Consider the following 53,420-nt stretch of genomic DNA (forward strand, 5'->3'; position numbering starts at 1 on the left):
GAAAGAACATGTGTTTGGCTCTCCAATGATGTTTGAGTTTTAAACTCATAAAAGGGCATAATTAAAATATAATTTTTTAAAATTAAAAATAAAACATTTGTTCTTAGATGCCATACATTGGCATATGTATTATATTAATGAGATAAAATGAGATTAGCAATCACTCAAAACTATGATTTATAATAAGCACCAACAATGTTATGTTAAAATAATGATTATAGCTCTAGTAAACTATTAGATATTAACTTTAAATTTACCTTTACTCATGGAGGAATGATATTCACCAGGGTGCCAGTGATAGCCATGTAATTGTAATGTTTAACAATGAATTACTATTTAATGAATCCAAATGATTTCATATGCAATATATTGAACTTATTAATAAAATAATAAAAAGGAATATTTCTTTAAGTCAGTATTACTAATCATGTATTTTATGAGGTTATTTCTCTTTAATGAGCATTGACCTGAAAAATCACCCCAATATATTTTTACTAGTCAATTCATTTTTTAAATTATTATTTTATGATGTAATATTTGATATTAGATAACATAAGTAACATATTTGCAAGTAATAAAGCATAGCAATAAAATGAACCCCTGAGCCTATCATCTCACTTCAGAAATTGAATATTACTAAGAGCTGTGCTGCTACCCTTTGCCATCCCTCATCCTGAATTTTGTGTTTGTCATTGACTTGGGGATTTTATAGTTTTGTCATCAATGTACATATTACTAGATAACCTTGTTATGTTTGCTTAGTTCTTGACCTTTAAAAAAGTGGTATACCTATGCAGTCTTCTGTAACTTGATACTTGATTCATTATGTGTTTGAGTCATTATTGTTTAGGGAGTACTTGTTTATCATATCTATCATCTGTCTGTCTATTTATCATCTATCTATCTCTCTATCAGTCACTTAGTTGCTGTAATGTTCCATTATATATCTTAATATTCCATTGTATGACTATAAACATTCTCCCATTGGTAGAGATTTGAATTTCCTCCTGGTTTTTCTGTGTTATGTATATCATTGTAATGAGCATTCTTGTGTGTTTCTCTTAGTGCCCCCCAGATCAGAACTGCTATGTTATAATGTATTTAAACGTTCAGCTGTATGAGTTTAGTGCCAAGTTGCTTTCCAAAGAGGTTGTACCAGCTTATACTGTCACCTGAAATGGATATGCATTGCTTTTGAGCAATATTCTTATAATAACTGCTACTGTCACATCGTTTAACATGTTTTTGCCTAACTGATAATGAGATCGCACATCATTCCATATATTCACCAAATATGTGAATAAACATTAAATATTTGTGTTTCCTTTGTGTGAAAAGCATAATCATGTCTTTATCCATTCTGTTTTGTTATTATTGGTGTGATATACTCTGATATTTTGGAAAATATCCTATATTTTCTTGTAAATATTTTTACAAGTGGCATTTCATATTTAAGTTTTTCTAAATGTAAAAGAACTTATTTTGTGGTCTGCAGTAAAGTAGGAATGCAATTAATTATTTTTCACTATTTAGAGCACCTACTCTCACAGTGATATTTCTACAGAGACTTCTAATGCTATCTCTGAAACATATAGAATTTCCATAGATGCTGTGTCTGCCTCTGGCTATTTCCTTATTGTAGTTGTAGTTCTTTTCATTGTTAAATTTATGTCTGTATTTTCATATTCTCTTAATATCGATAGAAAAGGCATACAATAAATTTACAAAATAATTACTGGTGTAAATTGTTAACTTCCTGACTCATATATGATTCAGTGCCATTGTTCTCTTTGTTACTTTATCTATTTAGAATATAGACTACAGAATTCTAATATTGAAAAGCACCTTAGAGATTACTTAATATGCTACTTCATTCACGAAAAACTATTTTGCCCCATTTGACTGTTTCATTTACGGACTCTGATTTCTATAATTCTGGGAACACTGTAGAATTTTGAGAAAACAGTTTTATTCACCTATCCTTTTTGCACAAACTCAGTATCCAGTTGCTACACATAACTTCCCTCCTTACTAGGTATTGGCTGTTTGTTGAGAAAAAATAGTTAATGTGAATGTGGCTGAGGCACAAAAAAGATCTTCAGAAGAACTGAAGACACAGCACGCGATCACATTCTTTCCACTCCTCCCCTTGGATGGCCCCAGACATACTCTAGGCTACAACCACCCTGAGGATTGTGAAGGGCAAGACTCTTGCCACTTCCCTTTGTATTTAATGTTATTAAAGATCCTGAAAGCATCATGCCTGCCATGCACATTCTTCCCAGGAGAGTAAAGTGAAAGAGCAAAAATATGAGATGCTTTGACCTCTTCCAGCAGAATGGATCTCAAGTTCTGTTTTTGTGTAATTTTGAAGCTTGCAATTCGAAGCTTGCTGCCTACAGATTATTTCCACTAATACCCAGATCTAACTCATTTTGAAAGAACACAAATTCATGACTACTTTTTTCCACATCATAGTAACTATTTATGAAGATAATGCATAAGAAAATGGCAATCTATGACAAATGAATCAGTGCGAACAAATGCACATAAATATGATACCCTACTTTTGCTCTTAGCATACTTTTACAATGTATGGTAATAATTACAAAGTGCCAGAATATGAAGTAATATCATCTTAGTTTTGCAATAAATTTATAGTTGTATATTATAAAATTTTGCAGTACAGAATCAACTAGCTACATATACCTTTGAGCTCATGAAGTGTGTTTTGTCCAAATTGAGATATGCTATAGTTTTCAATTAAGCAAAGAATTTCATAGAATTAGAATGAACAAACATGTAAACATCTCATCAATATTTTTGATATTGATTGTAATTTAAAATGCTAGCATTTGGGATATGTTTGACTAAATAAAATACTTTATTAAAATTAATATTACCTGCTTATTTGTATTATTTCAAAATATGGCTACTAGAAAGGTTTAAATTTCATATGTGGCACACATTTATGACTCATATTCCTATTGGACAATGCTGTTCTAGAATATCACTTTCACTAATTTGTTACCAATATAAGTTTCGTATGTCTTCATTTTGGATTCATGCAAATAACAAAAGAGATGTTTAACCAAAGAAAACAAAGTGAACCATTGATACACTGTTTTTCATCTACAGATTGGACCTAGACATCTGGATTTTGATAACGCTATTTTTGCAGGAATGCATTTCAAACATACATTGTTTGTGAAAGTGTCTGATGAAGGAAGTCCTGTACTATCAAGTAAGAAATTACTAATGTGAAATATTAAAATAGTTTGACATAGAAAGCACCCAGTGCATTTAAAAATTGTGTCTCAGAAGTTTGTCATATTTATAAGTATTCAAATAATCTGTTATAATAACGTATGCAATATATTATTATATTAACTTATTTAGTGCTCATGCACAGCTATTTAAAAACTGAGTCTACATAAAAACAAACTAGAGAATGAAACCCAAATGTTTAATACAGCACATTACAGTTATTAAAATACAATGTCAAAAAATAAACATTTTTAGAATACTTGTGTATTTAAAATACTTCTCAAGGAATTATTTGTTTATTCTACTTTAGAGAAAATACTAATATTCAGATTCTCATAGTAAATTGCATTTCTTTCATTATTATGCTGAAGTATTTTGATTATATTTCAATTTGATGAATAGTTTGTCAGATTTTGGAAACTATGGTCTTTAATTCAGAATAGTAGCATTTATATATAAACACACTATAAAAAACAATTGCTTTGACAGGTGTTCAAAAAGAATCAATGGAATGTTTTACTCCTAAACTTATTTCCAAATGCTCTATGATTGAAAAGGTAATAATTTAATAAAACTTATCAGTATAAATGTATAATTTATGCCCTGAGATTTTAGTATAAAATATAATAAATGTAATATAATAGGAGGTGTTAATTAAAAAGATAAAAAGGATTATTGAAGAAAACACATTATTACCTCAGCTATATTTTTATGTGCTTTCTTTTCCATAGCAATTATTACAGTCATTGTAAGCGTGAGTCGCATAAATGAACTGAATCCAATTGGAACTGCATCAGCATTTGCCTTCAGTGTATTTGAAAATAGTCCACTTGATACGCTAGTTGGAAAAGTTACATTTACTGATGCAGACTGGCCATTTAATAATATGAAATATACCATTGTTGGAGGCAATTTGGGAACACCTCCCAAATTTTACATTGAACCAGATACAGGTATTGTAAAAACGCTGATACCAATTAATCATAAAAGTAAAGATCTCATATACACTCATTGGAAATGTATTTTATTTAGAAACTGTGATCATGAGAACATCTTAAAAACTTTCTCTTGAACTATTTAATGTTCGCCTGGATTTGTTAGCTGTATCCATAAATTCTTACTTACCTAAGGCAAAGCACTAAAGCTTTGATCTTTGCTATATTGATCTTTTATATAAAGCCTATGCACTTGTGCTTTTCCATGTATCCAAGAACGTGACTTAACAGGTGAATAAAATAGTGCATAGTTTAATACCTGTTATAATTACACTTTAGGGGTATGAATATATAATGAATTTATTTGTATTAGTTAATTTCTATTCATTATTGTAATAATTTCATTTATAGAATTAACATTTTAGAATATATTGCAAGTATTTACTAATCCTGGGATAACAGGTCTCCCTTTATTTTTGCATCAGGAGTGATAAAGCTATTAGATTCACTAGACAGAGAAATTGAATCACAGTACAAGATAGCTGTGAAAGTAACAGACTTGGACAACGATGCCATCCCTGATCCCCTCAGACAGAGAAGTGGTACTGCTCAGGTGACCTTCAATGTTCTGGTAAGAATGAGTCACTGCTTGTGACATTGTTATCCCTTTGAAAGCACATTCTGGAGAAATAAAAATGAGGGGAAGTTGTAAATGGTTATATTTCAGAGTCCTTGGTATGGATCTAAATTGAGAGAGTAGCATATTGGTCCAAAAATATTCTAATTGTAACATACATTGATACAATTGTCATTATATGCAAATTAACCTGTGTGACTTCTAAACTAATTTGATTGTCTTACAAATCTGAACTTGGATGAAAGGTGCTGATACCTCTGGTTGTATTTCAGAAGTTGTTGGAGGGATTATTTTGTGGTTAAACATATTTCCATAAGCAAGCAAACATATGTCCTAGAGCTTTAAGAAGTTACTTTGATACATTTTAATCCATTTCGGTGGTTTGCCTGCCTCTTCTCACCCTCTCTGGTTTTCAAGGAAGAAATATCTTAATATTTTTTACTAATAAAGATTCTGAGAGATCAGCCTCAGAGTCTCACAAACATGAAGTATAGAGGCAAAAAATTCTAAGTTTTTTTTTTTTTAATTAATGCAAGAATATATTTTACTTGGCTTGTTCAAGGCTTACATCAATAAAATTCTGTACATTACTTTCATTGGCAGACGCATATAGAAAGAAAAATTTGCCTTTATAGGTAGTGCCAATTTTTTTATCTTATGATTTTGTTTACATTCTTTTTGGTGCTTGAGAACAGTAAGAATTCTAACACTGGATCCTATGGAAAAGACAATAACTTCTCATGAAAATATTTAAAACCACAAACATTGTTTAAAGCCTGTGCGTACTCTTGCATGGTGAACACTTTCATATGTGTTCTTAGTGAGCTAAAATAGTTAGCGGTGGTCATGACTCAGTGTTACAATCCCCACTTTAGGCTTATTATGTCTGGAAAACACAATAAACCAGGCCAAAAATCTTTGTAGGGAGAAATTTAATAAAGTGACTTGCATGGCTTCAGCAATGACTCAGAGGATGTCATAAGCTAATGAACCTACTCTCCTTATGCCAGCTTTCAATAATACATCCCAATACACTCTAAGGTACAGTTTCTCAGTAGATGTCCTTCATAGTTGCACTTCTGCAAACTTACTAGTGTCACTTTCATTTTGTGTGTGAATTCCTACATTCCAATAAGTATGAGAATAAACAATCTCTGTTCTTCATCTGTAAAATCATTCAAATTTGTTCTCTAATGGGACTAGAAGGATTGGTTCAGGAAAGAATACTTGATTTCTTGAGAGTAGGCAAAAGGCTATACATTTCCCACCATCAGATGGGTTAACTTAACATTGCTGAAGATACTGTTACTAAATTTAAATACCTTTTCTCTAAAAATACTTTCAACCAAACTTTAGGTAGAAGTTATCAAAATGCATCATTTAGAAAAAATAAGTTGAAGCCAAAATTCTCTAGCACAATAAAGTTTATTATACTACACTTTGTTCAAAAAAAGACTGAAGCTGACATATGAAGTTACACACAATAGAATATTATTACATAAAGCCAGGGCAGATGGATGAATTTTATCTATAAGAATAAACAAATAACAAAAATTTATGTTATTTATAAATGGAAGTTTAATACTGTTATAGACTGAATGATTATACCTCCCCTCTCAGTTCACACATTGAAGCCGTAACTCCCAGTGTGACTGCATTTGGAAACTACTCGTACTTGTATTTGGAGGTAATTAGGATTAGATGAAGAAATAAAGGTGAGAACATGGTGTGATGGTATTCGTGTCCTTGTAAGAAAAGACACCAGAGAGCTTGGTCTCCCTCTCTGCCATGTGAGGACACAATGAGAAGGTGGCTACCTGCAAACCAGGAAGGGAACCCTCACCAGAAACTGAACACTGCCAGATCTTTATCTTGGACTTTCCAACCTCTAGAACCGTGAGAAAATAATTTCTTTTGTTTAAGCCATGCTGTGTATGGTATTTTGTAATGGCTGTTCAAAGTATCCTAAGAGAAATACTAATTTTGGTTTAGCAAAAATGTTAGAAAGTTATAGTATTAAAACATATATTTCTAGTAAAGGATAGATACATATATATATATATCAATGGAAAATAATAGTAAGTCTAGGATCCAAGTGATAAAATAGTAGGTTAATGATAAATTATTACATAAATGTGTTAGAGTAAGAACCCATTTTGGAAAACAATGAACACCATTTCCTACTTTAAAAATATAAAAAAATTAATATGTAATATAATCTTTAATATAAAGAAACATGAAAATAATTATGAAATGTTAATTTAGGAAGGGTCATCACAAGGCAAGCATCAATTGTTATTATATGCAAATTAACCTGTGTGGCATCTAAGCAAGTTGAGACCTCATGTAGGACTAGATTGGTAGGTCTAACTACAGAGACAGTTAACCTGTCTTCAGTTCAAAAATAGCATAAAGGAAATTAAAAAGGAAACAAAACATTAGCACAAATATATTTGAAGCATTTATAAAGTAATTTCAAATATTAATATTTTAGTCAATAAAGAGCTTTTTATAAATCAGAAAGAAAAATTCTCAACAGGAATTGAAAGTTAATATATGAAAAATATTACCAACTTTACTAGCAAGTAAAGAAAGGAAAATGAAACAATCTAATTTCTATTTTTGTATTGAATTATAAAATAAAGCAGATGATATTTTTTGTCGGAAATGGTATGGGGAATTGACAGCTCATTTCTCTGGGAATTCAAATTGAATTGGCACTAGGTTTTTCTGAAGGTTTTGGGCAACACATGCAAATTAATATTCACATTTTATGTGTGAAGAAGCTCTTGTTTACAGTTAAATAATGAACCTAGCATGGTTATTGAAACTAGAGCCAGACCTTAGTCCCAGCCCTTTAGTCACAATACTCTTCTATTTTTTGACAAAAACATAACCACAAAGACTACTCTCATGATTCCTGTGGTGATAAAGTATCTGAAATCATAGCAATCATTATTTTATAAACATCTGGAAATCTTTCATAGATGATTTTTCATGTGATTAAATATTTTTCTCCACATGATCTCTATGTCTTAAAAATTTTAATTGAAGCAATTCTGGTACAGAGTGTCTACCTTTTGTTTCTAAAACAACAACAAAAGACTCCTAATATAGCACCCAAAAAACCACATATACACGATTCTGCTATGTCCTCCCAGATAAACTAATTTCCAAATGTATGTTAGTTAGCACGTCTTAATGAGATAAATTTTACAGATGCCATTAGCTATTGCCAACTTCAAATTGGTTATTGCCAATTGATATATTGATCTGAAGCTCATGTTGCTAAGAAAACTCAGGTCATGATAATAAACTGCATTATGATAAACTGGTTGCTAGAAAATGCATATTTCACAGAAGCAGGAATTGGGTGGCACACGTCTTTGTTTTGACAAAATCAGGCACTAGATTTTCAAGTAATATTTTAAAAGGAAGGGAAGTTCAGCACACATCCCACTTTCACCCTACAAATAATTATCACCAGTTTTTTTTTTGTTGTTGTTTGTTTGTTTTTGAGACGGAGTCTCGCTCTGTCACCTAGGCTGAAATGCAGTGGCATGATCTCAGCTCACTGTAACCTCCGCCTCCCAGGTTCAAGCGATTCTCCTTCCTCAGCCTCCCGAGTAGCTGGGATTACAGGCATGCACCACCACGCCCAGTTAAATTTTGTATTTTTAGTAGAGATGGGGTTTCACCATGTTGGTCAGGATGGTCTCAATCTCTTGACATCATGATCCGCCTGCCTCCGCCTCCCAAAGTGCTGGGATAACAGGCCTGAGCCACCGCACCTGGCCATATCATGTGTTTTATAATAAAGGCAATTCCTAACTACTGTGACTTTCAAGGATATTTGAAATCTCTCTTGGCTACTGTCGTTACCTAATGACGTCTACACATCTGCTTTCTCCTTGGATCATAGCACCAGCTTTAAGAACTCTGGATTTTGAATTCAATTTAATGCATCCTTTACTCCCTCCTGTACCTCTTAGTATTCTTCTTATCCTTCAAGGCCCAATGCATTCGCTTTACATGAAGCTTCACTTTTTAAATACAGTGCAAACGTTGGGCCAAACTGTATGGTAGTGCCTCTGGTCATTCTGAGAACTAACTTATCTGCTTTCAAAAAGCTTGCAGCCGTATGAATGTCTTCTTTTGAGAAATGTCTGTTCATGTCCTTTGCCCACTTTTTGATGGGGTTGTTTGTTTTTTTCTTGTAAATTTGTTTGAGTTCTTTGTAGGTTCTGGATATTAGCCCTTTGTCAGATGAGTAGATTGCAAAAATTTTCTCCCATTCTGTAGGTTGCCTGTTCACTCTGATGGTAGTGTCTTTTGCTGTGCAGAAGCTCTTTAGTTTAATGAGATCCATGTTCTCACTCATAGGTGGGAACTGAACAATGAGATCATTCGGACTCAGGAAGGGGAACATCACACACCGGGGCCTATCATGGGGAGGGGGGAGGGGGGAGGGATTGCATTGGGAGTTATACCTGATGTAAATGACGAGTTGATGGGTGCAGCACAGCAACATGGCACAAGTATACATATGTAACAAACCTGCACGTTATGCACATGTACCCTACAACTTAAAGTATAATAATAATAAAAAAAAAAAAAAAAAAAAAAAAAAAAAAGCTTGCAGCCTGGTATAGTTATTCTTATCCAGGTTGCGTGTCACCCACTAAGATGCTCCATTTGGGGTTGTAAGATCTACAAATTTGTTTCAAATGTAAATTACAGATAACTCAAATTAAGCTATGAAAGAACAAATTGCTGCTGCCTCCTGCTGTTGCTGATTCCAGTGTTAACGGTGGAGGGTGTTCAGGTTCTTGGCCTCTTGAAAACAGCATTGGACAAAACACACAAAGCAAGGAAGAAATGATGGCTTTTACTGAAAACAAAAGTACACTCCACCGTGTGGGAGCGGGCCTGAGCAGAGGGGCTCAAAGGCCCCGTTACAGAATTTTGGGGCATTTAAACATCCACTACTTGGGGTACACCCTATGTAAATGAAGAGGATGAAGTAAAGTTACATTTACTTGGCCTACCGACCTATGAAGAGGATATTTCCTGTCATATCTGAAGCATAAATCGGCTTACGTTCCCTGCCTCCAGACCCTATTTTCCTGCCTCATCTCCCGCCTGAGAGATGTGATCCCCATAAATCTTTGTGGGAGGCAGAGGGACCGATGATCTTTTTTCTGTAACTGCTCATACTGGTTGAGGCATAGTCCCTATCTGTTGGGGATCACAGAACTCATCCTGCTCTATCTAGTGGAAGCAGGGTAGCTTCTTGATAGCCAGGGCTGGTGTCTTCGCCTGGAACTGGCTGGAACATTTGTTGCATGATCATCTGAAGGAGGATAGTCTCTAGGTGAGAGGAAATGAATTTGGTTAAAATATTTAATGGGAACTTCAGGGAGTGGATACCTATGCTGTCAGAAATGTTTGTTATAAAGATTTGCAGAAGAAAAAACAAAACTTGGTGTTTTCTCGAATCCATGTGTTTCCTTAGAGTCTTAGCACAAAGATTCCATTTTGGTTTGGTTTGGTCTGTTGGGGCCTAGTGCATGAGCTGAGTCCAAAACAATGGCCTCCCAGAATTTTGTTTTAAATATTCTCCCTTTTTGGTCAGGTTCTCACTTAGCTGAGAGTGTGACTAAAACTTAAGGCCTTAGCACCACTCTCAGTTACCATCATTTTGGGTTTCTGGTCTCAGCACGTCACTTATAGGTTACAGTGTCCTTATTGTTGCACATTTCTTTCAGCTCTTGTCATTCCTGTTGAAGAGAGACCATATGACATTCTAGAGATGGCTGCTTGCATGCATTTAAAACCTTTAAGAGAATACAGCTCACCAGGGAGACTATTATTATGACTATTGGGAGGATAATACCAACAGTTCAGTGTATGCTCCTTACCCAGGGTCCCCATAAACCAAACCACCTAAAATTAAATAGATTAAAGAATGAGCTAAATGAAGAGTCTACTCTCTTGACTACGTGGTCTTTTCATTAATCCTCTACAACTGAATTTTTATAATCTGCATTTGATGTATTTCTCCATAGGCCACAAGTGTCAGCAGCTGCACAGGTACTTTTCTGTTTACTAAATTCTATTATTTAGCATAACTTTCACAAGAGAATTCAAAGTCTGTTGTGTGACGATAACCTTTAAACTAGAATTAGCTATAGAGCCTATCATGAGGTATACATTTCTAATCATTGCTTCTTTTACCTTAAACCATGGAAAAAGGACCTAACAAATGATGCCCTTCTAGAAGAGTAAAGGCGTCCTGTCAGGATACTCTTTAACCCACGATGTGGATTAAGAGGAAACTAATGTTTTGTTTTTGACTGATTATGAGGCAATGTACGTGCCATTAAAGTTTCTTACCTACATTGGGCCTTCATCTTTATCTATCAAAGATAAGGTTATCCATGTATAAGGCTGGTGACCAACTCCTTCACAAATAAAAGTATAACCCCATAAGTGCACGTAACAGAATGCTTTTTTTTCTTTGTAGAGGCATAAGCAAGAAAAAAAAATTCAAAGAAAAGAGTTTCATGATAGTAAAAGTCTTAACCTGTGAACTTGGGAAAGGCTGTTCACATCAAGGATGCCATGTTCTTCTGAGGAGAAATGTCCCGGGTTCACTTTACCCTTGTTAAGATTTTACAGATTATTGGTAAAATACAATCCAATGGGTACACAGTTCCAAAAATGTGGTGGGATCTCAGTTGTGAAACTATGAACCCAAAGCCCAAGTTCCTGAAGTTTTGCTGTAGTGTGGATGGCAAGGACAGTCTTTCTCCAATGTTCTCAGAGGATCCAGACCATGAAAAGTTTTTTTTACCTGGTGAAAATACAGTATAGCATAATAATCTGTTATAACATCAGCCCTCTTGCATGGGAAAACTTTTATACAACCAGAAAACATGCATTGACAGTGACAACTGAATGAAATCCCTTTACAAACTGTTTAAATGGCCTACCAAGTGACCAAATGTACATGAAGCTTTAATTATCTGCCCAGGAATATGGGATCAAGCACTGGTTATAAACTATTTAAACAATTTCAGTATCAGCTGGTTTAACATGAAAATCTGACAAAGTATTTTCTTGGTGTTTAGTTAATTTTTGTTCTACTTGGGTCAGTAGCTTTATACAAGGAAATTTGGTTATGTCTGTGGTTTACAATAACTTAGCATAATAACCATAATTATAATTGATAGCATATACTATTTTAGAAATCCCATACTATTTCGGAATATATATTAGTATTATTCACAAAAATATAACCTAAAGAAGACTGAACTTCATTTTGGTAATTCCATGTACCTAAACATGACAAATACCCCTGCTTACCTCATTTCTGGATTTTTCAGGGGCCCTCTGATCCATCCAGAAAACCAGGCATTAAGAAAGACAAATTTGAAACTGAAGTTTGATTTTTGAATTCAATATTGCCATAAAGTACTTATTTTGTCAAAATGATGATGCAGAAATTTTAAAGAAGCAAAAATCTTTTATAACCTTTTACAAAAAAATAAATACATTCTACTGTTTTTACACACCTCGCATGTAAAACTGTTTCTAGTTGTCTTAATTGCAAGTTACAGTGGCAACTCTTAGCAATTTTAACTTTAGTGTAAAACCTGGTAAGTTGTGTTCTAAGGTTTGACTATTTCCAGCATAGTTAGGGGTGTGGCCAACTCCACATTTCTCCTGGCCTTATCTAGTTGAAAAGCAGGCAAGTGAAACAATTTTCAAAAGCCAAAGAAGCAGTTTATGACCTGAAAACATTTAGAAAACCTAATATTTGAACATAATTTAGACCGTATATTTATATTTTGAATACACTGTATTTTACCAATAATCTGTAAAACAGTCTTTATTTCCCAAAGACTGCTAAAGTCATATAAACTAAGAAGCAGTACGTTTTCTACTTTTTTGGCAAAATATTTGATTTAAGCTCTTATAATTATTAAATCAATTAATTTAAAACTTTACAGAGGAGATTAACCAGTTTGCACAGAAAAAAAGAGATCAGAGATTGGTAAGAAACTTTTATCCTTTGCTGGCATGCCGGGGTTCTGAGTTCTCTCTCCCCGAGCAGCCTTAGTGACCCTACTTGACTGTATGCAAACAAATATATTGCCATGAATTAAGAATATTCACAAATGGTTTACAAATTTTGGAGAAATTAAGCAGAGAGAGAGAAGTATGACTCCAATTCTATTTATGAAAGTATATTCAACACGCTTAAATTATTAGAAAGCCTTAAACCCAAAAAGTTAGTTTGTAAGGATAAAAAGCTGGTGTGCTCCATTAATTACTGCGGCCTGACCAAGGTACCTTAGGAATTCCAGATAAATGGAATGAATGATGACTCGCTAGAAATTCATAGGAAACAAAATAACTATTCACAGAACCAAATACAAGCCTTCCACTAGAAACTAAAAAGCATCATGCTTTTATATATAAGGATACACAAGCAAAGCCAGAGGAGAATAAACAGCAAACAAATGAAAACTAGAAGCAAAAACAAACAGGAAACCAACCCTAAATTTTCCTACTTAATTTACCCTGGAGGCTATAGTGTTACCTAGGGCCCCCAAAACCCACATAATGAATATTTCATTCCTGACACATAATTCAGTATCCTTAAGTTCACCAACATCATTATACATTCTGTGCAATCAAGAAATCCACTTTAGACACATGACCAATAAGTACTCTAGCACTATCCATGCAAAACAGTAAACATAGTGTGAAGCAAAGCAAGCATGTATGTGAAATTTGGCTCTATGCTAAATCCAGCTTCATGCTTAACTATATTAAAAAAAGAATTGCCAAACTGTTGATGCATTTTTTATGATACTTCTTTTTTTTTTTTTTTTTTTTTTTTTTTTTTTTTTTTTTTGAGACAGAGTCTCACTCTGTCGCCCAGGCTGGAGTGCAGTGGCCAGATCTCAGCTCGCTGCAAGCTCCGCCTCCCGTGTTTATGCCATTCTCCTGCCTCAGCCTCCCGAGTAGCTGGGACTACAGGCGCCCGCCACCTCGCCCGGCTAGTTTTTCGTATTGTTTTTAGTAGAGACGGGGTTTCACCATGTTAGGCAGGATGGTCTCGATCTCCTGATCTCGTGATCCGCCCGTCTCGGCCTCCCAAAGTGCTGGGATTACAGGCTTCAGCCACCGCGCCCGGCCAACTATGAACATGTTAGTTATCAAAATGTCCCTAATTCTTTATCAGGTTCTTAAGAATATTTTATTACATAAACTTTTTCCACATCTTTCTCCCTTACTTAATGATTCCTTACTACATTGTTTCATAAATAACCTTTATAAATCTGTAATTTAACTTTTAAATAACTTTTGAATTAGACAAAATTATTCTTTTTCCACTGATAACAAAACTCTTTCTGGCACATTTTGTATACAGAATTACGTGTTAACCAGAATTTTATCCTTAGTAAACTAAAACTTTAGTGAAACCCTAAAAGCAAGAACTCCTGAACTAGTAGATATGGGCATTTATAGATAAGAACAACTCCACAATTTTAGTAGCATACTTGCCCATATTACAACACTTTCTTAATTGGAAATGACCCAGATATTAAATGAGCATTAAGAATAACTTTAAGATTTTAATTTACGCAAAAAGTTTACCTCAAACATTTATCCCAATCACTGTACTTAATTTTTTACTTTTCATAAGGGAGACATGAGATATTAATCAACATATGTAAAATGAACCTTGGTTTGGTCCTGAAAGGCAGGGCAACTCAAAGTGGGAGGTGAGTTGGGGCTTCCAGGTCACAGGTAGGTGTGAGAGGAATGGTTGCATTCTTCGGAGTTTCTGATTAGCCTTTCCAGAGGAAACAATCAGATATGTATTTATCTCAGTGAAAGTTTGAATAGAATGGGAGGCAGGCTTTCCCCAAGCAGCTCCCAGCTTGAATTAACACTGACATTTTAAAATATCTAGCAGAGACAAACATAAAATTCAGATAAAAATGTATGCTGACAATTCTGACGGCATTTCTATTTTTATTTCACCAATAATTTTAAAGCTAGCTTGTTTAGTAAAGTTACACTTTGCATTACGTGAACTTGAAAATTGCTTACACTTATTTACTTATGAGTACTCTTTTACTGATAAGATAATTTTGGTGAAACATATAACAATAAGTGTACATACAAACAAACACATCTTGACATGTATACGCACACAAATGAAGATCTAGTAGCTTGGAACCTTAGCCATGGGATAGCAATACAAGCTTGCTGGTTTTACTTTGCCCCAGTAGATAATCCAATAAAGGCTGTGAACCAAACTTTCGGGTAAAGCATTCTCCATGGCAGTTTGATTTTTCTTTTTCTTTTCTTTTTTTTTTTTTTTTTTTTTTTTTTTTTTGAGATGAAGTCTCGCTCTGGCTGGACTCTAGTATCCCAGGCTGGAGTGCAGTGGCACAATCTCGGTTCACTGCAACCTCCACATCCCAATCCCGGTTCAAACAATTCCGAGTGCAGGGCCTGCTGAGTCCACGCACACCCAGAACTCACGCTGGCCCGTGAGCGCCATGCGCAGCCCCAGTTCCCGCCCACGCCTCTCCCTCCACACCTCCCCGCAAGCAGAGGGAGATGGCTCCGGCCTGGGCCAACCCAGAGAGGGAGTCCCACAGCGCAGCAGCGGGCCGAAGGGCTCCTCAATTTGTAGTAGAGGTGGGATTTCACCATGTTGACCAGGCTGGTCTTGAACTCCTGACCTCATGATCCAACCGCCTTGGCCTCCCAAAGTGCTGGGATGACAGGAGTGAGCCACTGCGCCCAGCCTGGCAGTTTGATCTTTAAAGGCCAAACCTCCCCAGACTCCAAAGAGCCCTGGTACCAAACAGTACCAAAGGAGGGTATCACACAATCAGTCCCCATGCTTAGAACCTCAGAACAAAAGCCTGAATACATGCAATGCCATTCTGCTTCCCCAGTCAACAGTAAACTCCAGATTCCAAACAATGTTGGGGCCAAACAGCATTGCAACTGTGAGAGAAAATTCTAAGAAGGGCTTAGTACTAGACCTCAGAACCTCTGCGGAGAACAGAGAGCATCCCCTTGGGGCAGGTTAAGGTCTGCAGGAATCCTGCAGCATCCTCCTGTGGGGTCCAATCTGACTTTAGGTGGGCACCAGTGGCGCATGCCGGTTTTCCCCTCCAGAGCATACTATGAGCTTCGTAAGAACAGCCATGAACTGTAACTGTGTCCAGAATTGCTGGGTTCTTGGTCTCACTGACTTCAAGAATGAAGCCACGGACCCTCACAGTGAGTGTTACAGTTTTTAAAAATGGTGTGTCCCGAGTTTGTTCCTTTTGATGTTTGAACGTGTTCAGAGTTTCTTCCTTCTGGTGGGTTTGTGGTCTCACTGGCTTCAGGAGTGAAGCTGCATACCTTCATGGTGAGTGTTACAGCTCTTAAGGTGGCGCGTCTGGAGTTGTTAGTTCTTCCCGCTGGGAGTTGAACATCCCTCCCGGTGGGTTCATGGTTTGGCTGGCCTCAGGAGCAAACCTGCAGATCTTCATAGTGAGTATTACAGCTCATAAACGCAGCGTGGACACAAAAAGTGAGAAGCATCAAGATTTATTGCAAAGAGCAAAAGAACAAACCTTCCACAGCCCAGAAAAGGACTCAAACAGTTCCCAGCTGCTGGCTGGGGCAGCCTGCTTTTATTCCCTTTTCTGACCCCACACCCCTCCTGCCGATTGGTTCATTTTACAGAAAGCTGATTGGTCCATTTTGACAGGTTGCTGATTGGTGCATCTACGAACCTTGAGCTACACACAGAGTGCTGGTTGGTACATTTACAATCCTTTAGACACAAAAGTTCTCCAAGTCCCCACTAGATTAGCTAGACACAGAGCATCCATTGGTACCTTTACAAACCTTCAGCTAGACACAGAGTGCTGATTGGTGCATCCACGAATCCCAAGCTAGCCACAAAGTGCTGATTGGTGCATTTACAATTCTCTAGCTAGAGGTAAAAGTTGTCCAAGTCCCCACCAGACTCAGGAGGCCAGCTTGCTTCGCCTAGTGGATCCTGTGCCAGCGCCAGGTGCCCGCACTCCTCAGCCCTTGGGCAGTTGATGGGACTGGGCACTGCCGAGCAGGGGGAGGTGCCAATCAGGGAGGCTTGGGCCACGTGGGAGCTGGTTGGGGGGGTTGCTCGGGCATGGTGGGCTGCAGGTCCTGAGCCCTGCCCTGCTGGGAGGAGGCTGAGGCCCGGAGAGAATTCCAGTGCAGTGCGGGCAGGCCGTCAGTGCTGGGGGATCTGGCACACCCTTGGCAGCTGCTGGCCCAGGTGCTAAGCCCCTCACTGCCCAGGGCCAGTGGTGTTGGCCGGCCACTCCAAGTGCGGGACCTGCAGAGCCAGCGCCCACCCGGAACTCACGCTAGCCCGCGAGGGTCGGGTGCGGCTAGGGTTCCCACTGGCGCCTCTCCCTCCACCCCTCCCTACAAGCAGAGGGAGTTGGCTCCAGCCTCGGCCGGCCCAGAGAGGGGCTCCCACAGTGCAGCCATGGGCTGAAGGGCTCCTCAAACGTGGGCAGAGTGGATGCCAAGGCCAAGGTGGCACCGAGAGCGAGAGAGGGCTACTAGCACCTTGTCACCTCTCATAATGAGAACTGGATTCCAGGTGGGCCTTTTTGTCCTTAGCCAGTTTAGTATGATAAGGGAAGAATTTAGCATAAGAAAAGAAGGTTTAAGTTCCCTGAAACATGTGTGTTTGCTCTGAGGTGCACCACACCCAGGGATCAAGGAACACCTGCAGAAAAGATATTTTAAAAAGTCCTTCCCCTTTTGGAACAGAAAGGAAAAGGAGAAAGGAGAAAAATCCCAAACTTTGGGCTAACCTCTTCCTCCTGGCTGGCTCTCTAAAATACGTTAACAGTGGAGGGTGTCCAGATTCCTGGTTTCTTGAGCAAAGAATTGAACAGAATGCACAAACAGAGCAAGGAAGGAATGAAAGGTTTTATTGAAAATGAAAGTATACTCCAGGCTGGGCGTGGTGGCTCAAGCCTGTAATCCCAGCACGGGCCGATCATGAGGTCAGGAGATTGAGACCATCCCAGCCAACATAGTGAAATCCCATCTCTACTAAAAATACAAAAATTAGCCAGGCATGGTGGCACATGCCTGTAATCCCAGCTACTGGGGAGGCAGAGGTAGGAGAATCCCTTGAACCAGGTAGTTGGAGGTTGCAGTGAGCCGAGATTGCACCACAGCACTCTAGCCTGGCGACAAAGTGAGGCTCTGTCTCAAAAAAAAAAAAAAAAAAGAAAGTACACTCCACAGTGTGGGACCAGGCCTGAGCACAGGGGTTCAAAGGCCTTGTTACAGAATTTTGGGGAGTTTAAATACCCTCTACTTCGGGTATGCCCTATGTAAATGAAGAGGATGAAGTAAACTTACAAAGTCATTTACTTGGCCTTCGCCCTATGGAGAGAATATTTCCTGTCATAGCTGAAGCGTGAATTGGCCTTATGTTCCCTGCCTCCAGACCCTATTTTCCTGCCTCACCAGGAGCACCCTAATCAGCAGTATTACAACTTACAATTTATTTCCATTTTCATGTAGAAGGTAAATATTCCAAAGAATTTCCTGGCAGAAAACACTTAGAAATGTATGATGGAATATAACTATCCTTTAATGTGGAAATTTGACCTAAAAAATAATTAGGGCACATCTCAGGGGCCAAAAACAGAGCCTCCTCAAAGATGCCATGTGCCCTGAGAGCACCTTCTCTGTAAAGAAGAGGCTTAGGTTTTCACAGCCACTTGGAAACAGCAAGTAAAACTTTGGGAGCAATAAGGGCAGGCAGTTGGAACCTCATAAAATAAGAGGTCCTTCAGGACGAAAACCTGGAAAGGACACCTTCACACGCTAGCCTGGGAAGACAATAAGAAAGTTTGCCCATCTAGGACTAGGCTCTGAATTAAGCGGAAAAAGCATCCTCCAAAATGTAAAGGAAATATATTGGGTTTGAATTATGCACACTGCAAAGTATTGGAAAACCCAGACAAGACATTAGAAGAAAAGGGGTCTTGGTGTTTTATTCTGAGGAATTCCTGGCAGAAACAAATGCAAAACTTCCCTAGAGAGGCCTAACATCCACCTAAGCTGCAGAAAATTCCTAAAGAAAAAAATTTGGCTGAATATAGACTCAGAATCTAAAATTACGAACTCTTAGAAAACAGCCATAACTTATAGACCAGTGCACAGCTATTTCACGCCCATTTCCCTGGCTGTAACCCGAAATGCCTGAGGATAAGTGGCTTTAAACCTGGGTGCAATGCACAGGCTGGTGTACTTTTGTAAATTGACTTGATGAAAAGGAATTATTTACTTCCTCCTGTTGTGGGATTTGTTTCTGACTTCAGCACAGATGATGATATGACAGTGTTGTGGCTTTATTTTATATTAGTGAGCTGCTAATTGTTACTGAGATGCTAATTATCAACATATGTTATAGTGTTTACTTCACAATAAATCTGCACAGCAGCTCCAGGTAGTATTGGCATATTTGAGTATACCTTTTGTAAAAGAAATATATAAAAATAACTATATTTTTAATAGATCATTTTTGCAATGACAATGGTTAGAAATTAATGACTACAATGTTTACATTGTACCTAGTTTCAAATCATCAAGGCATTCTGATTATTTCAACAAGGTGCTCATTAGTGAGAATTAGATGTGGTCCTGATGTTTAGAAGGGCACTATTTATTGTAATAAAATAAGCTGTAGGTCATTTATATTGTCTCGGTTGAGAAGTTGTACTAGAAGCATCCAGCCAAGTTGCATTGTTACAAGACAAGGAGCCTCACGTCATTCATAAAAAGCGAGAAAAATAATTTATTGGAAAATTGAAAAATAGTTCTGAGACCAGATAAGCTGAAGAAGTTTCAACAGATTTTCTTATCAAATCATAATTTGTGAGTTGAGTCCTGATATCTGAAACAAGTTTTTACAATGTTACAAAAACTTGTCCTTTTAAATGGGTGTGACCTTGGTGGCTTCTCTTGGCTATTAGTGTTGTACCTTATGTAAATTAGGAAAAGCACATAGAAGGAGGCCTTTCCTGTGAAATAAAGCAGATAACTACAAGGAAATGTACATGTATCTGGTCAGAGACAAAATTTTTGTATCTATAACACACAAGGTAAGTAAATCAATATTCACCAATAATGCTCCTGCCTAGATCTGAAGAAAAATTAAGAATATCTTTACTGATATATAAAAAATAGCATGATCGTATATTGTCTATTACCCATCATGTACTTGCTGACAAGAATTTGGATAAAAAAATTTGAAGGCTATTTTGTCTCCTGCAAAGAGCATGACAAATTTCCTTAGAACGTGTTTTCTAAATACTCACTGTCTCTTCAGTGATTCTTTTACAGAAATTGTTACCAAACACATGCCCTTTATTTGTGACCTGGAGTATAGTGCTTTAAACTGGACACGTACAAATATAAGCTATTTCCTTTACCTCTAAAAATGCGAATAGAGTCAAGGACATAAATTATTGTTTCTCTTTCTTTGAATGTGTTTATGAATAATCAAACTCTGACTACTGACTACTGTTTTAAGGAACTAGTCTGAAAGTACATGGCAACATCCACATTAAATTTATCTAGTTTTATAAGAAAATTGCCTCTTTGGAAAAGAAATTTTAAAAATTTTGCTTTCTAACAGAGAGATGTTAGAAAATTCAGAAATGACCATCTGAAGCCTGAAGGCATTATCAAGAGCCAAGTCTGTGGCTATTTTTCTCTTGGAAAGCTTTTTGTGGCAAAAAAATAAAAATAAAAAATAAAATTAAAAATAACTGGATACTGAATCTATTTATCTTTAACCTGGATGCCTACTAACCACAAGAGCCATTAAGTATACGCACACGTATTTAGTGACAACGACATTGCAACATTTCTTTTATACCATTGCATGATGTTTAGAGCACAGGTTCTTCAGCCAGAATGCTTGGTTAAGAATCCCAAGTTCACCACTTACGGTTTTTTGTGAAGGTAGGCAAGTTACTGAACCTTTCTTAACTTGATTCCTCATTGTAAAATGGTGATAATAATAGTGCCTACCTCTGAAGGTAGATATGAGGTTTTTAAAAGCAAGTATTTATAAAGTATTGAGTGGCTCCTAGTAATAAGCACTATACAAGTGTTCTATAAATGAATAAACTAGAAACATTTCCATAACTGGAGAGGAAAGTGATGAAAATTGTTGTTCTTTTGTGTGTACATAGTTAAGATTGGATTTTTATCATTGCCTCATCAAAACAAAAACTAGAAACCACTTAAGTGTGACTGATAAATGCTTCAAAAATGTTCTATTTTTTTGAGATTATAGAATAAAAGCCTCAGCATAAAAATCACTAAGCTTGGATATTTTTTAAAAGCATAATGTTTCTTAGCTTGTTTATATTAATATAAAACCGAAACTGTAAATCAATTTCTTGCATGCACTAAATATGGCATAACTTAAAAATTTTAAAAATATAGCGTAAAGAACTAACCTTCTACAGATTTTATTTATAAGATATGAGATCACAGTTTGAGAAAAAAAAATTTAAAAATGCAAGCTGAAGGAAACAAAAGAAGAAGGAAAAACCCATCACAGTTCTAGTAGATATTTAAATTGGAAATTAATCGTTCTTTTTCAGTGTCCCAGCAACTTTTTTATATCTATATTTTGTCACAGAAATCTTTCTGGCTTATATAATAATAAACATTATTTTATGAAGTAGTTAAGCCCTTGAAGGCAGGATTCTTTCTTATTATCTTTTACCTCTATGAAATAAGCATAGACTTTCTTTCATATATATATGTATATATTCAGTAAATAATTAAGTACATAATTACTGTCTGTAAATCTATCCATCTGTCTATCTATCTATAAATTTCTTAGGGACTCTGAGTAGAAAAAAATGCATTATGGCCTAAGTACTTATTGTCACTGAGTATGAGAATTCTAGAGCTGGAGAAAACCTAAGAGAAACCTATATTTCTCTATCATTTTACACACAAGAAACTTAGACTTGCCTTACTGATTTTCAAAAGCAATGTGACTACTGATGGTTTCTCAAACGTGCAGCTTTGCAGTCATGTAGTTGAAGTCATGACAGATAAATTATTTTGTGCTCATCAGATCCTGTTTTATTTTATGGGTACAGAGGGATACTACATTTTCTGACTTCTTTTCAGTGAGATTGGGGCCACGTGACTCACATATAGCAGATGCTCTTTCCCAAGCCTGCAATAAAAACCCAAGTGTAAAGTCCACTTTGCCTTTGCAAGGTGATTTTAGGTCATCTTTTAAAGACAGAAACATTACGAGATGAAAGGAACTTGGATCTCTAAGTCACTCCTTGAGAAAAATTTTCCAAGGTGAGCTTCTTAACATGTCTTATTGTGATAGGGAAGAATTAACCTTGTTCCAAGTTAAGTGAATCAGATTTCATGTTTTAGTTGTTACTGCAACATGGTATAATCTATTTTGCCTAATGCAGAATTTCCTGGATAGTCAGATTTTCCCAAATAGTTGGAATTTCCACAAGTTTCCCATCTTTATGTTTCATGCTTTTATAGCAAACAACAATCCTTTTTTTTTTTTTTTTTTTTTTCTGAGACAAAGTCTTGCTCTGTTGCCCAGGCTAGAGTGCAGTAGTGTGATCTGCAACCTCCATCTCCCGGGTTCAACAAATTGTCCTGCCTCAACCTCCCGAGTAGCTGGGATTACAGGCACAGACCACCATGCCTGGCTAATTTTTTTTAGTAGAGACGGGATTTCATATTGGTGAGGCTGGTTTCTAACTCCTGACCTTGTGATCTGCCTGCCTTGGCCTCCCAAAGTGCTGGGATCATAGGCATGAGCCACCACACCCGACAACAGCAATCTTTCTAGTATCAAGACACTTGTTTTATGCTCTCATGGTTTTATTTAGGTTATAAGATTATGTAAAAAATTATATAAGCAACTGGTTTGGGGAAAAATTATAGGTTTCAATTTTACCAGCTAATATTCTTTGAAACTATGTGCTTTTCTAATTGTTTGATATTTTTTGCAGTATTGGTAAATGATAAAATATAAGGAAACGCAGAGGCTTCTTGGTAAAGTTTAATACTTACTTAACAAATATATATTTCAGCTTTGACAATAATAAAAGATAATACTGTGTTTTGAAAATCACAGAAAATGGTATTGAAATATCTGTGCAATCTGAAATTTATCTGTATTGGCATTTTATTCCAGTATTAAGTGATTTATTAAATCAACTACTTGAGATGAACATTGTCTCTGATTTGTCCTCATCTTTTATTTTTACTGGAAAACAATTGTCCTGGGGCTAATGACTTAATGTTATATGAGGGTATTATATAACATTACAAGAAACCAGTGTATTTCTTGGAAAACACACACAAATATATACTCACATATAGATATATGTTTGTATCTGCATGTGTGCATATTTATATATATAATATACATATATGTATATACAGAGAGAGAATTTGATAATTAAACAAAACCAAGACACAAAAATGGACATAAAATGGCATTTCCTGTCTTGACAATTTCAAATTCTTCTGTAAATTATTCCATTATTAAGTGGGGAAAAAAGAAATCACAGGACTTATTCCCCATAATACATTAACCCTAAATACAGAATATTTTATTTAATTTAAATTTTAGCAAAATTAATAAAAAGTAAGCATATATAACACATCTTTAAATAAAAGCATGTATATTTATTTCCTAAACAATAATTCACATAGTATTATTGTTATTATTTTAGATGCATGAACTTGAAAATAATTTTAATTACTTACATGGCATTATAATCTTGGGGATGGGATTTATATTCCATAACAATACTTTCCTAATGATCTATAAACATTTCTGAAAATATGAGAAATATGTGCATCCTATTAGCTTTAAATGCTGAGTGTACTTGATTATTGTTATTTGTTTCCTAGGGTTGCTGTAACAAAGTAACACAAACTAGGAGTGGCTTACAACAGCAGAAATGTATTCCCTTCTAGTTCTGCAAGCTAGAAGTCTAAAGTCAAGGTGTCAGTCTAAAATCAAGGTGTCAGCAGAGCCATGTTCTCTCTGAACACTCTAGGGAGTAATCTGTTCCATGCCTTCCTCTTAGCATCTTCTGTTGCTAGAAGGACTTGGCATTCCTTAGCTTGCAGACACATTATTTCCATCTCTGTCTTTGTTGTCATCTCTGCCTTGGTTGTCATATGATGCCCTCCCTGTGTATCTCTGTCTATGTTGATTCTCCCCTTCTTATAAGGATATTGTACTGGGTTAAGAGTACACACTAATATGATTCATCTAAACTTGATTACATACACAAATAGTATATTTCCAAAAAATATTAAATTCATAGGTATCAAGGGATAAAACTCGAACATATATTTTTGAAGTGCAATTCAAATCATAGCAATCACGTATGTCATCTTAGTGAATTTCTATTTTGGAAAGCAAGTTTAAAATAATGGTTAGAAGCATGGATTCTGGCATTAGGTAAACCTGGCAGACACTCCCATTTTTTTCCTTATGGACTGGATATCTTAAGAAAGTTACTTAACTCTGTGGGCCTCAGTTTACTCACAAGTGACATCTGCTAACAATACTTGCTCAAAGGGTTTGGCAGATGATTAAATAAAAATGTGAATCCCTCACAGTGCCAGAGACATAGTGAATACATTTTAGTGTTTATTATTGTTTTAGCTGTTACAATCACTAGTTGAGTTTTACTTGACGTTGAATGGTTTCATAGAGAGACTGAAATTCTCTCTCATTTTTACATTATCGTGTGCATTTACCTACTTAATATCATAAGCATACTTTTTTGTAAAGTTTATTTGGGAAATTTGGCCAGAAATCAGTAACATTAATCAAAGGAGAACTAGATTATAATGTAGACAGGCAGACTGGTAGGTAGGTAGGTAAGCAGGTAGATAGATAGATATATGTAGGTATATATAGGAAAGTATGAGATCAATAATTTCAAACTTTTAAATCCACTGCTCAAATTATCAGGGTGTTTAATACTTATGCCCTATGAATTCCTCTGAGAAGATTGGGAGTAATAGTTTATAATAGTTTCCAAACTCATTGCCCATGGAATAACTTTTATGGCATATCTTGGGAAAGCAATGCTCCTTACAACAGGCATTGAGAAATAATGTACAAAAATTAGATAACTGAAATGAAAAATAAGAGCGAGAACTGTGAGTATAACAACATGGCTTAGATTATCCAAGTACTAATGAGCAGTCTAACCACTTAGACATACACTGTTACAGGTAAAACATTGCTTGATTGATTGATTGACTGATTGATTGAGATGGAGTTTTGCTTTTATTGCCCAGGCTGTAGTGCAATGGTGTGTGATCTTGGCTCACTGCAACCTCCACCTCCCAGGTCCAAGCAATTCTCCTGCCTTAGCCTCCTGAGTAGCTGGGATTACAGGTGCCCGCCACCATGCCCGGCTAATTTTTGTATTTTTAGTAAAAACGGGGTTTCACCATGTTGGCCAGGCTGGTCTAAAAGTCCTGACCTCGTGATCCACCCGCCTTGGCCTCCCCAGGTGCTGGGATTACAGGCGTGAGCTACCGCTCCCAGCCCGGATAAAACATTTTGGAAAAATAATCTGTTGCAGTGTTCTGGATGGCAGCTTTAGGGATTAAAACTAATCCCTAAATTATTTGAACTAAATTATTTGAACTAAAACAAACAAAATGTTTTGGTTGACACTTCTTGATTCCTCTTTTTTTATCTTATTAAGACCATCAATATCTACTTGACTTTTTAAATTGTTTTGTATTTTTTTACATTGACATTAACACTCAATTGGTCTTTTTCAAGACAAAAAGTTATTTACTTTCAAAACAACATGTATCTATTTTATATGTCATATTTTAGTTCAACAAGTTAAAGAGGAAAAATACAATGGCTAGAATTTAATAGACATAACATTCCCAAAGTATATGCTCTCAAGGTACAATCTATTGGAGAAGTTAATATTCCAGTACACATAACTATAGTACGAAGGAAATGGGCCATAAAGGAGTCACAAGCAAAATGCTCTGGAGGATAGAAAAAAATTATTTTAAAGAGGCAAGGTTTGTGGAACTTGTAACTAAATGAATCCTGATGTTAAAAAAAAAAAAAAAGTAAGAGGCCGAGCACGGTGGCTCACACCTGTAATCCCAGCACTTTGGGAGGCTGAGGCGGGCAGATCACGAGGTCAGGAGATCGAGACCATCCTGGCTAACACAGTGAAACCCCGTCTCTACTAAAAATACAAAAAATTAGCCGGGCGTGGTGGCGGGCGCCTGTAGTCCCAGCTACTGGGGAGGCTGAGGCAGGAGAATGGTGTGAACCCCGGGGGATGGAGCTTGCAGTGAGCCGAGATCCAGCCACTGCACTCCAGCCTGGGTGACAGAGCGAGACTCCATCTCAAAAAAAAAAAAAAAAAAAAAAGGAAGAACTGTTAAAATCAATATGAGGTTTTGAACTTGATTATGTAAGTACAGAATAGGACCTAGGTGAAATTATGATTCAGGCTTCGAGTACTGAAAGGGAACCCATTTGAAGATAGATAAAAGGAAATAGAAATAGGTTGGATCTTTATGAATTAGGATCATCACCAAAATCAGGATGAATGTCTTGTTAATACAGGACTAACATTAAGATCTTTTAAAGTAAGGAACATGGTCTTACTTTTAAGACCCCAAATTTTAATTCTCCCTCCACCAAAAAAAGAGAAAAAAAAACAACAACAGATAAATGATTGCTTTGCATTTCTTTGTTTTCTACCCAAAACAATATTATGAAACGTTCAGAATCTACTGATAAAATAAATGACAAAGTTTTTTTCTTTTATGATAAGAACTATTTTTTGTCAAACTTTGAAGATATAGTCCCAAAGTATTGTACGCACAACCATATGCCTCCTTCTAAATAGAAGTTTTCTGACCCTTGCTGAAACCTCACTGGGGCAAAAATAATTGGCAGTAATTCTATAGAACCATAAACGTATTGCTTATTTTGAGTCATGTTAATATTGCAGTCACCTCTCTTGTTTTTAACCACAAACAGTACAAGCTGGTTCCATTTCTGGACTAAGCTATCAGAAGTACTTTGTAAGAATTTTGTGTTTTATTTGTGAAAAGTCACAATTATCTATTTATTTTAAAAAGGTGTCATGTGGCCAGAATTAGTCTAATATCAAAACTAGACTAAGACACTATTCAGAAAACTACAGACCAATATTTCTTATGAATGTAGATGCAGATATCCTCAAAAAATTATTCACAAATCAAATCCAAAAATCTATAGAAATAATTATACATCATGACCTGGTGTTTATCCAAAGTATACAATGCTAGTTCAAAATATATAAATCAATGAATGTAATCCATCATATCCCAGGCTGAAGTAGAAAAATACCAGGAGCATATCAATAGATGCAGTAAAAGCATTTGATAAAATCCACCCTAATTCATGATAAAATCTCTAAGCAAACCAAGAATAGAGGAGTGCTTCTTTGAACTGATTTTTTAAATCTACAGAAAACTACAAATAATATCATATTTAATGGTGGAAAACTAGGATTTCCTGCTAAGATCAGGAATAAAGCAAGGATTTGTTCTTATACTACTGCTTTCAGTATCATTGATAATGCAATAGGATAAGAAAGAGAATTAAAAAGTATACTGATTGGGAAATAAGAAATAAAACTCTCTTGTTTGCAGATGCCATGCTTTTCTACGTAAAAAAAAAAAAAAAAAAAAAAAACTCAAAAGAATAGACAAAAAAACTTTTGGAACTAATAAACCATTATAGCAAGATTGCAGGATACTAGTTTAATATATTAAAGTCAATTGCTTTATTTTATGTATCAGCAGCAAACAGGTAGAAATTGACGTTAAAACTACAATACCATTTACACTGGCACCCTTAAAAATGGAATACTTAGGTATAAATCTATCAAAATATGTATAAGATATATTGAGAAAAACTACAAAACTGACTCTAAAAAATCAAAGAGAAACTAAATAAATGGAGAGTTATTCCATGTTCATTGATAGAAGACTCAATATTTTTAAGATGCCAATTCTTCTCAACTTGATCTACAGATTCAATGTTATCTCAGTCAAAAGCCCAGCAATTTATCTTGTGGATATTGACAAACTGATTCTACAGTTTATTTGGAGAGGAAAAAGGCCCAGAATTGTCAACACACTGTTGGAGGAGAAAAAAGACTGAAACTACTATGGGACTTCAAAATTTACTATAAATCTACAGTAATCAAGACAGTGTGGTACTGGTGAAAGAATATAAAACAGAATAACAGAACAGAGTCCAGAAATAGACCCACATAATATAATCAACTGATGTTTGACAAAAGCCATACAAAGATAGCCTTTTTAACAAATGATGCTGGAACAACCAGAAATTCACATGCAAAGGAATGAACCTAGACAATGACCTCATGCCTTTCCTCAAAAAATTAACTAAGAATGGATCATAGCTCTAAATATATAATGCAAAACTGTAAAAGTCCTAGAAGATAACATAGAAGTAGAGGACTTTGGGATGGGAATGACATTTTAGATACTATACAACATGAAAGGCATGATACATGAAAATAAAGAATTGATCATCTGGACTTCATTAAAATCAAATTTCCCTTTATTATGAATTACAATATCAAGAGTATGTGAAGAAAAATCACACTGAGAGAAAATATTTCTAAAAGACATGCCTGACAAAAGACTGTTATTCAAAATAAATAAAGAACTTTTAAAAATCAACAATAAGAAAACAAGCAACCAGATTAAAAAATGAGGAAAGGACTGAACAGATAATTCACCAAAGAAGATAGACAGATGGCAAGTAACCATATGCAAAGATGTTCAATATCATGTATCTTTAGGGAATTACAAGTTGAAGCAGTAATAAAATATGACAAACCTATTAGAATGATGAAAAGTATTCTAATACACTGACAACACCAAATGCTAGTGAGTATGTGGAGCAGCAGGAACCCTTATTCATTGCTCTGGAAATGCAAACCAATGCAGCCACTTTGAAAGAGTGCAGTAGTTTCTTACATACTCTTACTGTATGATCTGGCAATCGTGCTCCTTGGTATTTAAAATGTATGTCAATACAACACCTGTATACAAATGTTTGCTCCACTGTATTCATAACTGCCAACAGGAGGAAGCAGCCAAAATGGCCTTAAGTAGGTGAATATATAAATATACTGTGGTACATCTAGACATTGCAATTTTATTCAGTGCTGAAAGAAAATGAGTCGTCAAGTCATGAAAAGACAAGGAGGAAACCTAAAAGCATATTATTAAGTGAAAAGAGCCTGTCTGAAAAGGCCACATACTATATGATTCCAATTATATAATGTTCTGAAAAATTCAAAACTATAAATATAGTAAAAATATCAGTGGTTTCTGGGGTTTGAGAGAAGAAGGAATGATTTAGCTTGGGAGAACACAAGGGATTTTTTAGGCAGCGGATTTTGTATGATACTACAGTGATAGATACATGTCAAATTTTTGCCCAAAACCATACAATATACAACACCAAGAGTAAACCCTAATGTAAATTATAGACTTTAGTTGGTAATGATGTGTCAATGTAGTTCATTGATTACAACAAATGTACCATTGTGGTGCAGTATATCCGTAGTGGGGAGGTTGTCCATGTATGGAAGAGGAAGTATATGGTAACTCTCTACTTTCTGCTCAGTGAACCCAAAACTGCTCTAAAGAATGAAGTTTAATAATTTTTTAAAGGTGCACACAGATCAAAGAATGGCTTATTTTCAGTAATATCTGTTGTAACATTTTTAGTGCGTTTTTTTCTGCAAAGGGAAAAAACAAGTGTATGATGAATATTGTGAGGATTTGGGGGTCTGTAATGGAAAATTAACCTAGGTTCTTTGCAAATACTTATGAAAAGTCAAAGTTAGACTCAGCAGTTATGAAGTTTATAAATATATGTTTATTTGGATTTTTCCATGGAATATTCACAAGTTCACTGGCATGTTGGAATGAGCTCATACTGGATTGTGTTTGTTATTAGTGTCTCTTCTCAACGTTTCATTTAGTAACACATTGGTAGCTTAAATATTTTTAAAATATTTACATCATGAAATTTGGCAAACTCTATGAATTAGAGACTTCTTTTTCTTTGGAGAGGGGGTTGAGTCAGTTGTTAAGTACGAACACACCAGTGAATCAATCCCACTAGCCTTTGAAGTTTCTGTTGTGGCATAGGGTCTGTCACATAGTTGGAGTTCAGAAATGTATGTTAAATTGATTAATCAGTTTTATAAAGTGATTTACAGTGATGTTATGATTGAAGCCAAATGAGAGAACTTAGTCACCAAGGGTGGAAGTGCATTTGAGAAAAGAGGGTGAAATGAGAGTTTGGTAGAGCATTTCTGGTAGGTAAGATAAGAATTAAAAATTTGGCACATTTTAACAGAAGAACTGAAATGGGAGAGTTCCCTAACCCCCTCCTCGCGGGACTTGTGACAGGGGTGTGGCTCATTTGCTCAGCTGCTTCTAACTCAAACCCCTTATGGGAGGGAGAGCACGCAGCTGAGCAGGTGCAGGAGCCAGGGCAAGCACTTTTGGGCTCCAGCCCCATGTCAGTGTCTAGGGGTGATACGGTGCTCTTTTAGCATTTGCCGTCCGTGGACAGCTAAGTGTTAACCAGCTCAGTGGAGAGTCAGGGTGACAGCCTTTTTCACCCTACCCTCTTGGTACCTGGGTCCTTGTCCACGATCCAGGATGAATCAGGTCACTCCGACTTGAAGGAAAGTGAATGCTGAGGTTTTATTGAGTGATGGAGGTGGCTCTCAGTGGGATGGGGAGCAGGAAAGGGGATGGAGTGGGAAGATAATCTTCTCCTGAAGCCTGGTTGCCTCTGGCTGGGCTTCTGTCCAAAATCATGCCGTCTGAAGTTAAGCCACGTCTATCCGTAGTCTCTGATGCTCAGTTGCCTCTTCTCTCCACTTTCAGCTGTTTGCCTTTCCTCTCCTTCTCTGCTGTGCCGCTCTGCTGTTCTGCCAGTGGAACTTGGGGTTTATATGGGTACAGGATAGGGGTGTGGTGGGCCAGAGTGGTCTTGGAAAAGGCAACATTTGGACGTGAAAACAGGAATGCCTGTTCTTATTTAGGGCCATGGGTTTCCAGGCTTGAGGGTGGAGCCCTCACCAGGGACCCCACCCTCTTGCCTCCTGTGCATATCAGAACTAAAAATGTAAATTCAACTTTGTGTGTTCTGTTGCAAACTGGAGGTGTAAAAGGGAGTCAAGGGTTTTGTATTCTGAAGAGAGTGGGCCAAAAGTTACTTTTTTTTTTTTTTTCTTAGAAGAGTAGTAAAGCTAAAAGTCAAAAGGCACAAACTGATGGATAATTGGGTGTATAAGTGGAAGCAGAACAAGTGTGGGAGTGTGAAAGAGTGCACTGTTCCCTCCCATCAGGGGACCTGACTGGGTTTCAAGGCTTCATTCTACTTCTTACGTGGTGCCTTTTTTCTTGCACAAAGAAAAAAGGTAACTTCTCTGTGATCTATGTGCCTAATCAGTGAAACAAAGGTGATGAATTGGAAGGTCATTTCCAGCTGGAAAGTTACATGATTCATGCATGGTTCTTTGAGAGAAAAAAATTGAGTAAGTAGAGGATAAAAAAAAAAAAAAAAAACATAATACTTAGAGTAACAATGTTCATTTTTGCATGTATAAGAAAGAATCCTGAAAATGTTGGTAGACAGAAAAGATCTGAGGTAGAGAGTAAGTTAGAATATTTAAAGGAGGAAGAATATTTATAGACTATAATGAGAAAAAGAATATAAGTAGGGGTACTAAGGTTACAAAGGGATGAAAAAATTATTTCTTAGGAAAAAATAAAAACAATTATTAACAACACACCATCTAGTTGCTGTTCTAAATACTTTGTATAGAACATATCCTTTAATTCTTACAAAAAATATAAAAGATAAAAAGGTTTCATTTCTATTTTACAAGAAAGTAACTGGGAGGTTCCTTGTCTAGGAACTGCCATGGAGACAAAGTTTGAACCCCAAATTCTGACTCAAGAATGTGTAGGCTGGTAGGCAGAAGCCTGTGGCTGGCAGCTGTTTGCTCATTCACCAGGCTGGTGACTTATCCAAGCCATTTACTACTCAGAGTCTCTGGTCCCTTACGCATCAAATAGGAACAATGTTTTGTTTCCCATCTAACTTCTCGAGCTATTATGAGGCTTACATGAGAAACTGTGCCTGTAAAAGGTAAAGTATGATAGACATGTGGTATATTTTTGTTAAAAATGGACAAACGGTCATTGAAATTTTATTTTAGGGGATAAAAATTAAGGGATTTAATCTGGAATGCCCTGCATTAATCCATTAAAGTAGACAAGGCCATGTGCTGAATATAAATAAATTGTATTGGAAACTTAAGGGGCATGGAAAAGATTTGGACAAATTAATACTGGATAATCCCCAGTAGTATTATATTTTTACTCCAGTTTGATAATGGGAAATTTGCCAGACTATAACAAAGGAAATTCCAGATTATGATTTAGCGGAGACTTTTCTGTTGGCTTCAGTGCCATTTTGCTTTCTGTCAACATTCATACCATCTTAATATATCAGTGCTGTGTGTCAGACATCAAATTGCACTTGCAAGGGAAACAGATTTCTCATGAGATTCTGAACATTAGGATGACAACAACATTGGATACATATACACATGAAAGTTTTCTTTCTCAGTTTTCTCTTTTCTTCTTTGGCCCAAACAAGAAAATGTAGAAATAAAGCTAGAGGGATGTTAGATTTATTTTTGTGATTTGTTTGAACCTGAATATGAATTTGCTTCCATTTTTAATGATGTTGTTTAATCCTTACTACTTTACTTGTGTTTTTCTAATGCAGCAAATCTTAGAAGCCAGGATGAAAGCAAGGGTGGGAAGCATTATTATTACTTTGTTGTTATTTTGTTTTTGTTTTCGTTTTTTTAAAAGAGTCTGTATGAGGGGGAAAAAGAGACAAAAGGGAAATTATGTCGATGCCCACCCACAGTTCCTCAACTGGAAAGCCCTCCTAAGTTAAAGTAATTAAAGTCGAGCTGGAGGCTGTGTATGTATAAACCCCAGAGGTAGCATAAAAACAGCCTTTGGGCATCCTCTGAGACAGAGGATGTTCAATCAGATTCCAAGAACTCAAGAACATGTGTTTTACAAGGGAAAAAGCCAAAATACAAACTTTCCTGTAAGTACTACAAATACCATATGGAAAATTGATCCCATAAACTAAGAAGAAAACATAATAAAGGAATGATTTTTAAATCCCATTATGCCAGTTAAGGGATATATTCCAGTCTTTCAACCTAATTTCCAAAAAGTACAACCAAATTAAAAGGGAGGATTTGAGTAATAATTCAAGTACCATTTCTGGTTTTCTTAGCAAACCTTTGTACAAATGGCTACCCTGACTTGTTACTTGCAAACTAAATCCTTTTTCAAAACAGAGAGAAAGAGATCATTACTTTCATTGGTTTCCTGTATTATATGGTAGTTCAGATTAGTGTTTGTTTTCCTTCAAATAGAGCTGTTGAATGGTAGCAAATTTATCTTGCCTAAGTTGTAGAGAGCTTCCCACTGTGTAGGGATACTTGAGAGGCCATATTGTCTGTATTTGGAAAATTACTTATTGCATTTGTTTACAATTATTAAGGCAGAATAGAGTTCAATGGTGAGATCATAAACTATAATTAACATTAAGTCTGTCCTTACATAAAAGTATTTGTTACACGGTGTTTACTATAATTTCCGAATTATAAGGCAGGAATAATGACATTTGATCAAATCTTATATTTTTCATATGGCTTTATGCTTTGCTTATGGTTTATAATATTTAAAATTTTACTTAATATAAAATAAGTATAATTCAAATATACTTATATTTATTGTCTATTTTAGGTAGTCCTATTATTTCCTGGAAAATTATTTACGTTTTACCATTTTGTGCACTTACCTTTTGCAGGGATTTTTAAAAATAAAAAGCCCATTGTTTTTAGCTCATAAAATTATCCCTCTAGAACACATTTGCCTTTATTTCTGTCTTGTACTCTGTGAATACCATGTACTCTGAATCAAATTTTGTATTAATCTTTTCATCAGGATTCCCACAGTATGAAAATAAGGTAAATTTGAACTCTGTACCAGAACAAACACAGGTTTGTGACTTTAATTTATCAAATGAACTTTTTATTTTCCTTAGTAGATCTCTGGGCTGAGAAATCTTTCTCGCTGTGGAATGTATGTAGTTCTAGTCCCAGTGAGAGTACCAGCTTTCATGAGTTTTGACTCTGCACAGACTTTCCAGCCTTAACTTCTTGTCTCACACAGTCTCAGTGCCTAGTGTCCCATGATCCCTGAGCAAACCATAAATGCCAAGCCTTTTTACCATTTGGGCCATGTGCAAAGCTGCCCAAATTGAGCCTCCAGTGTCCATGCAAAGTGAGTTTGCTCTGGCTTTCAGTTTCTTCTCCATGGGTGACATCTATAAGCTTCCCCTTCTAACCTGTAAATTCAATTCCATATGCTCAGATTTATCATTTCAGGTATTTTGTAATAGAAGATTGTGATAATTATTTTTATCTGTCAACTTAACTGGTCTAAGAGATGCCCAGATAGCTGGTAAAATATTATTTTTGGGTGTGTTTGTGAAGGTGTTTCTGGAATAGATTAGCATTTGAATCTGTAGATTGAGTAAAGGTCTGCCTTTGTTGATGTGGGTAAATGTCATCTAATTCACTGAGGGCCTGAGCAGAAAAAAAGGTAGAGAAAGGGTAAATCTTGCTCTTTTCTTGAGCTGGGGCATCCATCTTCTCCTGACCTTGGACATCACATCCCCTGATTCTTAGACGTTCAGACTCTGAGACTTGTACCAGCAGATTTCCACCCCACCCCCTCAACCCTGGTTCTCATGCTTTTGGTAGGGGGCTGACTTATATCACTGATTTTCCTAGTTCTCCAGCTTACAGGCAACAGATGGTGGGACTTTTCAGCCTCTCATAATTATGTAGGCCAATTCTCTATCTATCTATCTATCTATCTATCTATCTATCTATCTATCTATCTATCCATCCATCCACCCACCCATCTCCTATTGGTTCTGTTTCTCTGTAAAATTCTGAATAATGTAAAGAGCCTTCTGTCAGATTTTTGGAAATGAAAGCCCGAAAGGACATTTTCATTTAATTCATAAAGTTGACTTCAAGTACACAAAATTGGACATTCATGACTCACTGTCATCATTGTTATGCTATGGCCTTCTTTCATTAGATAAGGCATTTTTATTAAAAATTAGTACCTACCATACAAAATAATACCCAAGATCTTGATGTTGTGTAAAAACAATGGTAAACAGCAATGCAGTTGTCAAAATGAAGAAATTATGGTGAAATGATCAGTAGTAATACCCAGCAATATGCATGGAACCTAGCAATATGCTCTTTGGTTTTTTTTTAATGACTTAATTAAAGGGGAAGATTAGGCTAATAATTCAAGCACCAAAAGATTGCAAACATACACACTTTGTAAAGTTATAAAGTTAAAACAAAGCAAGACAATATTGAATACTAGTTGCAGGATGAGGGTTGTATTTGATGATGGTATTATTTTAAATTTGTGCAAATTTATGCAGTGTGTGTAAGTCAAGGATTTTAGGGTATGATAATGATATCTTGAAGGCAGGTAGAAGAATGAAACAATGGGGGCAGGACAAACCTCATAATTAGGCATATATTATTTTCAAACTCCTTTCTTTTTTTTTTTTGTTTTTTAACCCTTTATTTTAGGTTAAGGGTATAGGAGCAAATTTGTTATAATAGGTAAACTGTGTGTCATGGGGGTTTGGCACAGATATAATTTTGTCACCCAAGTAATAAGCATAGTACCTGATGGCTTATTTTTTTCCTGATCATCTCCCTCCTCCTACACTCCATCCTCAAGTAAGCCCCAGTGTCTGTTCTTCTTCTCCCAGTATTATTGTGTTCTCATTGTTCAGCTTCCACTCATAAGTGATGACATGTGTTACTTAGTTTTCTGTTCCTGTGTTAGTTTGCTTAGAATGATGGCCTCCTCCTCTATCCATGTTGCTGCAAAAGACATAATCTCATTCTGTTTTATAGCTGCATAGTATTCTATGATATATATGTACCACATTTATTTATCCAGTCTACCATTGAAGGGCATTTAGGTTGATTCCATGTCTTTGCTATTGTGATTAGTGCTGCAGTAAACATATGTGTGCATGTATCTTTATGGTAGAATGATTTATATTATTTTCGGTATATACCCAGTAATGGGATTGCTGGGTTAAATGGTAATTCTGTTTGAAGTTCCTTGAGAAATTGCTCCACTTATTTCCACAATGGCTGAACTAATTTACACTCCTACCAATAGTATATAAATGTTCCCTTTTCTCGGGAATCTCATCAGCATCTGTTATTTTTTTGACTTTTAATAATAGCCATTCTGACTGGTGGGAGATGATATCTGTGGTTTTGATTTGCATTCATCTAATGATCAATGATGTTGAGCAGTTTTGCAGTGTTTGTTGGATGCTTGTATGTCTTCTTTTGAGAAGTGTCTGTTCATGTCCTTTATGCACTTCTTAATAGAGTTGTTTATCTTTTGCTTATAAATTTATTTAAGTTTCTTATAGGGGCTGGATATTAGACCTTTGTCAGATGCATACTTTGCAAATATTTTCTCCCATTCTGTAGGCTGCCTGTGTACTCTGTTGATAGTTTATTTTGCTGTGTGGAAGATTTTTAGTTTAATTAGATCACATTTTTCAATTTTTGCTTTTGTTGAAATTGCTTTTGATATCTTTATCACAAAATATTTGTTCTTTCCTATGTCCAGTATAATACTGCCTAGGTTGTCTTCCAGGTTTTTATAGTTATGGGCTTTACATTTAAGTCTTTAATCCATCTTGAGTTGATTTTTGTATACAGTATAAGGAAGGGATCCAGATTCACTCTTCTGCATATGGCTAGCCAGTTATCCCAGCACCATTTATTGAATAGGGAGTCTTTTTCCATTGCTTGCTTTTGTCACCTTCATGAAAGATCAGATGGTTGTAGTTGTATGTCCTTATTTATGAGCTCTCTATTCTGTTCCATCAGTCTATGTGTCTATTTTTATACCAGTACCATGCTGTTTTGGTTACTGTAGTCCTGCAGTATAGTTTGAAGTCAGGTAGCATGATGCCTCCAGCTTTTTTCTTTTTGCTTAGGATTGCCTTGGCTATTTGGGCTCTATTTTGGTCCCATATAAATTTGAAAATAGTTTTTTCTAGTTTTGTGAAGAATGTCATTGGTAGTTTAATAGGAATAGCACTGAGTCTTTAAATTGCTTTTGCATTTTAATAGTATTATTCTTCCTATCCATGAGCATGGAATGTTTTTATATGTTTGTGTTATCTCCGATGTCTTTGAGCAGTGTTTCGTAACCTCTTTATTTTCAACTCAAGCAACATTATGTAAAATTTAAATATTACCACACTGCTTTCAGCCCTCTTTGGAAGTTCTTTTTACTTTGCAGCCCCAAGCAGTTCAGGAGTATATACCATTTGTGGGATTGCACACAAAAGTGTCTGCTTCAAGCTAAGGAGGTATTAATGTCCCTTTTATAGGCTCATTATGACAGAAATAACCAGTAATGATGAGATTAATTCATAGCTCCATTATTTCATTTGAGACAGATACACTGGTTAGAGCAGATATTTTATGGTACCATACAAAAATGAACTGACAATATTGAGATAAAGATGTCTCACAAAAATTTCATAACCACAGCATATGCCACTTGTCACAATAATGGATAATTAAATTTTTGAAGGAAAATCTTATTGTGATTTAAAGAAAAATATAATTAACAAGGATTTTTAAATTCCCTTTTCTCCAGAGAAAGGAAAGATTATTGAATATCTGGTGAATGTCTGTAAAAGGTAAGATAGTTAAATGGATAAAAAGAACCCTGGAACCAATTGCAAATTAATATTCTCTCCCTAAGGTCCAGAATGTTCTGTGACCTCTGCCTTCTCCCTGGTCTTGGAGTTTTTAGGAATAGACTAATTATTAAATACCTTTTCAATAAAAGCAGGTTAACTTCCAGTCAAGATCACATAGTCCATTTTCTCCCTGCTTCCCTGCCAGACGAAACTGTGAACCCTGGAAATAACACAGGAAGCAACTAGGAAGAGCTTTGAAAGACGGGAAGAATATGTTCCTTTTTGGAACCCCAGGATTTGAAGAATAATAATTGTTCCTCAATAACTGGCATAGCACCTCACGTCTTCCCACCCAACAGGAGAAGGTAAACCAGACTTTATTTCCTGAGCCCAAATCTAGGAGCAGAAGGCAGCCTACTTAAACTCATTTCTCCTCAGGAGGGAATGGGAATCCTTCTGACAATGTCAGGGATGTCCAAAAATAATCGAGGATTAATCAGGATTTTCACCAACAATAAGCAGCTGTTAGAAGCGCTCTCTTGAGGCTAGATCTCTTACAAACAGACACCAATGTAGCTAAACTGAACCAGCAAAAGACACCCAACCACTATAAGTGGCCAGCCCTGGGACACCTTTCAACCTCATAGGCCTGAGACTCTCCTCCCCCTCCTAGGGACACCGGGACAGCAGAAGACACTGCAAGGGGGAATTCTCAGTACAACAAGAACCTGGCCCAGAAAATGGTCTGTGTCTCCTAAAGGCAAAAGCAATGCTTTTCAACATAAAAAGTGCCTAGTCAGAGGAGCATCTTCATGTATGCCTGTGACTCCTCTCTTCCACCAGCAAACACTGGGGCAAGTGGGAGTAACTAGAAAGATGCAGACAGAGGCATCAGACTTGGAAGACACTTTGTCCCTGTGGGCTTCAGATCCACCTCTTGATGGAGCGACACCCAGTGGGCTGGATTGGGAAAATCCTTTTTACCACCTCAGAAAGGACCAAAAGTGAACAGCAAAAGTCCCAGTGGCACCAGATATACAAACTAGACTGAAATAATATTGCAAAGCATCTGATAATTAAACTAGTCTTTGGGAACACAGCTCACAAAAGTGAGCAATGCCCTGTGTGTTAAACCTAAACATGACAGCTGTTGCTACAAAACAATTTAACTAGGACCCAGAATCTTTTTATATAAGAGACAAAATATTCAAGATACAATAGAAAATCACCTGTAATACAAAGAAGTAAGAAAATCACAAATGGAATGAGAAAAAGCAATCAATTGACTTCAGCACTGAGTTGAATCAGATTTTGAAATTGTCTGAGAAGGATTTTAAAACATTTGTCATCAATATACTTCAATGTATAAATACACATTAAGTATCAGTATGGAATACAACTAAAACAGTACATAAAATTAAATTTATATCAGTAAATGCTAAAAATGAGTAAAGTTTCAAATTAATAATCTAAATTACTATGTCAAGAAACTAGAAAACCAAAAACAAACTAAAAATAAGAAGACTGTCAAGCTCGGTCCATCTGCTAGACCATTTTACGTACCCATCAACAAAGTGTGAGTGATTCAGTTCCACATCATCCTCACCTGCATTTGGTGTTGTCACTATTTTTATTTTAGTCATTCTGATAAATGTGTAGTGGTATCTCATTATGGTTTTAATTTGCATTTCCTTAGTGACTAATAAAATGTTGAGCATCTCTTCCTATGCTTATTTGCTTAAACTATGCTTATTTGCTTAAATGACCACATTTCTTTTATTCTTTAATGTATGAATGCTGTTTATACCTAATACTGACCTGCCATTTGTATTTATCAACCTATCTGTCCTTCTTCATTTAACTTTCAACCTCTCTGTGTCCTCATATTTTTGCTATGTAAAAAGGTCTTTGTGTAACTCTGTAGTCTAATTTTTAAACTCAATATTGTGGTCTGTATTTTTTTCATTGGCAACTGAGTACATCTACATTTATTGTAGTTGTTGATATATCCGAATTTGACTTTTATGATCTTAGTTGTACTTTCTAAAACCTTAGTCTTTTGTTCCTTTTCTTATTTTTTTCCCTTTTTGGTACACTGAATTCTTTTCTGTTTTTTCCCTCCACTGGTTTCAAAATAATACATTATATTTTTATCAGTTAGTGGCCACCCTGAAAAATTTTCTTGAACCAGTCAGAATGAATCCATTGAATAGATAAAAACCTTACTCATTTGAACAGGCAAAATTTAATATAAAGAATTTTACATAAAAAGTACAAGTAAGATTATACAAGTCAATTCAAATATATCGAGAACCACAATGAATGTAAATAAATGCAACTTGCCAATTTAAAAATGCAGACCATAAAATAATATACAGTTTAAAATTCAATATAAAGATGTTTTAACTAATAAATGGTAGTTAATTACAAAGGTGCTATAAGAAAACACTAAGTGTTTCAAAAATAGCAAGTATAAAAGAATAGCTACTAACTCTAGGCTCAGGAAGAAACGACAGTGAAAGCACTAAAAGATTAGGAGAGGGCCTCCCTCTCTAACGCTGAGAATATTACCTCTGGAGGAGGGTGCAGCTACTACAAGAACACGCAGCCTCTTAATGGTAAAGAAAACTGCCGGAAGGTTCTGGCCCGAACTGATCTTTAGAAACAGACAGAGTACCTTGAAGACACAGCTGGCATTGCCAGGAAAGTAGTCCACCAATGCTGCTCTGAGACCATGCCTGAGGTTGTAGGTCAAACTACCAGTGGAAGTCATTTCCTGGAGTTGCTTGGAAGCTGCTAGGTGGAGAATGTGAGCTGATAGTGGGTAGGACACAGTCTGAGGATTACTGGAATCCCACGACAAAAATAAATAAACATATATATATATATGATTATAATAAATGGAGGATTTTTAACTGGGAAGAGAGGCATACTTCTAAGGGTTTTTCTTGGTACTGTAACTCCAGAACTCTCTTTTCACAAAGCCTAGAACTATATCAGTTAGTAAAGAGAAATGTTCAAAAGTTAGAGCGCTCTAGCTTCACAATCAGGGCAAAAAGAGTGATTTGAAGCTGAAAGACAATAATTGGAAAACTGGTATAAAAGCTTAACAAACATTCGTATTAAATATTGAAAACTTCTCCCGGTCAACTTCAAAATCTTACAATAGTTAAATTACGTTTGTCTCTTTGATATACATATGATTAATATGTATTTCAATGTTTGTAGTTTTAGTAACACTATTTACTTATTTTTATTATCATTGATTGTAAGCAGAAATGGAAAGTTGTATGTTTAGATGTACCAACACATTGCCCCGTTTCTTTGCTTTTCATTCTTTCTTCAAGTTCAGACATTCCTTCTGTGATGATTTTTTCTTTTCTTCAAATAAATATTTATAAATGCCTTTAGAATGTAGGAATAGTAATGATAAACTTTTTTCATTTCATTTTAAATATTCTTGAAAGATAATGTAATTAACACAAATTAATAGTAGCAATCATTGAGAAGTCTGCAAATACTACTTCTGTTAATATCTTTTCTTCTTTAGTGTTAGTTTTATGATGTATCCTGATATCGATTCTTTTTTAGATATACTGCCTCAACTACCTTCTGCTTTCTATATCTGTGAATTTATCTGTTCTTAAAAATATATGGTCACCATGCTTTCAAACAGTACATATTTTCCTTCCTTTTTGTTCTGTAGAACTTGGATACCAGTTAGATATGAGACACTCTCATTTGGCTCTCCATTTCTCTTAATCATTCCTCTTTATTTGTATTTCCTTTGTACTGCATTCTCTGCAATTTCTTTACATTTACATTTCAATGTAATGATTATTTCATTGACTATGTTTTGTCTACTGTTAACCTATTCATTGTGTTAAACCATTTTTTTAATTTCCAAAAGTTACATTTCTTTTTAAATATGCTTGGATCACTTTTTATAGTCTCTGCTTCATTTTCCTGATAGTCTATGTTTTACCTTTTAATAATTTTATATTTATCTCTTAATAATTTAAATATATGAAGCACTTAGAGGCCTAAAATCCTATTGGTTGTGTTAGCAAATGCTCATTTAATGGGGCATTCTCCTCTATGAGATCTTTTGTTTTGATTCATATATGAGTGATCTAATGGGAATCCTGGAGTGAAAGTTAAGGATGCTTTCTTCCAAAAAGAGCTTACTTTTTGCTTCTGTTTTGAAACAGGGCTCACTACCCATTAAAAACTACTGTAATCTTCTTCAAGAAGCCTTCTGTACCTGGTTTTCAGCTCTCTCATTTCCTGCTGCTTCAAATCTGAACCTCAGGATCGAAGTGCTGATAAAGTCACTGGCCAGCTTTATCATTTACTTACAAATTTGAGTTGCAATTTCTCTCTCTCTCTTTTTAAAAAAATTCCACCTGACCATAAAATATCAATACTATATATCCCATGGTATGCATTAATCATTATATTTTATCTAGAACCTCTTTATTTGTAGCAGTACAGCCATTCAGAGCTGCTGATCTGATTACCATCAAAAGCAAAATTCTCAAATAGACTTTTTGATTACTTTAATTCAATTAATATATACTGGTGATAGTACTACAACCTGCTGTTTGGAAATCATTGGTGAACACAGTCAACGTACTTAAGAATATTTTAGAGTGAAAATTATGTATTTTGATTACAAATTTTAAAGAATTATCCCCCACTCTTCTTAACTTTTTATCTGATGAGCATCATCATTTTTTTTCTGAGTTTCCATTTGAGATTTTTAAAGGTTTTTCTTAAAAAAATATTGATATATAAAATTTAAAGAGATACTTGAGTGCATGTTCCAGATGATTTGTTTTAATTGCTACCTAAATATTTTCTCCATGCAAATAAAAAATTTTGTTCTCACTAACTTAGTAAAAATGGGAACCCAAATCCAAGAGCTACATTGATGTGGACAATAAATTGTTGACTTTAGACCTCTACTGAAATTTCATGTAAACTAAATGAAACTTATCATATGACTAGTAGTGCTAATATAGCTCTTGTTGATTTAGATTATTAGTCTGCAAAGTTGAATCACGACTTGTATCATATTATGTATCATACATTATCCATCATACTAGTGTTAGAAAAAATAAAGCCATAAAGCACTCACAAAATATAGTTTAGAGTGAAAAATCTGTCACTTTACAAAAGGCAAATACAAAATTCATATAACAAATAGAAATACTTGAACAAAAATCTAATTGCGGAATTGGAGCAATTTAGGAATCCATAACTATCATTTTGCATCTTGAACTCTACTGCAAAGACTTAGAATTTTCCATCAAATCCTCAACCATATTTTCTAGTATTTATTGGACAATTCATTGAAACAGTGACCTTACACATCCTGCACATCACAATCAGATGAGTAGCTTGCTCAAAACAAATTGTTGGAACCCATCATAGGCCTATAAAATTAGAATCCTTGGAAAGCTGGTATTTTTAATTTTTAAGAATGTAAGAAAATTCCAGAACAGACAATTCAAAAACAGTAGACTAGATAATCTCTAACTTAATTCTTATACTCAAATTATGTGAAATAAATTGGATCTTACATTAACCAACAATTGGACATATATTTATTTAGTAAAATTAAAATAGAAACATAATTATTGAAAGGATTTGAGGATTTCTCATTTGGCCATTTATAATGGCAAAAAAGCAAAGAATAATAAATGGTAATTTGTTTCTAGCTGAAGATGAATTTCTGCACTGTATTTCTCCCCTACTTCCTGTAAGAATTAATTTCTAACTGCTGTCTCTTTCTGTGCTCTAAAAACACTCAGGTGATTGATTTAGCATACAGAATTTTTAAAAGATTTAATATATAAATGTTTTATCTCACAACTAGAATGTTCACTTTTTGGAGTCAGGCATATTGCCGTATGGTATTGTTTTTCCACAATTTCTAGAACAATATTTAAAAAGTGTACAAACACATTATTAATGTACAGTAGTTTTATATTATGGATTATATGTACAATTACTTACGTATGTAATACTGCAATTATATTTAAATATGATTTTTTTATTTAGCAGAGAGCATGTTACATTTACGAACAAAAACAATCAAGCTACTATTGTCCAGTTTAGGAACTTGGGAATTCTTTGGTTTGATTGATTGTGCACCACTGTACCAGAAATGCCTTCTGGGATCTCCTTCCTTTCCAAGTCACAGCTTATGCTCTTCACCAGAGATCATAGCTATTCTCATTTATAGGAATAATAAATGTACTATATTGTTCTCCATTTGTTTTGAAACAAGAAAAAGCACTTAACTTGCCTTTACACAAAGACATCTCCCTCACTCTTCTGTCCATGTCTTAAAAATACATAATTAGGTTTTTATAATTAGTATTTTATTCTCTGGTATCCCCAAGTATCCCCCCATGTGCATATGTATCTATAACCACAAACACACACACAATTATAAATATATACAATTATATATGTGCAAATATATATTTGTATAAGTATAAATAAACATATAAATATAGACATACAAATATATATCTAAATATAACAGGTACAATATATATACATAGATATGTATATAAATACATATATATGCATATATACGTACCAAAAGATAGAGAGAGACATCTATAGGTGCAAGAGCATAAATGCCAATAGAAAAAGAAACGTCTTTCGGTGTTAAACACATTTACTTGAACTGTGTTTGGAAATGATGAGGCTTCAATTCCATATATATAAATTTAGTAGGGAAGAAGACATGAATAGTTAGAAAAGATTTGAGTACCTACGTTTTTAAAAGCCCCTCAAATGTTGTTGTACAGACCAGTTGATGACTTCTAATCTAGATAATCTCTAAATTTCTTCTAACTTTCAAAGTCAATAAAATAATTTGAGTTTACATTAATTAATAACTACATTACATTTATTCTTAAATATGTATAATAAAATCCTAAATTTAGAGAATTTTATCTGATTATTCAAAACGTAAACAAGCCAAAAATATTTATATGAGATTATAGTAAATTTCTGAATGTTCCTTCCTGTTAGTCTTCCATAAACTGTTTCTTAACTGTTATCACTGTGTCTTCTGAACTTTAACAGTAACATTGGGGTTAGCACATCATTTTTGTTTCATGTTTCCAGTTCTATCTTATCAAATAGAAACAAGCTCCTTGAGTTTAACCACTATGGTATACACTAATGTTGATTATTAAAGTTCTAGTTAAAACTAAAACATTGTATCACTTTAAATAATAGAAGTTGCCCAGGTTAAGTACTAATTTCAACAAGAATATAAGCAAACTAGTTTATGTTAATAAGAATGTAAAGAATCATTTTATGTAAAATTAGTAATGTATAAATTTAAAAGTGATGGTGTTTGTAATCTTTATAATATATAATAAGTATTCTTCACTTTTGAAGATGGGTTTGTTTTTGAGAGATTTTGTGTCAAATATAATTAAAAATAACATGAAATACAATGGGATTCTTTAATAGAGTTGATTATTTTATGAACTGAAAAATTTACTAATTTTACCTGATTTGGGAAATTTAGAATTCCATTTTGTTTTTTATGGTTGGTAAATATATAGGTAGAGACCAAAATAAAAACTTCAAGAACTTGTCACCAACTTATATGTGATATAAAAAAAGAATATTACATTCAAAGAGTTTTGCCAAAATTATCACCATTTAGTCTATTAATCTATGAGAACCAAAATTTTAAAACACTAAGGGTAATATATAAACCTGTTTGTCCATGAATTCCCAATAGGCATTAATATTCGTACAAATAATTAGCTATCATGTTAAAAGAGATGCAAAAATTTCACACTTTCTCTAAACATTTCTGCAAAAGAATGCCTTATTTACAGGTACTCAGGCTCTTAATTTCCTCTTGTAGAGTGAGTTCTCAGCTTCATAATTTTATGACTACTTCTCTCCTTTAGGTAATAGGAAAGAGTATATAGTGTCCATTTTCACTTGGTATGTTATTATTTAAAAATTGGCTCAACTTTACTCAGTGTTCATGTAAAATAATTCATTTAACTGAAATTTATATTAAGGAAATGGCTCTTAGCTGTCCAAATTGTCCAGAAGTTTCTTATTTGTATTCTAATAATTGACACAAATTTTACAGTTAAAAGGTCTATCCTATCTCCAGAATACAAGAAGAAAATAATAAGAAATAATGTTAAAATTATAATTTCTATATTGAGATACAGAAAATATAGATAGCTTTGATTTATTTATATTTAAAAATTTATAATATATTATCTAAGTATATAACAATACAGAAATTAAAATGTCTTTTTCTTATTAAAGATAATTCCAACTTAATTTATTTCTCTTTAATTGGGAACAGGTTTAAAAAAAGTCCCAGATAAATTGGCTATTTGTTTTAGTTATTGAAATTTACTTAATAAATATATGTAACAAAATTATAGAGTATGAGCATTCCAGAAGTTTAATAATTCCAATTATTTAAAGGTTGTAAATACCTAAAAAAACTTTAGTTTCTCTCTCTCTCATAGATTTTGTATCGAACAATTTTACATAGACCAATAGTTCTAATATTTTAATTGGGAACATTTAGAAACATGGATGTGCTATATTGTGTTGTAACTGGAGATTCAGTTAGAGAAATCACGGTCTTTTTCCAAGATTAATTCTGGCAAGCAACACTGGAATAATATATTAAAACCCATGTCATAGAAACAGCACCTCAGAAATGGGAACTGAGGATTCAAGATTGGCAGTCTCCTAGTGCTTAATGTTAAGAACTAGCTTAAAGGCTAGTCATAATGATATTGGAAAAGGAATAATTCTTCCTTCCAACATGTTCTCAGAGTCCAAAAATATAGAGGAGATGGCAAAAAGATTGTTGAAAAATTACAGCTCTAGAAAATTAGGTCAAGAGATGAACTTGGAAGCCACCAATAAATAAAAGCCATAAATAATCATATAAATATTTTTGGAAGTCTTTTGACAATTTCTGGATAATGAATATTATTATACTCACTAAGGATATTGTCCTTATACTTTATCCTTTTTAATAATGTTTTTACTCTATTTAGGCTTGTTAATTCCTCATTAAAGATATGGATTCTCTTTTTTTAAAAAATTTACTTTAAGGTCTGGGATACATGTGCAGAACATGCAGGTTCGTTACATAGGTATACATGTGCCACGGTGGTTTGCTGCACCTATCAACTCGTCATCTAGGTTTTAAGCCCTGCATGCATTAGGTATGTGTCTTAATGCTCTCGCTCCCATAGCTCCCCAACCCCCAACAGGCCCGGGTATGTGATGTTGCCCTCCCTGTGTCCATGTGTTCTCACTGTTCAACTTCCACTTATGAGTGAGAACGTGCAGTGTTTGGTTTTCTCTTCCTGTGTTAGTTTGCTGAGAATGATGGCTTCCAGCTACAACGATGTTTCTGCAAAGGACATTAACTCATTCTTTTTTATGTCTGCATAGTATTGATATGGATTCAGTTTTAAAGGTAACAAGCTTCATAAGAAAATCCATGGATAATTTCAATTCAATTAACTAACTCATGCTCTTCCCATTTAATAATTCTTGTTCTTATAACCATAAAGTGCTTGTTCTTAAACAATTCTCATTGCTTCTTTATAAATTGACACTATGCTTACAGTGATGGTACTATGCTAGAACCTCTATAATAAAGCCATTAGAGGTCATAGGTGCTATTCGATGACTTTTTAGTGAGACAATTGAAATTGAAATAATATATTGTCTTATATATTGTTTATGGAAGACCTGCTGCATATTCCAATCAGTAGTATTTACTAATACAGTATATCTGCTTTATTTCACAAATGAATACTTGAGGAGAGAGGAAAAGGTAAAGGAATGAGTAAGTCCAGTGGGCAAATAAGTGGTAAAATGAATTTTCTGTGAAGAGACACATCATGCAAAGTTGTAGAGGTGAGGAACTCTGCCAATGTCCAGTTTTGAGGATTTAAAACAGCCTGATTATTCTGTAATGATAGGATCTCAGCCATTAGATAGATGTGTGTGTGTGTATGTATGTGAAATGTATAGATGTGTGTGTGTGTATGTATCTGAAATGTATCTGTAGTTTGTATGAACGTATTTATAGCATAAAACTCTATAACTTAGCACACACACACTCTGCAAAGCAAGAGAGCTGTGTAGATCACATCAGTAGATCAAAAAAAAAAAAAAAAAATAGTTCCCTGAAGAACTCTCAGCTTACTCCAGAAAAGGTTACTAAGCATTCCTTACATGGAAGAAATATCATTTTCTTAACGGGGAGGGGCATCTTAAGGATAATATAAAATTAAATAACAGTATTATAGGACATGAGAGTTATTTAAGTAGTGGAGTGGATTTCAGTGTGTGTTCATATTAATAGGAAATTTTCTCTAACTCAAAGGAAAACAGTGTTTCTGAAATTTTTATTTTACTCCAGGGAAAATCAGAATATAAGATCATATAATAAACAAATATATTTTAACAATAACTTCCACCTCCATCTTCTTATAGCTGTTGATCATTGATTTCTGCAATGTTTTTCTGTTTGTGTGCTCAATAACTTTTCTACATCTGGTTTTATACAGGCGTTTTCTTGAAATATATATGTACATATTTTTCCTTTCTTATAAAATGGAAAGAAACAAATAGGAAGAAATGAAAGTTTAAATACTGAGCAATAATTTTTCTTTTCATAGACAAACCTAGATACCTGTGTTTGATTTGAAAGTGTTTTATAACCAACATTTCCGTTTAAAATGTTGTAAGTATGGCCGGTTGATTTAAGAAATATTTGATCAGCAAGGGGAAAGTGTTTAGAATTCTATTTAAAATGTACACTTACGGCCTGTCATGGCGACTCATGCCTGTAATCCCAGGACTTTGGAAGACCAAGGGAGGTGGATCACTTGAGCCTAGGAGTTCAAGACTAGCCTCGGCAATATAGACCTCATCTCTACAAATTTTAGCTTTTTTAATTGATTGGGTATACAGCATGCTGCCAGCTGCTTGGGAGGCTGAGGTGGGAGAACAACTTGAGCCCAGGAGGTCCAGATTGCAGTAAGCCGTGGTCACACCACTGCACTCCAGCCTGGATGGCAGAGTAAGACTCTGTCTAAAAAAAAAAAAAAAAATTAAACATAAATTATAAAACAGAAAAACCATAGTTTGTTAGATGTGAAACAGCTTTGAGAGCATGGAAACTGATCTATCATTTAAAAGACTGAGATATGCCCCTCTTTCAATGAATTGACACAATTCAGAATATCTTTTAAGATATAAAAGAGACTTTTTCTGAGAGCACATAACAGAAGCAGGACATTTGGTAATAGTTTAAACTCTGATAATGGTGAAATAGAAAGCAATATTAAGTAGAGAGGCAGTATGGCACACCAGTTAAAATTTGGACCGTGGAGTTATGTGTTTTGAGTTCAGGTTCTCTCAGTTTATTTATATGTGAGCTTGAACATTTTATTTTGCCTGTTTTCACTTTCTATTACAGTATATTTTACACGGGGTTATTGTGTGGTGTATGTATTAATGTAGGTAGATATTCAATAAATATTAGTTGTTTTATTATTATGTACTATTACTACAGCAGCTGTGAAAAATATTGTGAATGAACACATGCTATCTTTCCCTTTTTTAAGCTATACTTGGAAGGAGAGAGGGAGACTAACGATGTGTCATTTCCTGGGAAATATGGTTAACAATGGCTTAATTTTAAAGGAATCAGTACTTCAATAGTGAAATTGAGTTTAAATATTAGCAAGTGTCCTTTATGGCCTCCAGCAGACAATCCAGCAAACCAAGCTGCATCTGCAGTGGAGAGAAAAATATAGTGGAATTTGCTCTGCACTCTCAGGTGGGCTTCTAAGAAACTAACTGCTCAAAGACGAGGAAGATGCTCAAGTATTACTAAGGAAAATAAGGAAAGTATAAGTTGAAGTAGGCACTTCATTTTCTTAAATCAAGGGCATAAATTGGATTGCTTTTACGTTTCATTCTGAAACATTAGTAGTGTCTTCCTTGAGTATTACTTTGAAAATAACTCTGAGACTGTGTATATTCTTCAGGATCCATAACTACAGTAAGAATTTAGGAATGAACCATAATTCTAGATAGTCTGAATTAGTTGTAAGCATAAAAATGCCTGGGAACACTCACGGAGTTATCCATATGTTTTGGCAATGACAGATATCAATGAAACCGTTACTTTAATAGACTAGAATATCCGTTACAGGGAGGAAGAAAGATGGTGGCAAGTAGCTTATCAGACAGTTTGTATCAAAGTCAAAGCTTAGGCTCTTTGACTCTATAATCTAGAGTCAAATAATTTAAACATTCCCAAAGATAATATAATTCCCCTGTCAATCTAATTGCTGAAATCATCAGCATGTTTGAAACAAGTCACATAATCTACTAGATTGTGAATTTCTTTACAACAGAATCTATCCTGAGTTTACACGCAAAAAAAAGTACTTGAAATCATTAAAAGTGAATGTTTCTAACAAACAAGATTGTCTAATAGTGAAATATGCTCCCTTTTAGGTGGTGAGTGCTCCTGAGGTATTGTTTAAGAGACTTGATGTCATATATCTTCTGGAATAAAGGGAAATTATTAATATTGTCTATAATAATTAAAAGATGAATAATGTCTATACCATTGAATTTCCAATCTAACTTTAAAATTCAATAATCTCGTGAATGTCATGATTATCCGTCCTAGCCTTATTACATAGGAAATAGACATCTATTAAATAAAAATTAATTCCTCATTCATAAAATTAAAAGTAAGATGTAGAATTTACTTCTCAGTAACCCCAAACTAGAAAGTATCTGTGATGAAACACTAAAATAGATTATTCAGGATGAATGGTAAATGATGAGCAATAATGAGCAGTTATAAAGCTGAAAATAATGCATCTAAAAATTAGGCAAATAATTTATGAAATACAGCAAGATTGTTAAGACATAACCTGAAATAGAATATATTTATGTTTTATAGAATATAAATGATGAGCCTCCTGTATGCAATCCACCACATTTGGAAACTCAAATTTATTCCACTGTTAAGAGTCCTTTCATTCAGCTCCGCTGTTCAGACAAAGATTCTCCACAGGAACATCTGAACTATACAATTGTAGGAGGTAAGACGTATAATTTCAAAAATGTTATTTCTCTGCTGTTTTACAAGATACTCATATGAGATATTTTGTAACCATTGGAAATATATTATGAAACATATTTTAAAATAAAAATGTAAGACAATATAAATCACAATACATAATGTAATTTTATTTCCTTTTTATTACCTAATCATTCTCAGGAAATACAAATAATCAATTCACACTTCGGAGACTAGGTGGTGATCCTCCTTCTCTGGCCATCACGCAGAATTTCCAGTATGATGTATTTCAAGGGGTTCAGAGCCCTGTGACTTTCCAGCTACTTATTGAAGTCACTGATGAATTAGGTGGGAATAAGCCTAGTCAGCTGTCAGCCACTACAACAGTCATAATTCATGTCCTTCCCTGGACCACAACACAGCCAATTTCTTCCACAAAAACAACTACAACTACAGTAAGTACTTAGTGATGAAATATAATTCTAAAGTCATCTGAATTAGTCATAAACATAGAAAGTGCCTGGAAACTCTCACAGGAGTTAACCTTGTGTTTTGGCAATGAAAGACATCAATAAAACAGTTATTTTAATACATTTGGATTCTCCTCATCAATGTAAGGAGAAATTATTGAGGCCGTTAAACACTACTTTTGAAACAAAGTAAACACATCAATGGTAATCATTTTTATGGGCCCTTTCAAGATTTAGTTTAGAAGTCTTAGTAATTCTGTTGAGTCTCATCACAGTGTACTTTGCTCTATTTAAATTAGAACTTATAAAGGTTTTTAATGTAAATAACACCATATTGAGCTCATAAAATATTTAACAAGCTTGTTTTTTTGAAAAATATGCAGTCTGACGGGAAAACAAGATATACACTTTGGCTGAGTCAGTTCAAGCTGCTTTTAAAAAATGCCATAGACTGGGTGGTATAAACAACAGACACATATTTCTCATGGTTCTGGAAGCTGGGAAGTCCAATGTTAAGGTATCAGCACATTTAGTGCTTTTTCTAGTTCATAGATGGCTGTCTTCTCACTATGTTCCCATACAGTGGAAAGAGGGATAGACAACTCTCTGGGGTCTTTTTTATAAGGACTCTAATGTCATTCATGAGGGCCCCACCCTTGTGACCTATTCACCTCAAAAATGCCCCACCTCCTGATACCATCATATTGAGGGGTAAGGATTTCAACATGTTAATTTTGAGGGAACACAAACATTTTGTCCATAACACATTTATTTAAGAAGTTACAGAAAAGTCTTCCCATTGCTTAAGAGTCAAGAAGTTTTGCATTAGTTATACAAAATCACTATAATATAAATTTGAATATTCTTGATCCACGGGGAAAAAAATTGATTGGGGTGGTATAGGACTGGTCATTCTACCAAGTGTCTCAAAGAAGCAAATTAAAATTTTCCCTGTGACACAGTAACAGTAGTCTAGCCTTCCAATTAGTCTAATCATTTTTCAATCCAACTGACACACCACATGATTAAATATAACCAGGCACATGAGAAGATAAGATACTATAACCAACTGAGAAGCAACAGAACCACAAAAAGCAGAAACACAGTAGCTATAAGTAATGGATTATCAAACATAAACTCAATTATTATTAAGTTCATGAAATGTAAACCAAGTATGAAATTTGGTTAGGGTGTTGGAGACTATAAAGGTAATAGAATATGTTAAAATAGTTCAAATATATCTAGAAATTGAAATACAATAACGAATTACAACTTGACAGATGGATTTAATGGCTGGTTAGAAACAGCCAAAGAGACAATTAAGAACTGAAGATATGTCAGAAGAAACTATCTAGAATGAGATATGGAAAGACAAAAATGATGGGAATTACTAAGGGAGAGGAAGGACATAAAAATGAGAAAGAGAAGAGCTGGTTTATTTTAACTTGAGAGATGAGACAGGGAAAGGAAAAGAAGCAGTGTCTAAATATTTTCAAAATTGATTAAAGATAGTAAATTGAAGAAGTCTCATGATTCCCTAGAGGAAAAAATGAAAAGAAATTTATACTTAAACAGAACATGGAAAATCTACATAAAATCCAAATATAACAAGAAATATTAAAATCAGTTGTGAAAAAAAAGAAAGATTTCCTTCAAATGAGTGTTCACAAGACAGCTGGCTTTATGATAAAAATAATGGAAGCTAGAAAAATTGAAATGTTCGAGTAACCAAAAAAAAATAACTCCACCTAGAATTCTATACCCAGCAAAAAATACATTTAGGGTCAAATATATAAGCTTTCAATTTGTCTTT

At 34.9% G+C, this 53,420-nt stretch overlaps 1 protein-coding gene across 1 annotated transcript; it reads left to right on the top strand.

The window, feature by feature from the left end:
• The first annotated feature begins 3,138 nt into the window (after positions 1 to 3,138).
• On the top strand, positions 3,139 to 51,153 carry LOC123572243 (cadherin-related family member 4-like). The gene is made up of 5 exons (XM_045387991.2): positions 3,139 to 3,244; positions 3,999 to 4,220; positions 4,688 to 4,833; positions 38,190 to 38,349; positions 51,018 to 51,153. The coding sequence occupies exons 1-4, from the start codon at positions 3,184 to 3,186 to the stop codon at positions 38,199 to 38,201; spliced, it is 441 nt and encodes a 146-aa protein (XP_045243926.2). The 5' UTR covers positions 3,139 to 3,183; the 3' UTR covers positions 38,202 to 38,349; positions 51,018 to 51,153.
• The last annotated feature ends 2,267 nt before the right edge of the window (positions 51,154 to 53,420 follow it).

The sequence above is a fragment of the Macaca fascicularis genome, chromosome 3 (assembly GCF_037993035.2).
Source record: "Macaca fascicularis isolate 582-1 chromosome 3, T2T-MFA8v1.1".
Taxonomy (NCBI): Eukaryota; Metazoa; Chordata; class Mammalia; order Primates; family Cercopithecidae; genus Macaca; species Macaca fascicularis.

Excerpts from the sequence above, each read along its gene's own strand:
- LOC123572243 (XM_045387991.2), top strand. The coding sequence starts at position 3,184 with ATGCATTTCAAACATACATTGTTTGTGAAAGTGTCTGATGAAGGAAGT. Across the intron at positions 3,245-3,998 it reads AGGAAGTCCTGTACTATCAA|CAATTATTACAGTCATTGTA; the intron begins GTAAGAAATTAC and ends TCTTTTCCATAG. Across the intron at positions 4,221-4,687 it reads TTACATTGAACCAGATACAG|GAGTGATAAAGCTATTAGAT; the intron begins GTATTGTAAAAA and ends TTTTTGCATCAG.